Consider the following 71,509-nt stretch of genomic DNA (forward strand, 5'->3'; position numbering starts at 1 on the left):
CATTTTTAGAAGTATTTATGGCTACATTCAGAGAAAATGATCAAGAACAAGTAACAAAGATCAAACTCTTATCTTTACAACAAGGACCATGATTAGCTATGACATATGCTGTTGAATTCCAAAATCTCACTTTCGATATGGACTAGAATGACAAAGCACTTATTAATCAATTTTGATCTAGATTGAAAGATAGCATCAAAGATTTTTTATTGATAATATCAAAAATAGAATCTTTAAAATAATTTATTACTCAAGCCATTGCATGTAACAATCGATTATTTGAAAGGCATCAAGAATAAAGACTTGGGTAGAGAGAAACAAGTCAAGTTATAGCAGTAGCTCTCAAGTTTTTTGAAACATATTCATCAAGGCCGAAACTAATGCAAATTGATACAATACGTTTTAAATCTCTCACGGAGCAATAAAAGACTCAATGTCACCGAGTAGATTTGTGTTTATATTATGGAGAAGCTAAGCACACTACTCAACATTGTCCAAGAAGCAATGCAATTACAAAATGAAGAGCACAATTACAAAAAAAGATAATGTGTTAAAAAAACAATTTTTTTCAATTACAATAGGGACTGTGCAGTTTAAATCATGTGTAACACCGAGTAAAGGTCTTATTCTCTCTTCAGACCCCTTACCTTGTTTTACAATAGATGTGTGTTTAGGACCTAAAAATTACAAAGTCTTTGCCTTCTTAGATTCAAGAGCCTCAACCTATTTCATAGACAAAGATTTTGTCAAAAATCAAAAAATATCGTTAGTTAAGAAAACTAAACTCGTACATGTAGAAATCATAGATGGTTGTTTGTTGTCTTTTGAAAATGTTATCCATGAGATTGTTCTTTAAGATGTAACAATTAAAGATCATAATAATATAGTAGTATTTAATATAATAAGATTTCTTCCTAATCTGATTATTTTAAGATTATCATGGCTAAAAAAATATAACCTTCAAATAGATTGGATTTCTTGTAACCTTAATTTTTTTGATAGTATAATCTAAGATCGGATTAATGAAATAGAAGTACAAAAGTCTAGTACATCCAAACCTTTGCTGATAGGTGCAAGAACTTTCATGCATGCTACAAAAAAAAATCATCTTTTACTATATATGCTATGCTCATTTCGAATGGTGAAAAAGTAATAAGTGGTATTTCTAGCCAATATTAAGAATTCTAAGACATTTAAAAAAAAAAAAAAATACAGTTATTCTTCTAGAGCATCAATTTTATGATTGTTCAATTGATTTGTAAGAAAGAACTCAACTACCATTTGGACCAATCTATAGCTTATCATAGAATGAGTTGGTTGTATTAAAAGAGTGTATTGATGAGAAATTGGCAAAAAACTTCATTCGCCATTCTAAATCTCCAATCGGAGCTCCTTTCTTATTTGTGAAGAAGAAAGATGGATCTTTACAAATGTATGTAGATTATTGAGGACTCAATAAGATCACCATCAAGAATAGGTATCCTTTGTATTTGATTTCAAGACTTCCTGACCAACTCAATCAAGCAAAGATCTACACCAAAATAGATCTACAAGAAGCATATAATTTAATTCATATCAAAGAAGGAGATGAATAGAAGTCTACTTTTTAAACTAGGTATGGATATTTTAAATATAATATCATGCCTTATAGACTCACAAATGCACCAGCTGCTTTTCAACATCTTATGAATGATGTTTTTTGTGAATTTCTAGATAATATTGTTGTTTACTATTTAAACAACATTCTAATCTATTCTAAGAACACAAAAGAATATAAATTTCATATTTGTCGTATGTCACAAAAACTTAGAGATGCTAATTATTATCAAATCTTCATCAAGAACTTTTCTCAAGTTACAGCTCCCTTTAGACATTTGACTTGTAAAGACAAACTTAAGTGGAATAAAGAAGTAGAAATATCATTTGATTTTTTAAAAAAAGAATTTATTTTTGCACCAATCTTGTATTGTGTCGACTTCTTCAAGGTATTTTTTATAAAAATAGATATATTAGACTTTATTATGGATGTTGTATTGTCATAAATGAGAAGACATGACAAACTCCACCTAATAGCTTTCTATTCTAGGGAATTTTTAGCAATTAAGATAAATTATGAGATTTATGACAAAGAATTTCTTAAAATTATGGATTCATTTCAAGAATAGTGTCATCATTTAGAAGGCACTTTAAATCTAGTCACCGTATATATGGATCATAAGAACCTTGAGTACTTCATGTCAGCATGTGTTTTAAATCATTATCAAGCCTATTGGAGCATGTCTTTATCCAGAATCAATTTCAAGATCATTTATCGATCCAAAAAATAAGAAGATCTATCAGACGCCCTTTTTAGACATTCTTATCTTGCACCAAAAGAAGGAGATGCATCTTTTGATCAATAAAGAATAATTTTCTTGAAGCTCAAGTATTTTCATCTTTAAGCAATAAAATCAACATTGACTATTGATTCAATCTTTGTCAAGTAAATTCAATCAAGTATGTCCTTTGATCCTCTTATTCATGATATCAAAGATACTTCTTCTAAGTCCTATGATACTTCAAAGTTTGAATTCAAGAATAATCTACTATATTTCAAATATTGCCTATATATTCTAGAAGGCAAGGTACGATTATGTATCCTTCAAGCTTATCATGATTTTCCAACAGCCTGATATTTTGGATACAATAAAACTTTGAAGTTAATATCAAGAGATTTTTAGTAGCCTCAAATGTGAAAGATAGTCAAAGACTTTATATAATCATGTAATACTTGTTCAAGATCCAAACTCCTCACCATCGACTTTATGGATTTCTTCAACTATTACCAATTCTAAAACCATAGTCTTATGTTTCTATAGATTTTATCATAGATCTTCTAGTCTCAAGTTTATATGACTCTATATTTATAATCATAGATTGCTTCACAAAAATGGTATATTTTGTATCATATACAAAATCTATTTCAGGTAAAAAAAAATAGCTAAGCTTTTCATTGACAATATCTATTGCTATCATGGATTGTCAAAGGATATTATATCAGATAGGAAGGACTTAATTTTATATCAAGATTTTAAAGAATTCTATTCAAGATTCTAAAGGTGGATATAAAGCTTTTTTTGGCTTTTCATCCTCACATTGATGGGCAAATTAAATGGGTGAATTAAGTTCTGGAGCAATATTTGAGATACACCATCAACTATCATTAAATTGATTGGATAATTTTTTTGCCATTGACAGAGTTTGCATATAATAATTTTATATATTCTTCTATTCAATAAATATCTTTCTTTATTAATTATGGTTATCATCTATAACTTAATATTTTTGACTTTTCAAAAGTTAATAATCTTGTGGCAAAAGATTTAGTAAATCATTTATCAGAGTTACATGCAACAATGAAGAGACAATTAAAAAAAGTTCAAGAACAAAAGATTAATGCAGATGTCTATTGCAAGGACCAATTACAATTCAACATAAGTGACAAGATATGACTACTTCATTGCAATATCAAGACTACTTGTCCTTGTAATAAGTTGGACTATCGTAGGCTGAGACCTTTTCCTGTTTGTGAATAAATCAAACTTGTTGTTTATCAATTACATCTATCAGAGTTTATGAAGATCCACCTTATATTTCACATATCTCTTCTTGAGCCATATAAGACAATGAATATTTTGGAAAAAAGACAAATTCCACTTCTTCCTACAAAAGTAGATAATAATCAGGAGTTTAAGGTAGAAGAAGTTTTAGAATTAAGGTGGCGTCAAAATAGGTTGAAATATCTTGTTCATTGGCTTGGATATGATATTAGTGAATACACATGGGAGTCATTAAAGAATCTTACAAATGCAACAAAGAGAATTGAAGCCTTTCATCAACAACATCCATCAAAATCAAGATGAAAAAGAGTAAATCTTTGCTATAAAAGAACAATATGAAGTCAAAAAGATGAAAAAATCAAAATGAAGATCCTCAAGAACAACATGTCGTTTCTTGAATAAATGGCAAGATAAAATGTATTTGGTATCAAAACCTGAGAAGAGATCTCTGATGTTTGGTGATTTTATTAGAGGTAGGACTCCTGAACTCCTGACGGTGTTCCAAATGTTTAATTTGAAGGAAGTTACGAAGGCTTCAACAACAATTAAATAACAAGGTGGTCTTCTTGTCCTCATATGAAACATTATCGATGGCTAAGAGGGCCTATAAACCATCTTTAAAGAGAACAATGATCAAAATATGTAACAAATATAATTTGCCACATCTTAGACTTCCTCAACATATGAAGACCATTCTTTATGGAATTCATCTCTAGAAGGGGAGATAATGTCACAATGTTGTATCACATGATTTGTTATGTAGGAATACAATGGATATCTAGCTGTAGAGAGTTAAGCTTAAAATTTTATATAAATTTTTTCTTAGCTTCCAAAACTCCTTTAATTTGTATAAATCTCAAAATATAACAAACTCCCTTCAAAATATATTTTTCCTGCAAAGGGTTGTCTCTTCTCAAACTTTAGAAATTCATAACTCTTGATCTAACCATTCATTTTGTTTCAAATTTATAGAATGGGTTGAATTCACCCTTAAGTTTTATCACAAAATAAAACCAACTACAAATTCACTTCCAATCTTTTGACATCTAAGAAACTCTAGTAGATGCTCTAAACTCTAATTTACAAGCACTTGAGCACTATTTTCTTAATATCTCAAGAATCCAATACTTAAATATCATCAAAATTATATACAAAGTTTAATAACATAAATTTACACATTTCCTGAAATTTTGAGCCAAAACTTTATCAAATTGCTCAAGATATAGCTCAAGACACAACCACTAGTAAATCAGGTCACTTACTACCTTTAAATTGCATGTGCTGACTTCAAAATCCAATAACTCCTTCACTTCAAATTGGAATCTAGCAAACAGTATGCAAAAAGTGTAGCTCCAAAAGTGTTTTCTCCAATCGCGGTCATCGATCTTCGATTGCCCTAAATATGCTTGTGTTATATCAAAAATAGTGACAATAGCTTCCAAATCAACACCTTAACTTTGAGCGCCTACATCTCCTTCATATAAACTCCAAATCATACAAGTTTTGTACCAAAACCATAGCCAAAAACATAAACTTGCTGATCCTAGCCTTCAAAGCTCAAATGGTTCCGAAAAACTAACCCTAATCTCTAATATGGCCTCAGGCAGCCTCTTCAAAGCCTATTGGTCATGATTTTTGACCAATACGAATGGAGATTTTTATCATCCATCTCCATTCATCTATATAGATGCCCTAAACTCTCTTTGCTACTAAAACCCTTCTTCAACCGTTTTTCTTATAAGATTTATATAATTTATGCTCTAAACACCAAATAAGAGAACTAAAATAAGTTTTCAAAGGTCACCAATGTCTTACAAAGGTGATTCTAAATATTTAGAAGCTACTATCAATCAAAACCAATCTTAAAAGCCATTATCAAAAGAAATTAAAGTTATACAAATTCTATAGTAATATTTTTAAAGAACCTCTTTTCAAGGTAATAATCAAATCATATTCTACAACCAACTAAAATCTATTAGCATGGCTCTCACCATGTTACTTAGTAAATTATATATTAAGTACATAATTATATTATTTTTATATAGTAGCTGAATTACAACACGACAACAAACATATACATTTACTCCAATAGTTACTTATATGATTAGATAGAAGTAGATAAATATAAATCAATTTTATAAAGTCTTCTAAAAAAGCTTCGTAGAAGCTTTATAGATGCGATTTTGACTTTAGATGTATCTGTAGGATAGAAACTTGGCCAACAAGTTAACCACGTGTTGGTAGCTTTTGGAGAAAAATAATTCCATGTAGTAGCTTGTGGAACAAGTTAACTATATGGTACATACATAAATAACTTGCCTTATAATATAGGACATATGGCTAACAAAGTCAATACATGTTGGAGGTTCTATAGAATATCGCCACGTAGCTTTTAGTTAGAGAGTATATATAGAGGCAAGAGTGAAGTCTTCTTCACTCTTGTTAATACCTTTTTAGTCCTTAGTCTTATTTCAAGACTTTCTAGTTTTCTTGTTTTTGGCAATAGCCATTCCAGTTTAATATTATATTATCTTTGAATGTCTTTCTAGTTCCTTTTAGTGACACAAGAGTGTATTGAGGATTTTCTTTCTTCAAGATTCATGTCCTTGATACACAATTTATATCTAAAAAGTATAAAATCATGACATCACAATTGAAATGAATAATTACAACTCTTTTATATTCAGTTTAAATATAAGAAAGGGCAACAACATATTATACTAAACACCTTATTACACAAACCAGACTTGAAGTCCAAATCAAAAGATAAGATAGAAGTTGCTACTATTAATAATATCATTTCAAACTTAATTAGAAGAGCAAAATAGAAGAAAGCTACACATTTGAATGCTTATTTTAAGATCATTATTGATTAGCTAAAGATAGATAATATGCAATATTAAGATTATTGTCTTAATAATGGCTTATTCAATTTTAAGTAGCAAATTTATGTACTTGACAATACTATATTTTAAATGTGCATATTTCAAGAGAGACATGACATTCTAATATCTAGATATTTAAGGCATGACAAGATTCTAGAATGGATCTCAAGGACATGATTTTGAGTAAGTTTGGATTGTGATGTTTGAGCTTTTTTGTACTCCTATAAATCATGTCAGTTTAACAAAGCATGCAACATAGCATCTTTTAGACTATTGCAGCCAATTCTACCGCCTACAACATATTAAGAGTAGATGACTATGAATCTCATTACGTATTTGCTACAAACGCCTCATGATTACATTGCAGTTACTATCTTTACAGATTGACTCTCAAAATAATTTTACTTAGATGCAATAAGCTCTAATATTGATGCTCTAATATTTGCATGAATCTTCTTCGATACTATCTTTCATCACCATAGATTATCTTATGTCATCATTTTCTATCAAGATCCATGGTTTATAGAAATTTTATAGCAAGCTTTATTCAAGCTTCTAAGCATATGGCTTGCCATTTCCATGGCCTTCCATTTTCAAATAGATGGACAAATAAAGCATGCAAATTGAACCTTGAAAGATATGCTATAGGCATTTGTGGCAGTTTATCATAATGATTGGAACAAATATCTAATACCCTTGGAATTTGCTTACTATGATAGTATTCAAGCAAGTACTAGTTATTCACCATTCTTTCTTAATACCAATCAGCATTCAATTACACTAACAACTCTCTATCATTCCATTAATATTGACAATTCAATAATGGAAGAATTTATACAATGGCTTATAATGGCCTTGTAAGAAGCATGGCAGTACTTCTTTATTGCACAAAATTGATAGAAGTAATATGCGGATAACCATCAGCAACATAAGATCTTCTAGGAGGATGATTAGATGTTACTTTCCAATATCAACTTTTTACTTATTACATTATTATAAATCCATAAGTTGGCATCTTGATGACTTGGATCTTTATGCATTTTGGTAATGATTTTTGATATTGTATACTGCTATGAGCTTCCGCCACATATTTGTATCCATTCAATCTTTTATGTTTTGCAATTCAAGGAATTTCATACTAAGCCAAGGTGCTTTTCGAACCAACACCAACTACTACAACTATAATATGGTGTAGATAAGATATTTGTATTACTGACATGTAAGGATAGATAGTTAAAACCATGGAAGTTTTTAGAATTGGGATTAGGTTAGTGGACGAGATAGGACCTACTATAGAACATTCTAGAAAGAATTTAGGATGGTTATCTATATAGGACCTACCATGAAACCTTCTAATAAATGCTTAAGGTAATTATTTAGATAGGACCGACCATAAAACCTTCTAAAAGGACTTTAAGGTACTTATCTAACTAGGATCTATCATCTAGAAATATTCTAGAAAGTCTAGGATAATAGAACAAGGTATAAATAGGATTAGCTAGGGCCTTTTGGAGCATTTGGTCATGTATGGCTTTGTAACCTTTCTCTTAGTAAAGTTTGATTTTGTATCTTCTTATTTAGTTCTATTCTATTCTAATTCTATTTGTTTAGTTTTATCTTTCATATCATATTTTATTTAATTTTGTTCAGTTTTGCTCTAATCCATTTTATCTTACCTTATGATGAGGTTTTATGTTTCTATGGATTAGAAGGGTTTTAGACTCTCAAGATAAATTGGTTTTGTTTCAATGACCACCACCACCACCATTGGTTATAATTGATGGCCAATAAAAGTATGAAGTAGATAGTATTTTGGAGCATTACTACCTTTGTTATAGCAATAGACGCCCAGAACTTCAATATAAAGTCATATAGAAAGGTTATCCTATTTACTATGCAATGTAGGAACCTGCACAAAATCTCACCTATTGTTAAGAAATAATTTGGAGATATCATTGGGAGAGAAACAAGGACATTCTACATTAGTGGAGAGGGATTAATTGTAACGGCATATAGATAAGATATTTGTATTATTGATTCATAGATATAGGTAATTGGAGCCATGTTTAGAAAGTTTTTAGAAGTTTTTAGAATTGGAGCTAGGTTGATGGTCTATGTAGAATCTACCATGGAACATTTTTAAAAGGACTTAAAGAAATTATCTAGATAGCATCTACCATTAATAATATTTTAAAAAATTCTAAGATGGTTAAACAAAGTATAAAAAAGACTAGCTAGGGCCATTTGGATATCCAATTAGATATGGCTTTGGTTCCTTTCTCTTAATAAAGATTGGTTTTATACTTTTTTATTCAATTCTGTTGTATTTTCTTTTACTCTATTCTATCTTTCATGTTCCATTCTGTTAAGTTTTGTTTAGTCTATGCTGTCTTATATTATGATAGGATTTATATTGCTATGGATTGCAAGGATCTTAGAACTTAGAGATAATCCAGTCTTATTTCAATCACTCTTATCAATTTCTTGTATTCTTGTCTAATCTTAAGAAACTTTAGTTTCTTTGTATTTGGCAATAATTTTTTTAATTTCTACTTTATATCTATCTTTGATTTGTCTATTTTTTTTCTTTGAGCATCATATGAGTATATTGCTTCTTTAGAATTTTTTTATCATTTATATTTCTAACATCCATTTTTTTCTTGAATATGCATATTTTTTCAATTTTTATTTTGTCATTTTGATTTAATATATATTTCACTTTTTTAGTTACATTCTTTGAATTCTTATCTCTAATACTATTATTGTTAAGGATGAAGAAGAAATTATTTTTAATATTTTTTCATATCAGTAAACAATTCAATTTAGCCTTTAGCTTTAATTTTAATTGGTCTAAATTTGTAACGTGTTGATAATTCAAAAAAATTGAAAGTCTTTTATAGACAAACTAATTTGGATAAGCATAGGTATATATATATATATATATATATATATACTAATAAGATTTGTATAATTATTTTTTATATTTTATTGAATATACAAGATATTAATTAATTTTTTATTAATAAAATAAAAAAAATAAAGAATTAATGTTATATCAAAATCAATGTGATAGAGTAAGCTATCATAGTAAAAATTATTCTTCTTTCTCATTATACTTCTTTTTAGCCATATAAGCTAGAATTATAAAAGCTATTTGAAAAATTAAATCAATTCTTTAAAAAAAATGTTATAAAAATATATTATTTTTTTAATAGGATCTAAAGTGGCTTAGTCTATTTATTTTAAAGATTGTAAAAAAAGTGGTCGTTGTGTCATCAACTTAGAATAAGCCACCAAAGCACTTGTACCTAAATGAATGTTGGTGGCTCTTTAACCATTGTGATATAATGTGTTGTTTTATTTGAGAATGTATTAGGTATTTGGTTGTGGAAGTTAAATTTTTATTTTGAAACTAATAAAGAACCTAAAAACCTCAATAAAATTATTAATTAATTTCAATTTAACCATAAAAAATTTAGTCAAATCTTAATTAAATTCTAAAAAATCTTTTAAAAATCATGAAAAATATTACAAAAATCATAAAAATCTTTAAAAAAATTAATAATAAATATATTCTAACCTAATCTTCAATAAATCTTAACAAATTCTAATAAAATTTCAAAGATATTTAATTAAATCTTAAATAAATCTTAATCAAATTCTATAGAAATTTTAAAATCTCAAATTTTATTAATTAGATTGTCAAAAATAATTTAAAATTTGTATAAATTTTAATCTATTAGTTAAGAAAAAATACAAAAAATTTAAAGAAAATATTTTAACAATTTGATTGTTGATTATCATCTATTTTTAATCTCAATGTCAATCTATCAACAACAATAGCTCTTTATTGCACCATTTACTTATCTTTAAAAATTTCAACTAAATTTACTATTAATTCATAAAAAAAAAAATCAATTTAATTAAAAAATTACTTTAAATTATTAAAAAATATATTAACTGTTAAAATTAAAATTTCAAGACTCTAATTTAATTGAAATTTAATGAATTTTAATTTAACCATTTAATTCATATAAAATTTATATAAGAATAAATAAATAAGATAATTTAAAACTTTAAAAATTTTCATCTATTAATTTACTACAATGCTTATAAATTTTTTCAAAACATAAACCCTTTTTATTTCACAAAATTCCAAATCATCTCCAAAAACCATGACTTTGTAAAGCTTTTACAAAGTCAATATCTATCTAAATCACTTAAAATAAATACTTAAACAAAATTCATGTAGTCTTATTTAATCTTATTTTTTAATTAACTAAAGAATCCCACAATTATTGTAGGTTTGTAATTTTGTGCCTTAGAATGTGATTTAAACCTTGCTTTAGAATCAATCCTCTCCAAGTATCAATCTCTAATTCATTTAAGTAATCCTTGCTAGAAGCCACTCTTTAACTTTGCTTAAAGATGCTTATAATATTATTTTTCTTAATCTACTTTATTTTTTCTTGTTTATGATTCTAAAAAGTAAATAGAAATCATTTTTTATAAAAAAATAATATTATTATTAAATATTTTTACTACCTCTTTAACTTTTAATTATATTTTTTTAAAGTACCTTGCTACTATGTTTTTCAATTAAATTCTTCTATAATATAATCTATATTTTTTCTTCTTTCATTCAAAAGCAATATTACAACACAACATTAAGCTATGTTATTGGGTTATGTAAAAACTAACCTAGAAATTTTTTAGGCATCTAGTTGTAGAAGGATTTGAACTTACCTTGAAATTTGATTAACAACCCAAAATAATGCATAATGTATTTAAAAATATCCTTTGGCATACTTAAATAATATTAGTAAGCTTTTAATTATCCTAAATACATCCTATCAATCTTTAAAAAATCTTAGATATATTATGTTGCACTTTAATCAATTCAAAATAAACCTTAAACAATCTTTAATATATATTTAATCAAATCCTAAAGAAATCTAATCAAACCTTGATTCAATCTTAAACAAATCCTAATCAAATTCTAAATCCTAAATTCTAATAAAATCCTAATCAAATTCAAATCAAATCTTAAATAAATCTTAATCAAACCTTAATCAAATTTTAAATCCAAAATTCCAACCAAATCATAATTAAATCTTAATAAAATCCAAATATAATTTTGATCAAATCCTAAATCTTAAATCTCAACCAACCTTTAATTAAATCCTAGAAAAAAATTAATCAAATCATAAATAATTTTAATCATACCTTCATCAAATCTTTTAATAAATTAAAACATTAGTAAATAATAATTTAATTATTGAATTTTACTAAAAAGTTTCTCATCTTTTAATTTCTTACTTTAAAATAAATACAACAAATTTGAAAAAGATTAAACTTATCAAATAGGAAATAAAGATCTTAATCCACTTGGATATTGGCTAGCCTCTTTTTTCAACCTTAAAGATGATTTCTTAGCACCAATATCTCTTCATTTCACTATTTAATTATTTTTAAATATTTTATAATTTTTAAATTTTAATTTTTCTATTAATATATCAAATTATTCTTTAATCCAACAAGTGGATTGTTGCAAATCTTAGAAATCCTCAGTGATTCTTTAACTCTAATTTCTGAAATTCCAATCTACTTGAGTTTTAATCACCTTAAAATCAATTTTTTGATTAAGCTCAAACTTACAAAGTATAGTTAATACAACTATGATCACAAATCCATATATTTACATCCATAGATCTACCACAAATCTTACAAATGCTCCAAAGTATAAATTCTTTTTTATATTCTCAAAAACTAAAGTCATTCCAAAACAACCTTGACTTTGAAAAGCTTTTACAAAGTCATTATAAATTTAAATCACTCAAAACTAACACCTAAAGAACCTCTCTCTTGTTTGCTCTTGAATTCCACTCTCAAATCAATAAAAGAGCTCTAGCTTGGCCATAAGGATGTGATTTTAATCCATGTTCATAATTAGTCTTTTTTAAGTATCAATAACTACTTTTTCTATATAATTTTTGCTAAAATATACTATTTATTTTTACCTTAAGATATCCATGATACTAAATTTGTTAATTTATCTTATTTTTTGAATCTTTATGATTGCAATACACAATGCAAATATTCAATAATTTTTTAGATTTAAAATGACCAATACAATCTCTATTGATTATGAAAATTAAATATCAAATCATATATGGTCACTCATTCTAAATCATAAGTAGAATACTAGATCTAAAATATGGAATAAAATTAGAAAAAATACAGATATATATGAATAAATTCTTTTGCTTCAATCCTCTTATTTCTTTTTATAATATATAGAATTCTTTCATATAATAGAATCCTTACTTTATATTTATTAATATTCATTTATAATCCCATCAAGCTAAAATTTTTATTTCAAATAATCTTTAATATGTCAAAAATCTCTTTGAAGGGCCATTGATTTATTTCACTATAGAAAAAGTAATATCTATAAATTATATTTTTTCTATTTTGTATCACTATTTAGAACTTCTTTCATATTTATTTTTGAATCATTCAAAAACAAATATTACATTATAATAATATCCTTCTAAAAATAAATAATTGAATTGATTTATAAAAATTATAGTTACATCATCTCCTTGTAGTAGTATTTTAACTCTCTTTAGAATATATTGGTGTTGAAGAAAACAAATGGTTTAGTTTATCTTGTTCTATTTAAAAAAAAAAAAAAAAAAAAAAAAATGATTAGGCGTTTAATTTAAAATTCTTTATTTTAATAATAAAATTTTGTGTGAACAAGACTTAAAAGACAATGAAAAGTAAGAAGTTGGCTTTTAAAAATTAGTAGAGTTGTTTCATAAAAACTAATTAACTAGAAAATAAACCAGTGGTGTTAATTTCTTCAATGGTCTAGTGAGTGATTTGACATTTGATCTTCTATTATATTTATAAATTATTAAAGTAGAATTTATGATATACTCTATTAAACTTAATAGTAAGATATTTCAAATCAAAAGCCTTTACACTATTTTAATGGTATGCAAATAGAATATTTTCTTTAATCAAGACTTTTTACTTAATTAGAAAGACACTTAATCCAACCACCTTTTTTGTAAAGATGTTATATTCATTTGGCTTATATGGCACAAATTAGACATAGTGAATACTTAGAGGGACAAAATTAGCAATAACATTGATGTTCATTTTGTTATGTGTTATCTCCAAATACCTGAATCTATTTTCTATTAGTTTTGAAATCGAAATCAAGCCCATTATATTTCGAATTAGGCCACTTCCCTATTATATAAATTAGCCTCCAATTCTTAAAATTTAGATCTTTGGAAATCCTTCACTTGGTAACTCTTTTCTCTAGATTCAAATAGTTTTATTAGATTTGATCCTTGCTAAGCAATTTTGTCTAAAGAATATTTTGAGAAACAAATTTTTCTTTGAAAATGAATCATGAAGTATACTCTATATTAGAACCATGGTTTAAAAAGCTCTTATTAAATATAGACAAATTTATTGAAAATTTGTGATTTCTTTTTTTAATAATACATCCGCAATATGAGTCTTTTCTATCCAAGAAATGGGATAATTTATAGATGGAAAAATACATATTTGGATCTAAAAATGACAAAGTAATTGAATAAAATTCTAAAATACTTTTGTGTGGTATGACCATAAACACAAGTATAAATGAACTTGTTGTAATAGTTCTTCTACATTCTTAGTATTCTTAACTCCACCTTTGGATATTAAATGTTAAGTCTATTATAATTTTTCCACTTCATTATTGTATAGGATACAACCTGTTTTTGGGTCGAAAGTCAAATAAAATAAAGATAAAATAACAAAAATATCACTCTTCTTATGTGATTGTAGAAATCTTTTGACGGTCATGATAATATCTAGATCTTATTTGTTGTTTTAAGTAGGAACATATGAACATTCAAAAGAAGAAACAAGGTGTAGATTATTCTTTTTGAACAAATGATTGTGATTAAATTCTGATTTTACAAAAAGCATTACTAAATTTAACATTGTTTTAAAAATATGTCTGTTTTTGTAGAATAACATGATATAAGTGCATGGATAGAAAAGGTCCTTACACAATACATGAATAGTTTCAACTCATCTGAAGCCAATTTCGTCTTACAAATTCTTCATGAGAGCCATAAATTTGAACATCTTAGAAACAAATTTAATGTCACAGTGGAGTAAATTCATGTCGAGAATTTACCCACTGTCATTGGTCAGGAACATAGTCGATGTCATCATGTAGAATGGAAGGATTTAAAAGCTTTTATTTACGAAATTGGAGTGTTTGCAACAAGGAGTAGTAGTTGGGATGGAGGAAGGATGACAGTGATGCGAGCTATGCCGGGAGAGGCCCACACACACAAAAAAAGCAACCATGAATTTTTCGGGATTGCCCACAATTTGTCTCGAAGGCTTGGATCATGCTCCAGGTGCACCTTTGCAGGTCTTCGCAGGTGTTTTGGAGTGCCGTTTGATATGTTTCTCTGATGGGTGGTTAACTTTGCAGCAATTCTGCAGCACTTCAGGAAGGGGATCGACTGTAGCTGATTACAGCTTCAAAATAGTGGAGGTCGCATAGGAAAATCTGCGATGACAATTCGATGTCGCTACGCAGCAAGGAGTGTCAAACCATGCGTCTGTATCGTGACGGCCGGGGCAGTGAATAAAAAGCTTGGAGCACCCGCTACGCCTTGAAGCAGCACGTGAAGGGAGACTTCGTGATCGAAGGGATCTGGCCAGTGATACGATTGTGCTCAGGTTGCTGCGTGGATTTGGTGGACTGGTTTGGCGTTGTGGTGTGAGCAGAGGCTCTCATTTCCTTGGCCTTCTTCCTTGCGAGAGCTATTCGGTTCGTCAGCTTCTCGTGAGCGCGTATTCGCATTTTCTCAATTTTCATCTGTAGCTTGTAGAATAAGATTGCGAGTTATTTGTTTGGTGAGCGGAAACAGGTGAATCGGTACGTGATTTGTTCTGGAATTAGACGTTACGACGTTGTAACTAAGAGATATTGCATTTCAATGCAAAGGAATTGTGATGCAGCACTAACCTCTAGTTTCTGCATCTCCGCTTCAGCCTTGGAAGTTTGGAGCTCCTCCCATGCTCTGATTCTGGCCTCCTCCTTTTCGCACCTGGGCAGGAAAGTCAATCGATGTTGTATCAATATCTACTGCAAATTATAGCTCCATATCTCTTCAATCGAAATTTTAACAAACATACCTTCCGTTGTGTTTCGTCTGGTTAGTTGGTTCTTCCCATGCTGCTGCATAATCATCTATGAATTCTCTGTCCAATACTCCTGAATCGTGATCCCTTAAGCTGACAGAGCACTCCATATCTTCCTCTTGTCGAGTGCTCCAGGTAGTGACATTTCTATCCTCATCTCCTAATTTGCAGAATTCTAATTTCGCCAAGTGGCATGTCTGTAATTCGAGCGCTCCAGCTCCGGCAAGGGTCGATCCCGGCGAAGCTGGACGCCTTCTAGACCGAGCTGGAGTATTGTGTCGCGTGGGTGAAGCAGCGATTGCTGGAGTTACACAAGTTGAGTTTTTCTGGCTCCCAGCTGCTGACGTTCGTGCATCGAAATTCCAGCTTTGCCCTGGACGAGGGTCGGCAGTGCATGATGCTTGCAATTCAGTGGAGTTGGTTTCTTCCATCGATACCGTCAGTGCGTGCTTTAAAATCTCCATGTCCATAGGCTTATCTGAATGACACATGTGATGGTCATTTCAGATCATTTGTGTGTAGTTCGAGGCACTTTTTGAAATAATGATCTTAATTCTACAATGTGAATAAAATAGCAATCAAAATGAATAAAATATCATGCACTAGGCGCGAGGATCAGGGTGATTGAAAAGCATACTGAATTGCACAAAGTTAATGAGGCAGTTGTACCTATGCATCTTGCAGTTCCTGGCGGCTTCGAACTGCCATCCTCAAGACACTTGGAGATTCCGCATCCTCTTAATTGTGTCGTTGGAATTTGATTAGCTGATTCTTGTTTCCTGTCGAGCTCTATCATTCCATCGTTTGGAGTCTCATAGCTGATATCTTGAGAGATATTCCTAGAGGACTCCTCAATATGTGTCACACGTCCATCGAATCTTGAGGGGCTACTCGACGTTTCGCATGCATCGGGACAAGAAATGTCAAAAACTCGTTTTGACAGATCGCCAAATGAGAGAGCTTTCGCTCGCTTCTTGTTGGAAGCACTGCGTGGTTGGTTCTCAGGTCTATCATCAGTCTTCTCGAAAGAAGGGGCCAATGGCTTCTCATCCGCGTTCGAAGCTGAAAATTCAGGGCTGCCTGCTCCAAAGTTAGGTCTATGACAATGGCCGCTGATTGAGTGCCTTCGACCTGTCAAAGCTCGCGACAATGATTCTATCGTCAATTATCTTCGACGACCGCGCGATCACTTACTGAAATAAAAGGATGCGCTTAGAGGAAGAGCTGCGGATGGGTTATACTCTTAGAAGCAAGAAAAATTGCAAGAACGAGAGTTGCTTTCACAAATACACACCTACTGGGAGAGCATACACAGATCGATGAGGCTGAGGTTGAGGTGAGGCAGTCTCATGACGACTAGGACTGACAATCCATTTCTCTGCATCGTCCCACTTCGACGGTGGAGGTTTGGGACTAATGCCACCACTAAGAGGGCCCGACATAAACCTGTGCTGAAAAGAGATGCCTCTGCCCAACTGTTCTGCCAAGCTTGCAGGGCTATGTGATCCGACGAACTTCTCAATGCCGGGGCTTCCAGCAAGGATATGATTTCCCCTGGAACTTCCCAACTGCGTTTGACAAACTGGAAAGAAGCGGACGGGAGTTCCCGGGTAATCAACAGGGCTACGAGTTGTTGAGCTGCCTCTGTTCTCCTCATCGCACTTGCTTAGGATCGAAGAGTCTTGTGATGAAAGACCGCTTTGAGAATTTAACCGCAATCTTCCTGACGTGGAGTGAATGTCAGTAGAAGAAATGAGCAAGGCATCATGCGCCGGAGTATTGTAACTCGATGTGGCCGTCTGGTAAGGTCTTTTCTTATGTTGTACTTGATATTTATCTTCAATGGTAGGAAGCAATGCAGCTGTTTTGTACAGCATGCCTTTGGAACTCCCATCTCTGCAGATATTGGTTCTTGTGGCTTTCAATGTTAAAGAATGCGTCTCCGGCAATGACTCCAATGATCCAGAGATAGCATAAACCTGAGAATAGGAGCAACATAGAAAACTTTAGAGCTGTTGCGATCGGTCATCTGTGGCACATTATTGCAAAATTGGGTGCAATCCTTCTACGGAGGCCTGAAATCTGCTACCAATAGAACTTATGAGACGAAAACATACCTTATTAAGCTCACGAGAAGATTCTATCGACGTCTCTTGGTCGCTACATTCTCCATCAGATATTGAGTAACCTCGGTCATGGCGAGTCGGCTGCAGTTTGACTGGTATTGCCTCCGACAGTGGTCGATCCATGCTGCCAGATGAGGAGGATGCTGGACTAATGAAGCGGATGTCTGTAATCACAGATTTTGGACTCACGTCATCCTCGTGCTTTTTCCTTGGCACAATTCCAGACTTCCAGTAACCACTCTGTGGAGTGCCAAGTGCTCCATCAGATAGACGAGGGAGAGCGCCCATGTCCCTGTGCGTACTCTGAAAATGCAGCCGTCTTTAGCAGACTCACTTCTGATCTAGCTCATTTTATTATATTATATGTCCCTCCGGATTAAGCCTCGAGTTCTCACTCCATATTCATTGCTTTACCGCTGAGATATAAATTGATTGGCCATTCTTGAACACCAATATCATTTCAGTCTCTCCTCCCCACGCCATTTGATCTGAGTCATAGGTAGCACAAATCAGTTTATCATGTGCTCAGCGTAACCCACTGCTGAAACTCCTGCAGAGACTAGCATCATCAGTGATGCTGAATCCCAAAACACACATTCACAGAAAGTTCTAAACTTCAAAAGACGAATTCGAGGGTCCGCAAGATCTTCGAGAAATCTCATAACACACAGAAACCTTACCTACGATGTTTGCTAGACCAGTGCCAAGAGCTCCTAGTCCCCGTTCACAACTTCAGGAAAAAACCGACTACGTGAAGGTGACGACAAGGGGAAACCGTCACACTCCAGGCTGCCAAGATGAAGAAGATCAGGTCCGGAGTCAACTCACGAGCTCCAGTACTGAGGTGTGATGTACAACGTGTAGGCAACGCTCATCACCACCACCCTGACACAATGACACTATATGGTGAAGCAAGTGGAACCTCGAGAGCAGATGCAAATCAGGAAGCCCCTTCGGCAAGCAACAAGTGCATATGTACAATGCTCGCGGTGCTTCCGGCTCATTCACTGGTCACTAGTCATAATTGGCTCCCCCTGCATTGACATCGGAGAACTACACAAGTGTCCCTGGAATTACCGCATTAATCATAAGTCTCCTGACCTCGTCGTACGACGCGCTGCCAGTATATTCATCTAGGATTCCCATCCCCACGTTAACTTGCTCGAAGACTAAGGTGAAGAGATTTTCCCCTAAACCTCCAGACTCCCGTTGAGGCAAGTTAATCTTTGGGTAATCACACGTTCCAGTGAACGTTTGAAACACAGAGAGATTGATTATCTGTTCTTTGTTCCTCACAGGAAGACGAGCTTTTTGCTCCAAGATTGCTAAATTACCAACGCCCTCTGACACCCCCAACGGCTACAAATTAACCCACGGAGTAAAATGCATGGTTACCGATGGTCTGAGCAGAAATTAAGATATAGGAAGTGAGTTATTATGAGTTCATTTAGATCCTACTCTATAAGAAACATCTCCCAAAAGTATGCTTCAGCCAGAGAGGGAGGCAGCAAGTTGGAGGTTGTCTAGCATCCTCATATACTTCCTAGGCTTTCCAAAGAACATGTGTGCTGGGATTTTACCACATGACACAGCAATTCAACAGGGCATCCTGAAGTCCTGGAATTTTTAAGGTCTTGGTTGTCTTGGTGATGATGAAAAGTCCACTGGTGAGAAATTCTATATAGTTTTCATCTGCAGACCCTTGCAAGAAAATATCATTTGGAACCTGCATGGTCAAAGTATTGTAAGTCATGTTATGATAAGTATTAAAAACATGTGTTGCCTCTCACTAACACCCATACTTCCAACATTAAACTGCCTTCACCCTAGCATGGAAAAATATCAGGTAACTACTCCTAGTCCTATTGAATCTCTCATTGAGAAACATGTCAAATAAAAAAATAAACAGAAATAGATAAAGAAACTTCTGGAGCACTAAGAAGACAAATTTTTTAATCCCCAAGTGATATTAATGAAACCCCATGTGTTACCAGACAGACTCATTTACTACTGATCTGATCATCTCTTGAAGCCAAGTTTTGACATGGACCTGGAATTCAATGCTTCTGGCTACATCTCTACCACATACACACACACTTGCCAGACATGGTAAAAAAAACATTTAATTAATTAATTAATTAATAAAAAAAACAACCAAACCTGCCACAAATACCAAGCTTTAACATAATTCCCAATACTGCACTTTCATTCTTATTGCTATTAATTTTTTTCAACTCATTCCTATTTTCTTAAAATATAACCACTACATTCAATTGAAGTGCAGTCAGGGATGAAATTAGTTGGCTCATCAGAGCATTGTAGACAGAATTTTCTCTCCTTGGGTTTATTGTAACTTTCAGAAAGAGAAAATAGATCTTGCTTTTAACACACGGTCTTGGGTGCTTTAAGACCTTTGGATTCAGGCACCCAGCTGACGACCACAGTAGTGAAGCAGGAGAACTGAGATTTGGAAGGTCCTCTCTCCAAAAAGGAAGAGCTCCACCACTCTTAGTCGAAGCCCCCCCCTCCCCACACACACACACCATACACATGGTCAATGCTACAGTTCTGCCACTGTGGCAACATTGCCAATCTCTCTTGCTCTTGCACTCACTCCCACACATGAGTGTATGCTGGAGCAGATCTTCTGGTCAGAAGGGGGGAGGGGGGTTTCCCACTTGTGTGTCCATGTGGGGGACTCCACCTTCACACATGTCTTGCTGCTCCTGCCCTCTGCTGCTGCCACTGCTATTGGGAGGCTTTTCCACGTACCCTGGGAGCAACTCCCAAGGTGTGTGCCTGCAAGAGTGCACATCCCCCCCTCCCCCCACCCATGGATATCCAACTGCCCTTTTACTGTTGTGTGGGTTTTGTTGATGTGCCAAGTGGGGGAGGGGACAAATCATGTGTGTAAAGAATGGTGAAATTTGCCTGAGAGATATGTGACAAGCACATGAATAAGTCACTTAGTTTGTCAGGATTTGATTTCTCTCTTCTAAACTACAGGGCTAGTTGGAGACAGCTTGTCTCCAAAATGGAAATGTATTACTTAGAGTTCTCAAAAATTTGTATGAAGCGTTTCTTAAATGGGATGTATTAAATAAATCTATTTGAAGTCTGAACTAGATGTTTCCAATTTTTTTTTAAAATATGAATGTAAACAGGAGTTTATAAGTATGAAAAAAATTGATTTAATAAAAAAATAATTGAAAATCTATCTAAATAGGTTTTAAAATTTTACACTAAAACTTATAGTAAAGAAACAAGCACTTATTTATAAAAATAAAAATAAAAAGATAAAATATAAAAATATATATAAATAAATCTAAAAAATAATAACTAATTTAGCATTGACAAAGGGTGTGAATAACTTGTGGTAGATAGCATGTGCAGTGACAATAGAAAAAATTGTGGTGACATTAGCCATTCCCACTCTATGTGTGTATATATATACATATATACATATAATTTATTGATAAATTGAGAAAATTCAAAAAGTTAACCCAAAAGAATTTTAATTTAAACCATAATTGGGAACTACAGAACTTCATTGATTGGCTGTAGATATTGTAATTCACTCATTGTCGATTGATAAATGAATTATATTTATTCTTGGTTAGTTCAATATTAACAAAAATTCAAAGTAGTGATTTACAAAAATTATTGTATTGATCTTAAATTTAAAAAGAGCAGAATCAAAATGTAAATCGTAATGATTGTATTCCCAAATTTATTACAGAGTTTTTTATAATACTCCAAAATAATCAAAATGTGGTTGTAAAGTATTTTAGTGTCATTGAAAAAACCAAAATTGTACATGTATCACTTTCATGAAGATTACTGTTTGACAGATTATTCAACTATAAACACAAAGTTTTACGAATTACACTTCTTTCGTAATCAAATTGATCGGAACTTGTAAATTATTCCATCATGCCACTCTGTTTTACAAGTCGTGGTAACCCTGTTTAAGTAGATTTCTACAATCATTTGATTTCTTTACATGTACTGAAAAGGTAGATTTAAAAAATAATTAATAATTTTAACACCACGATTATTTGTTCTTTCACTAAAGCATTAAAATTCAATAAATTGACGACATCTAACATTATCTTTTCCATGTAATCCATGTAATTGGTTTCGGTGTTTTGAAAGTTTCAAACACTTGAGTGTTTATTTATATGTTTCATTACTTTTAAATACACCTGAATAGAAGTATTACAGAATAGAATAGAAGTGTTATTAGGCACTTCTCTTCCACTCAACTCAAGAGTATCTCACAACGTTTAGTGTTGCACACCCAATCCTATCATCAATCACAGCCTTCTCTAATACTATACTAATTTCAAAGAAATAAATATTTAAGAATGACCTCGTCGTTTTCGGAATTACAAAGATGTACATATCAGAATATAGCATGTTAGTTTTAGATATAAGGTGAGGATGTCAACTCATAGTCTCAGTACTTCCCACTCGGACAAACGAAGTCCTCATAAAAGACATCCACTTCGAACCAGTTCCAGTATGAAAAGCTTACTGGGAATTTTAGTTCCATTAGTAATTAATGGTAAAAGCAACACCAGAGTTGTCAAGCAATTAATTGGGTATTATCGGAGTCAACTACTGGTACGAAGAATTAAGTACTCAGACTCAAAATAGAACGAAGAACCCAACACGATCACTTTGGAATAGGGACTGTGTGCTTATTTGCCAAACACTTGACACTACAGCAGTTCATACGTTTCAACTGCGTATAATTAGAACTCTAGAATCCAAGAAAACAAGCTTAGAAAAGGGTGAAAGACGAATCCCAAAAGAAGAATCTGTTATTTGAAGTTCTCATACCTCGTGGGTAGTCTATCCAGTAAAAATGACACGTTATTGGTTGTGACAACGTATCGGAAAAGACCTTCGCAACTGTAGTTCACACCACCATAGATACGTGGCCATATCTACAGGCCTTCCCATTCTCTCATGATAGTTTCCTCACCAATAAAACTGGGCACCAAGGTGCACTCAACAATTGGGCAACAATGCCATAAAAACTGATTGAAACAGGATGTTCTTTTAGCCAAGATTTCGACGTTACCAGACTTAAAGCCCAGCAAAAAGATTGCTACGATTCTTCAGAGATAGTTGCGGTGGTCAAGCTCCTTTGGGTCAACCTCAATGGTCAATTCGTCCCTACAAAATATTTGCCCGTTGGGATAGAATTAGTGGATCCAGGCAAAATTGGAAGGTGGCATTTCAGGGTCAGCGAATCATTAAAAATGTCAACTTCACAGTAGACAATCCGTTTCACTGACGATGAATCATCATATCTCAGGGAGGAAACATCATAAAAAAGATAAGACAGATGAGTAAGTTGTGTTGATAATCATATACTAATAACTGCATGAAGATAGGACAATCAGGTGCATACGATACAGATACGTTTTAAACACTATTACTGAAGTTTGAAGCTTACTAAACCACTTGCACATGGTTCACAATCTCACCTGCGCTTATAGGTGTCAATCCTATCCATTGCTGTGTTTCGCAATTCCTCCAACTCGGCCTTGGCTGCTGCGTATTCAGCTTCCTCCTCCAACTTCTCCAGCATAGCATCATCAATCCCAAGCCTACAGTAAAATTAAAGGCGATTAGGAAATGTGAAAACAGAGAAAACACGAACTTCAAATCAAACACCAAGCTAAGTGAGATTGAGTTGCACGATAAAAACTAATATGCTTCAAAAATCAGCACTTGTAATGCTGATCAAGAGAACTTGAAATCAAGAGAATTCGGAGAAAACTGAAATAAAAAGCCTTGTCATATCCAAAATCCATCACGCAGAGAACAAATCCTTCACAACACAAGCTCTTCAAATGATTGACTAATCCAATAATAGAACTTACTTACTTTTGGTTGACCTGATCAAGTTCTTTCTTCCAAGCAGACATGCCGTTGGCATCATCTTTCACGAGGGTTTTACCAATGCTCTTTTCCACCTTATCCAGAGCCTCCAACATCAAAGCATCAGCCCCCGAATCATCTTCAATTCCAACCCTGGAAGCATACGACTCACAAATTCAATCATAGGTGAACGCTATCATATTACCCCATAAAAGACGATATTTGAACGGACATATCGTGAACGAAGATACTGCAGTTGATAACTCAGCACAAGAAAACAGCACACCAGGAAGTCCAGGAAGTTGAAGACATGTGCATCATATCATTCACAGCAAAGACCGAAAAGGGGGCAAAGGCAGCAATAACTTAAGCCCAAAGGTGAATGTCACATACTCGCGGCGCAGGCTGCTGTGGATGTTCAAGAATGTACGGACATCAGGTGCCTCTTCAGCAGCTCCTTCCAAAAGTTCAGAAATCTTTTGGGTGTACGAGGGAATACCAAGGCTGAGAGCCAAAAATTAACGACTACAGTGAGAACGCTGTGTTAAGCACAAAAAACCAACCATTCTCCACACTCTGAAATTTCAATGAAGCAACATGTAGTGATGTTCAATTTGCATCCACCAACTAAACAACCAGACCAGGAAACCATGATCTTTTCATATTTCATCTGAACAAAAACATGTTCTTGTAAAGTGATTACATTTCATCCATTAAAATATGCTCATAAATAACTAATACCATAATTATGCTTCTGTCATACGTGAGGAAATCAACGACTGGTAGCTAACTGCCATCAATAATAAAGATCAAAAGACAAGTTCAACGATGGGGACAAAATCTTACCCAGTCCTGATTTTAACCTGAGTGTCGAAGTAGGCCTTCACAGCAGCTTCACTATTGGCGTCCAGGTCCAACTTCGACTTCGAAATCTCGTCCAAATAAGCTCTGAAATTCTTCTGCTGCCGTTGGAACACCGCCTTCACAACATCATCTTGAAAAACAAAAGCAACGAACAAGTCTCAGCACTATGATGGGCGTCAAATTTTTCCCATAGTACACCGAAGCGGCAGTATGTTGGCTCATGGGCAGCACAATTAAATCCTCCAGTTATCATATCACAGAATAATGCGCCGACCAGCATTAAGCTCTAAGCTTCCAAAGCCTGTCAATTACAACAGCTTTCCGCCATTCACTACAATACAAACTCCCAAATACTCATAGATTCTGCACATACCTCCGGCTTCAGCAGCTGGCTTGCCGGCGGCAGCATTCATTGACCGGATGAAAATGGAACCATCTGCGCTCGCGCTTCGCACCTGAAATACCCAACACAACCGACTTACAAAAACATCAACCCTAAATCCATGGGAGCGCTAAAAACCCAAAATACTGATCAAAACCAGAATTCCACCCTAACTCCCGATCTGAAACTAACCCACTACCCTCTCACTAATATCTCCACATTTCAACCAAATTCCAAAATACAGATAACCCTAACAACCTCATTCAACCCCCAAAAAACCACCAAGGCAAAGCACATCGTCCGATCGGCAACTAAGCAAAAAATAAAATCATGCCATTCCACTTGAAGACAAACCGTATACTCCACAATCCAATTCCACAACAGCCTCCCAACCTAAAACTCCAACACAGAATGCCAGAAGAAACCCAAAATGGTAGATGGGGGAGGGCAGAGTGCAAGAGACAAACCCAGCGGAGGAGAGTGGGGGCACGAAGGCGTGCAAGAGCTGCCATGGCTGCTGCGGAGGAGGAGGAGGAGGAGGAAGAAGAAGATGAAGAGAAATGCTGCTGCTGCTTCGGAGAGGAGCGGGGGCAAGCAGAGGTCGTAGCAATAAATCGATGGAAGGGGGAATGGGGTCGTGCGAGGGTGGTGTTGTCCTCGGAGGCATCCCTGGGTCCAAGTTCCGGCTCATGCCGATCCCAGAGCGTCGAAGCAGGAGCGAGACGGAATCGTGGCCGTTCCCTCCTTCAACGGCGCGTAGGTTCTGCGGTGTTGGACCCCCCCCCATCTCGGGAATGGGTCCCCGTGGCTTCCTCCTCGCTGCTCTTTCATTCATCCCACGTCAGGGTTTCAGCCTTGTTTTGCACGTCTTTGTGGTGCCTTCCTCATAAAAGAAAATGTTAGTTTTAAATTTTAAAAATAAAAAATAAAAAAACTTTCCGATTTCTTTTTTTCTGTTACTTTAATTATTTATTTAAATAATGGGATTTTAAATGTGTGTGATATCATTATTTGACAAAGATAACTATGAATCATTACAATTGGAAGTGCATGAAATACTTTGTGTGGTTTGTGTTGGTGGTGTTTTGTGCATAGGTGTTATATTGTTATTTGAGTTATATTAAAAATTACTAGGATTATAAACACATATTAAAATATAAAATATTATTTATAATTTTCTAAAAGTGCAAAAGGGAATATTTGACCTAAATATCATAATAGATTGTATTTGAGGAGTTTGAGCAAAACATCAATACAATTATCTACTAATGTTTCAAGAAGATGCTTTGTTGCTCTCTTACTAATACACAAATTAATTCTACACCCAATTGATCTTTTATCAAGATAAATTAGTTGAGTTGTCATTTTCAAGAAGTATTTGATCAATCCATCATGGGGCTCAAAATATATTATTTCATTACAACTTCTAAAATATTGAGCTTTTTTTGAAAAATTAAGAATTAAAAATTAATGCATGAATTGTTGATTTAAAAAAATATTAAACCCTATTTTTTTTATAAAAAATAAAATATGAATAACATTCTGTAAAATATATATTGGCAATTCTGTTGAAATTATTTTCAATTCATCAAATCATGATATAAGTTTTTTATTTTGTTAATTTCAAATCTAGAATTATTAAAATAAAGTGGCAATACGTTTAAAGCATAATTATTTGATTTTGTAAAATTAGGAAACAGCAAAAGAAAACGATCATATTTTCATATGAAGAGAAATGGATGCATAAATTATTGGCCACAAAATCTGTATTTGATAATAAAGAAGAAAAAGAGAAAGAAATTATAACATTTTGGGCATACATTAAATGAGAATGTCCATGTAGATTAAAGTGTAAAAACCCTAGTTTTTAGAAATCATCAGCATATTTGGTAATCATGTTGTCACCACTGAATCCAATCTTTTAATAATTTTCCTGAGTTCGTTTTTGCTATTTATACTTCTGAAGGGTATATGAGAAGAAATTAAAAGTGATAAATCTACAAGCCATGTGCATTGGTAAGAAGCCGACGTCATAGATGATGCAATATAAGCTAGTTCTCCCAATAGCTTCCACTTCATATGTTTCTGATATAATCCGACTCTATGTAGTCCCTGCACTAGATTAAATTCTAAAATGAGACTTCGTAAAAAGCATCTCACTTGAAAAAATAAATTATCAACGAAAACCCATTTAAAAAATTATCCTCTTTCTTAACTCAATTTATGGTCAATTGAATCATGCGTACATATTTTCATAAATGCAAGATGCACAGCAACAGAACAGTTAAGTGACATTGTCTAGTTGTGCTACTACATTCTGATGGTGATGAATAGACCATAGCAACTGCAAGCTGCTTGCCATCATCGATAGGACTCAACACGAACCATTCAAGTCAAACATTGAACCTCATACACAGCGGTCATTTGTCGGTCTTTGAGATTATGGGATATGAGCTGCAATATGCAAATGCATTGGTTCACCCTGTCTTTGATTCTCTGATGCGAAGATCCATTAATGTACAAACTGTGGAAACAAGCACCTGTTAATATGGGATAGTAAGCTAAAAATGTATCACCCTAAACCCCCAATTCAACACAAATTAAGAGGAACGTAGGACTAGACTGAAATGTCTACCAACGCAGTCATTACGTTGATCCCAGTAGAGTACTGCTTTGGCTTGGAATTGGTGCAAAGGCCGGATCTCGAATATGAGCAGGTCTGAAATGATCAGTAAACATCGTCCTTGCCATTTGCACATCTCTCACAAATGTTGTTCTTGCTTTAGCATAGGGTGCACCTCTGGCTGCAACGAATAGGGCAAACAGGGGAATCATCAGCATATCTGAAAAATATCAAACTGGAATACTGTAATTTATTTCAGCTATTTGTTATCCAACTCCCTCTCACATGATCTGTTCCATTGGGGTTATGTTAAAATCGACAGAAAAGACACCACAAAATATCAGCTGTTCCTTGGACCAAGTTTTATCATAATTTACAAACTTCTGACGTAGTTCAGATTGGGCCACTTACCGAGCTTTTGTGCTCGGGCCATGTTTGCCCTCTTCTTCCAGTAAAGGAAAACAAGCCCAGCGGTCAGCACTATCACCAGACTCACAACAAAGGCAGTGATCCGCACAGCTTTGCCCCCACTGTTAGCTTGACTGCATGGCCTCAGTCCCACTCCGCAAAGCCCCTCGTTATTGGACACGCTGCAGAATGTGACTTGGTCAAACTAATATTCGAAGTAACAATGAGGTTACTCAGGTAAGCGAAAAAATTATTGTTCCTTCATTATCTTGTTAAGCGGTATTGAAGGACTTTATAAAGTGGGCAATTCAGATTGTAATCTGTATCTCACAAAAGAAATCCGAGAGAGAGAGAGAGAGAGAGAGAGAGAGATATATATATATATACTTCCGAATAGCACCCCGTAGGGCACTTGCTCCAAGACTTGAAGGAACCTCTCCGCTCAATTGATTGTCGTTCAAGAACCTAGCAGAAGATGCTGGTGTATCAGAATAAACAGAGAATATGAAGAGCAAGAAGTATCTTGCAGACTATGGACCCTGTTGATAAGATCGTGGCTGACTTCAAGGAAAGGAGTTCGTGAATCTACAAGGAACCGTATCGCTTACAATTTTCGGAGGTGAGGAAGGTTGCCAAGGTTCACAGGTATTGAACTATTTAGCTGATTGTACGAGAGATCCCTGTGCAGATGCTCAGAAAGAGTCAAATTCAATATTACCAATTCTATTGTAGCTGGGTCAATGAAACAACTCTCCCTTTTACGGAAACTGCACAAAAGCAATTGCTTCAAACGTCGGCTTTGACGTTAACCGGGCGAGCAATATTTTCATGAGACTTACAATACTACAAGGGATGAGAGATTGCCCATGGACTGCGGAATGGATCCTTGCAGCGTGTTATGGCTTATGTTCCTGTTACAGATGCCGAAAATTAAATAAGTGCCTTTCCGCCAAGTTTTACCCATAATAGAAATTCGAAACCACTTCAACATTTATAGATACATTTAAAACATGATCATCAAGATCACTCTCATGTTGTCTGCACAGAAACAAAACGATGATTGTTACAAGGGAAGATGATTAGAGGACGCACAGAATTTGGAGACCAGACAATAATCCAATCTCCTCTCCTAGAACACCACGCACTCCTTGAGCGTCCAAGTATCTGTACAGCAGTCATGAGATATCTTTCATGGCAAAGAAGGGGTAGGTTACTGCAACTTGCAAAGGTGAATAAACTGCCATTCGTTTTTCACTCCATGATTATGATTCAAAGTCACCATGTTTGGGATTTCGTTACAATGACAAACGCTATAATGCAGACTGAATATATCATGTTAGTGAGCGGACAACATTCGAAATTTATGGGAACGTACAAGCCGTCGATGAACCAGGAAGTCGCAGAATTATTGAAACGGCAGTCTACTCCAAACCAAATGTGTGCAAGGGGCACGCAAGGGTCCCCGTTCCACCCATACGTCGCAGGTAATCTGAGAGATTGCTTCAGCAGCTGCATTGCCCACACTACAACCCACCGGTTTACGAAATCCATAGTGGGTTAGACACTGAAAAGCTTATACCATTGCTCTTCATTGATACAAGTCTGACACGTCCTACATTCAGATTGATGAAGACTATGTGTTGCGTAACGACCGAAAAAATAAGAATTCATGTTTCGTAACTAGCATATGACTTTCCAATCACATGGAACATATTACCTATACAGAACCGAAGCATCACCTGAAAGTCCCTAACCCATGACAATCACGACTATATGTCGGAACATTAGGTCTAACACTCTTAGCCGCTGATGCTTGATTGTAATTCAAATGAAGTTGTGAAAGACTGTACACTTTAAGGATTAGAAATAAGAAACAGGTCTTCAAGTCCAAAGCGAGATCTTACTGTCTGTCTTCAAAGTGGGCGCCTCAATCGGTACGAGCTCATAGATTTCAAAGGCGTTCACAGCAACAGGTCCGAAAAGCGGATTAAAGGTCAATTCAAGAGAGCTCGCGTCGTCTACCATCACAGTGGCATTCAGAATTAATGCTTTGAATGGTCTGTGAGCCTGGGCGATAATATCCACCTCTGAAAAGATTTTCTCCTCGTTCACCAGAACATCAAATACTCGGTCACGCGGACGTACCACAAAAGGCGAAATTTCTGCTAAGTAGATCCAGATTGAGTACAACCTGTTATTGTCTACTGGTAAAATGTAGGACAGACTTTGCATAGGGTCAGTTGTTGTAGCAGACTGAAAAATATCCATGGGGTATATATTGGGAGTTACAGCAGCGTTACTGATATTCTGCACGGTGCTTATGGATTGTACTATCGATCCCGGAAGAAAAAGGCTGTTATCGCTCTCCCAGTAGCGATCACCACCCCAAGGATCAGCCAAAAAGTCAGACCCAAAGCCAGACTTTCGTGCTCCTGCACTCACTCTCTTCATCGTCTTCCAGATATAGCTACGGCTTTCTTGGTCGGCGATCTTGTAGGCATCATCGAGAATTTGAAGAACTTCAATAGAGGCCACGACTGGATTACCATGGCCTGAACTGTGGAAACATATCGTAGCAGCTCCATCACTCACAAAGGCTAACGAGTCTTGAAAATTTTCGCGCTCTTTACTCCATCCTGAATCCATATTGTGCACAAGGGTCCCTTCGATCGAGACATCAAACTGTGGCTCACGACCAGCGTTATCTTGTTCCCCGAACGCAAAGAACAATCTGCAGTTGGTTCACAATGTTGTTTACGTTCTGCCACTATTCAAATGCTTTATTACACTTCATTCAAACTCCTGAAAAGGATAGCGTGAAGTGGTTCATTTCTGAACTGAACAAACTTGCCTGAATTGATGTTTCGAGTTAAATTTAGCACTGGTTAAATTCAGAACTAGGTCAGAGCAGCAGGAGGACACAGGGAAGAGAGCAAATGTTTGTTGTACCTGATCAGATAACGCCCGGTTGGTACTGTGATATTGTAACAATTCTCTGGGCCATCAAACTTAGAAAAGTAACGGAGGGTGATGATCTGAGGTGCTTTAGGATTAGGGAAAGTTAAAGGGGCAGAACTTCCTCCTGTAAAGCCCCAATCCTTCTGCCACACATATCCATTTGGATCATAGGTTTCAACAGACGAACCACAGGCAATACGGACGGTGTAAGGGCCAGCGCTGCCTGCACACATCAAGTTTCAGCTTAGCCATAACTTAAGGGAAAGAAGTTCGGTTTGATGCCGGTGTTCCGTTTTGTTATGAACACTCGGCCACATGTGTTCAGCACACGTTGCCAAAGCGAGGGCTAAATGGTCACACACAACTAACATTGATTCTATTCCAACACTGTCACTTCAATTCTCACTCAGAGGGAGAACCATTCGTAGTTGTTTGGGCTGAGAGATGTCTCACCTGTCAGGGATGCTGGCGACATCTGAGCTGCAGAAAGCGTTAAGCTCGACACCAATAGAAGAGAAAGGAACGTCGCCATCGCACAAGTCTCATACCCCATTGTGCCAGTAGCCATTCAAAGGAAATTCCAAACTTCAGCAAGTGGGCAGCACCCACCTCACGGCCTCAGCGGCATCCCATACTCTCTCACCCGCGGTCCTACACCTCGAACAATCGGGAAAACAAAGTAAGAGGGTGGAACTAATCCACTAAACAATCAACATCTTGACAAGAGCATGTATGCTCAAATCAATAGGTCCACTTTCACCCACTCATCAAGAATCATAAGACCAAGTCCAGCACGCAGGATGCTCCTAACCTTGAGACAAAGAAACGGCCAGGCACTCGAGAGGTGCAAATCACGGCACCAGAAGCTTGAAACAACGCCTGTGGTCTGAGAACACCACCCCTGTACCTCGTGGCTTGTACGCTCAATGAAAAAAGTCTCTACTGTGAACACTACCCACAGTTCCCCTCGAGAGTCTATAAGTGAGACATCACCAGTGAGATCGATAGGATGACTTCCCCACTCGTACTCGTCTCAGCACGCAGCACGGCAGAGCACCATGAACCCATGAACCTATGAACCCCGGTGCCTTACTCCTCGATTGCTCTACCGCAAGCAGCGTACATTACACCAGCATCCCGCCCCCGCATGGTCTATTATTCGTGAAAACGGCAGACACTCCTTCTCCCCACTACCTCACACCCCAACCTGCTCACTCCGACAACCCCTGAATAAAACAGAATCTCGTTGCATGGAAATTACGCCACCCAACTCACATCACCCATCTCACATCAGCCTTCTCGAGTGAGGGCAGTGATGAAACGAGGCGAGTGGACACACGAAGCGAATCTTGTGATGTGTGAGGAGCGAGCTGCAGCAGAAAAGAGGGGATTTGGTGAGGAACAAACAGCTGAGGGCAACAATGCTGGTGATTCCCCAAGCTCAGCAGCTAGCTAGCTAGCTAGCTGGGCGAGATTACACAGCACAGCACAGGTGAGGTGCCCCTCGCTGCAGGTTCCGGTTGATCGTTGCAACGATGATGCAGTGGAGCTGACAACGACGATGATGATGATTTCTGACACTGACCACATCACCCACAATGAATCTGGCCCATTCGGGCTTGTAATGCAGTGTAAATTCACCTTCTTCCTCTGCATGCTCTATCTAGCAACTATACATTCTAGAGAAATTAGATGTGGGTGATTGTGGCTCTTTGGTGATGGATTGAGAACACACATCCTTGCCTGTGAAAGAATAAAGACAATATTTCATTGTGCTAGTATGATACAAGTTTGATTTTGTTGGATTGCATTAGACCAAAGGGTTCAGTTTTTGGCATTGAATGGAAACTGGTGCCTTTTTAGATTGTGATTGCTGAAGGGGTTTAATTCATCACCAAAGTGCGTTTTTGGTAATTCTTGAATAAAACACCATTATTTTCTTCTGGGTTTTCGTAGAAAAAAGAATTCGTCCCTGGTTGCACTTGTATTCCTGTGAGTGCAATGAAATCTACACTCATTTAAAAACATATAAAATGACTGCAAGTCATTACCTACCTTCATGGAAGGAAAAAGACAAGCAGATGTTGAACTTATTGTGTGCTTCGGCGAAGAATCAACTTCTGTTTATGGAACATTTCGTCAAATTATATTTTAAGATATAGCAATTACTATTAGTTCTGATATTTTAGAAAATAATTTTAGCATTACAACAAAACTATTTAAATTTACATGTATAACTTTTTAGTTTTCGAAGGTTCAAAAACATTAAAATCCTTCGATTTTCTTTTTCTTACCTAGAAAACACATATAAATTTGCAGTTATTATCTAACCTTCTTTATATTTTTAATAAATGCAAAGAAATACCACAAAGTTAGATAGTGATCATTTTCTATTGATCAGATACATGAATTTACATAGAACTTAGACTTAGAGGAGTATTTTAGACCATAGAAACAAAAATCAAATTAAAAAAAAAAAAAAACTCAATTTTTGTAAGCACATGTCACTCATTCCTTCTTTTGTTTTTCTTTACTTGTATGTTTTTTTTTTTTTTTTCCTGTACTTTTGTGATGGTCATTAATAATTATGCAAATAAAACACGATCTAATTTGACTGTTTAATTACCACAAGACTTCATTTCCAAAGTCAACAATAAACATGTACAATTTTTGTGATCTCCCACTGTGATACAACGCTAATCTAATAAAAAGATACAAAAGTTGATCAAATGTCGAAATTATGAATTACACACTAATAATAACAATAGTAACGCATTCAACATCAATTCTACTTTCTTCATTTGAATAATAATAATAAAAAATGTTCAACTCATAGATTTAAGATAAACAAGACTTATAGTGAAGCTTTCATTCTCAATATGAAATTCCAAAACTCCTCTTATTCAATGCAGTGAATTTTATATTTTTTCTTTTTTTTTTTTCATAAAGAATACAATGCATGAATCCATATGCCTACCAATTACTCCATTTTCTCAGCATAAAACTTGAGTGGATGATACAAAACTGTTATACATTCAACTGTTAAAAAAGTCCGTGGACGTGATATATCCGTATCATACAAACAGTATGCACTAAAGACATCACAAAAATTATAAATAAATAAACAAATAAGGCTCTAAGTAACAGAAAGCAAGGACATTGACTTGTCAACAGGAGTGACAGTGTGAAGGAGGTAAAAAAAAAGTTTTTCAAGCTTTTAGAGCTGGCTATGGCGTGATGGGGGTGGCGGCGCCATAGCTCCCCTCAACAACACCACGTCCGCTCCCATAAATGCTGTATGTGTTCATCACGACGACAACGATTCGATTTCGTTGAGAATAATAACTTCATGTGGGAGATAATTGAACTTCAAACTTGACAATGGAGCATTGCGAGCTGAAACACGAAGAACAGGAGCTGTGAGTACCGGCAACGAGGACGACCCGAACGGCGACGTATGCTGTTGTCGCGATGCGATGGAGCAGAAGGGAATCTGCTTCGACGCAGGATTGGTTCTGCTACTAAGACACACAGACAGTCATGTGAGTGAGGGTGGAGTTGATGGCAGGTGGTGACATGGGTGTGGCGTTGAAGCGCGTGCGCCTTGCTCCGCCCGAATGAATGCGTAGGTCCTCCGACAGGATCCGATTACTACCCGAGAGATCGGATGCATTGATTGATGGAGTCGTTGTCAATCGGGGCACAGTAGAGACCAGAGTCGGGGGGGTCATGGAGCACGCGACCAGCGCATCGCGTGCTGGTGGCAGAACAGAATTGGAAGTGCGCGATGATCGGTGCTTGCAGTGCCGGTTAGGGGCGGTGGGTTGATTTGGTAGATAACCTGCGGTGATTGCGGACCTCAACTGGCGTCGACTCTAAGCTTGGTGGTTCCTGGGTGGGTTGAGCTGTTGATTGATATTCTTACCCGGGTTCAGCAGACCTTGACTGGCGTCGTCTTCTGCAAAGGACATCAGGTGCAGAAGGAATCGATGACACCGTTGCTTAGCATTAGGGTTCACAGATCGCCAACCATCTGCCTGCCCCAGCAATTGAGATGGCAAGTGCGAGAGGAGAAGTACTGGCGCTGTTCAGGTCGTTGTTGCGAACGCGGAAGCAGTGCTTCGCAGGCGACTCAGAAATGCTGGCTGCGTCGGCTAAGCAGATCCGGGATGAGTTTGAGGGGCACAGGAATGTTGGCGCCGGTGAGGAGTTGGATAAATTGGTGACCAAAGCGCGCGAAGCTGTTGAATTTATGAAGGTTAACATCGTGCAGGCCAAGCTTAATGAACGAGGAAATTACGGTGCGTTGCTTTTAACGTTTGGTTCATCTTTAGGGTTAGGGTTTTGTGTTTGTGCTCTTGAGTCAGCTTAATGTATCCGCCAATCTGAATGCCCTTCTTCATTTTTTTCAGGTCACTGTAGATCATCTGAAAATTCTTCTTTCTTAGAATCATCCTGTACTTTGCCATTCCTCTACAGATGAGACTGTAATTGCGAGAAGTCGCATCTTGCCGTATCTTGACTTGTTTTTGAATGTTAGTTGAAGTCATCTTAGATTGGATAGTGATCCATGTGTTCTTTCGCTTCAATTATTTCCTGAAACTGTTTACGTTGATCTTCCTCCCTGTAATGAAATCCAATTGATCCATTAAATGCTGTTGAGTCTATGAAAACTGTGAGCAGTCAGCTTGGAAATTGAACGTGGGATCGTAATTGTTCCTCGCTCACTTTTTTTTTTTTTTTTTTTTTTTTTTTTTTTTTTCGGGACCATGCAGAGGTCAAACTGAAATCAGAGCACCAGGGTGCATCCTTGGAGGAAGTTTTACCCAAGTAAGATGCATCATCCATCTTTTGAGGAAGATAAAAACAAAATTGATTCGTCTCATCGAGGACTGGTAGTGCAGTCGTGGGAGACGAATCTCTCGTGAGTTCACCTGATGAGAATTATTCTTCTAGGATTTATAAGAGATAGTCAGTCATGTATTGATACCGGCCCAGAAATTAAAGACATTCGACCTCGTCTTTGTAGTAGAGGTTTGCATGTGTAGTGGAATGAGGTAGTGAGCTCTTTCAGAACGACAAGAAAAGCTCAAATCACAACTTCAAACCTTTATTAACATTGAGATACTTGTAGTCAAGATTATCCTCAATACACACAGATCGCACACTGCTTTCCATTTCATTCTTCGTGTGTATCAATCTTGTTGGCCGCATCTAATGCCCTGCTGTGAATCACAACCATTTTTCTGTTCTTCGTAGTGAAATTCGACGTGATTGTTTTTTGAACTTATTGTCCAATATATTTCTAGACTGCTAGGTAATTGAATGTGTAAAAATATTTTGATTTTCATCTTCGTAGTGTGCTGGAGGTGTATAGCAAGTCGCCATGCAAGATTGTCTTTCATTTCAAGGAAAACATCTGGTAAAGTTGTGGACAGATCACTGTGACATCTTGGCATGAGGTCCATCTTGTTCAGTCAAATATCCATCACTTGTCACTCAAGCAGCAACTAGCTTGAACTATATATATATATATATATATATAGATACACAGAAGATCTGACATGGACCTTCAAAACTGTCCCAACATTTCCAGTTTGAAATGTTGGTGAATCACCAAATAGTGATTGCATGTTAAAGTAACATGGCAAAAATCTAGTTACTTTTTATTATCAATAAGGTAATTGCGGTGCAACTTTGGAAGGGGAAATATCTAGAGCTACAAACATATGTAGGAATTGAAGCTCTAACTATTTTCTCTTCATTGAGACAATTTTGAAGGGCTATGTCAATGTATCTTGTGAGCATAGCAATTAAAGAGTAAATGCATTGTAAATTGCTTGGTTTTTGTTTTGTTGCATGTACATGTTTTCCAAATGCAAATCTTTTAGTTTAAGATAGACTATATAAGTTGAAAAGTCAAATGGAGCAGTCTTGTATAAGTAGTATAACTAGAGGAAAGGTGTCTATTGCAAGGAAAGCTATTAAACATATGAAAGAACTTTTTGCAATACAAGTCACTACTATGCATTGTACTGAGCATTTCATAGAAAAGGTTAGCAATGACAAGTAAAAGAGAAGAAACCACATTTGTTAAGTAAAAATATTAGGTCTCATTTAGAATTTGTGAAAAAGTATGAATATTGGACTATTGATGATTGGAGTCACGTCATATTCTCAAATGAAAGTAAAATTAACAAATTTTCTTTGCATGGAAGAGTTTGGTGTTGAGTTCATAATCCATAAGAACTATCAAAGTATACTATTATTTCCACTATTAAGCATGGTGGTAGTTTTGTGATGATATGGAGATGTATTTGTATATATGGACCTTACTTAATACACAAAATTGAAGGCTTCTTTAATTAGCATGATTATCAAAAAATCTTGGAAGGACATCTATATGGTAAAATTAAAAAATATGATTTAGATGTATTAAAAGTCATATTTCAACATGATAATGCACCTATGTTTAGCAATAATAGTATGAAACAATAGTTTTTTAGGCAACATTTTAGTATCTTATATTAACTCCATCAATCACTAGATTTGAATCTTATATAAAATCTTTGGACCATTTTGAAAAAGAGATTAAATTGATATGATATATTTCAAAAAAAAATACTTGAAATATAGTTTTGTACAAAAAAAAAAAAAAAAAAAAAAAAAAAAATCTTCTCTCACTATTGATGATTACAATAGACTTATAGAAACAATATCTAGATGAACAACAATTGTATTGAAAGCTAAAAGAAAATAAATAATATGGTGAAGAATTTCTATACTGAACCTTCAAAATTGTCCCAATATGTAGAGAAGCCATGCGATTTTTTTTCTTTTCATTGAATGCTTAAATTTGGTTGGAATTTTTATAAGAAACTATTACATTGTATTTATTATTTCAATAAATTTACTACATTCCATCCCATGAATTTCTCTTATCTACATTATTTTTTGAATGTGATAAGTATAAATATTGGGACAACTTTGAAGGTCACTATATATATATATATATATAGAGAGAGAGAGAGAGAGAGAGAGAGAGCTTTAAATAAGTCTATAGCTGTTTTCTAAAAGAATAAAGTATATAACTAACTAGCTTAAGTCTACATATTTGGAAAGCAACTTATTGATGTTTTGTAATAATGTGTATGATATCAATTTTATAATTACTTATGAGTCATACTTAAAAAAAAAAAAATGTTTTTTTCAATGAGACATTTGTATAGAAAAATATTATAGACTTATTTAAGAAATAAAATTATATTTTGTAATCTTGGTAGTAATTAGAATTATGAATTCAAACTTGTAAAAATTTGTAAAACTTTTATACTAAAACTTTTTATAAATATGGTAATTTAAAAAAAAAAAAAAAAAAAAAAAACTTTATTTATTTAGAACAAAGTATCACATTAATTTAGAATTAGAATTTGTTACAATAATATGAAAACCTAAATGCACAACACATAAGAAGAATTGGAATTGGTATGAATGTTAGTCTTGATGTCAATGAAGATGTCAATGATTTGGCCTTGTCTACCAAAGTTTAATAAGATTAGATTTTTTTTGAAAGTTTTTTTTTACAAGCTATGTAAGTTTTCTTTATAAAATTAGGCAGAAAAATAAAGAAAATGCAATAAGCAAAGTTCAAATAGAATATTTGATAAGACATATTTTTATTAGTTTTTTATTAATAAATGATTATAAACAATGTAATTTGAATAATAGGAGATTTAACTAAATTATAAAATATAAAAAATAATAAAAAATATTAAACATATTATTTAGCTAAAAACAATTTCAAAAGCAACTTTGCACATTATCACTTTGTCTTTTCTACCCTCACTACCATAAGTGTAACAAATGCTCATATTATTTAAATATATAGAAGTAAATAGAAGTAAATACAAATATATTAGGTATTTAATATCTTCTTTAATAAAATTTAGAAAATTTGTCTAAATGCATATTAGTTCTTTTAATTCTTATAAATATTCCATGTTAATATTGAAACTTATCTTTAAAGCCTTTTATTTTTAAGAAATTATATTAAAAACATACAATTTATTGCTTAGGCCATAAGCCTCTATGTTCTTATGAAGTTTTTAAATGACCTTAGTAGAAAATATATACAAGCAAGACTAAAGCCATCTTCAACATTGCCAAAATCTTTTTTGTATTTCAATCTTGGTTTAATATTCTATTTTTATTTTATTTATGGTGATATTTTTTTTCCATCTGATAGCCATGTCTTTTTTGCTTAATTTTTTTCTTTTTTAGTAACATATAAGTGTGTTGTCTTTTTAAAATTCTCTCTAGATTTATATCCTTGACAATAGATATGTGCAAATTCTAATATCAATTTCTTGAAAGTAGACATATGTTTAAAACAATTTGGATTTCTTCTACTTTCAATGCAAAATTCATTTGAAACTTTAATTTTTATTAAGATCAAATATGTGCAATATAATTATTTAATCAAATTATTTTTAAATAAATAGAAGAGTTTTTTAAAAAAATACAATCCATAAAATATTAACCAATAATAGATTGATAAAAAAAATATGAATTAAAAAAATAAAAATATTAAACTTTAATTTTTTAGAATTATAATTTAAGAATACATCAAAATTTGATATTATAGAGAAAAATATATTTATTAATTAAAAATAATAATTAAAACTCTAATAAATAATATGTATTAATGTATTATTATTTAAATTATATTTATATAATAAAAATTTATTTAATATTTTTTGCTTAGAAAATCAAACATAAATAAATCAATGTGAATTGACTACAAGAAGCAAATGCCAAGAATTTAACAATCATCATTGCACTTACAATCAATACAACTAGGTAGTAATAAGTATTAAGTAAAAATACTATAAAAATTTAATAAAATATAGATGCTTTTTTATAAATGAATCTTTAAATTAATAAATAAATAATAAAAATATAGCAATTTAAGGATGTAATTATTTTTTTATCCAAGTGATATTTGCAATAAATATTCATATTATAGAATAAATTAATGATGCAATTATTATAAAGGATTTCAGATGTATGATTAAGACTTCAATAAAAATTCTTATAGAAGCAAATATTAAAATTTATAATGATAACCTTGCTTATATACATTGTAAACTAAAAATTAAACATGAATGTTGATTGATAAATTAAGTCAATAGTATTTTTTTTAGCAAACTTAATTGTTTTGCTAAATTACTAAGAGTACAACTCTATACCACCATTTAATCAATCATAGTTGTCTTGCAATACAAAACTATAAATCAATTAAGTAATTGATTAGAACATAATAGACTAAAGATTGAATTATAAAAAAATGAAGCAATAATTAGATTATAAAAAATATAAATAAAATCAAAATATAATATTTTAAATAATAAAGTATTAAATAATAAAAAAATATCTAAAAATATTAATTATTTCATAAGCAAAGCTCAAGCTAACTAACAATACAAGAGGCAAATATGTGCAAAATGTGGTCAACTTGTTGGCCAAATTTTTAACCTATTAATTACTTATTGAAATTTATAAAAATTAGAAAGCTTCTAAGAAGTTTTTCAATAAAATATTTATCAATTTAATCTATATCTACTTACTTCTATGTAATTTAATTTATTTCTAATTATTAAATGAAATATACTAGTGAATCTAAATATTTTCAAAACAAAAAGACAAAATACTAAAAAAAAATACTTGACACATCAAATTTTAATTTTATAACAATATTAAGACTATAACTTCTATTATTAATAAGTGATAAACTACAAATTAATTTAATTACTTTTATTATTCTAATTAAAAGTAAAATCTAACAATCTTGAGTAGAAAATTATATATTTTACAACTTAAATTATGTTTACATAGAAGAATGATAATTTATATCTAAGATAATTAATTAAGAATCCAAAAATCTAAATCTAAAATTTTAAATATATTTAAATATATTTAAATATATAATAGATAGATAAATAAAATTAATTTTATATAATTTGAAGAATATATTTTATATTTGAAGAAAACATATATATATATATATATATATATATATATAAGATAGAATATTTTTATATTTTTAAAAGAAATTTTTAGTAGATATAGATCTTAGGCTACAATATTAGATGATATTGAATATTATTCAATCATCTCCTTATTGAGAATAATATCAATTTTATTCCTCTAGTTAAAGAAAGTTGTATAATAAAATATAAGTTACCTACTTGAAAGACTTAAAAGTTGATGCCAAAATATAAAAGATATGGTCTATTCTAATTTGGAAAGTATATTTTTGAACCATCAAAAATAGAAATAATATTTATTATTATTATTATTAGTATAAAATAATAAAATAATAACAAAAATAATGTCAATACAAGTATAGCAGTTGAGAAGTAATAAAGATATTTATGTGTTTGCTCCAACTAAATCAACTTAAAGATAGTATTCTCTAAGCTTCAATAAAACTCAATTTCAGAATCAAAAGAGAAAACACATATATAAGAGTGTATTGGAAGAAAATAGGAGGTGCATTTATTGAATTATTCTTCAAATTTATTAAAGAAAAAAAGCTTGCAAATTTTTTCAACAATCTTATTATTTTTTAAAAATGTTTTTTTAATTAAGAAAAAAAATGATGAAATATAGATTGTATTCTATTTAATTTTGTAAAAACTTCTATTCACACTACCAAAATAAATTCTTGAAAAGATAAAAAAATAAAAAATAATTGAATTCTTCTAAAGAACATATTAAATTATACATTAAGAATCTAATTATACCATTTTATGATAAGATACAGAAAAAATATTAAGAATATTAAAAGAAAATTGGACTTAGATAGTACTGCCATGTAAACATTTAAATATGTATTAAAGCATCATAAAATAGGAAAATAAATTAAGCTTTAAATATTCAGTATAGTGTTTTGTTTTAAAGTATTATCAAAGGTATTAACATTATTAAAATAAATGTACGGACATATTAATGTGTCAATATTTGTAACATTTTTTTATTTTTTTCTATAATGGTACTGCCAACACAATTTTAATGTACTTATAAGAAATCTTAATGGAAAACTCTATTCATATTTAATCACTTAATTTTTTTTTACTATTTCATTTCTAGGACTATTTTGGTTAACTTTATCAAAAAAAATTTATAAAATTTTCTGAGAGAATTTAATTTCTAAAATTCTAATATTAAAAAAAATACAAGATTTCTTATTTTCTTATTAGAAAATAGAAAAAATGTTATCTCTTTCTTGAGTTTATTTTAGTATTAAGAACACTCTTTTTTATTTGAAGTGCATGCCATGATAAATGTCTATAAAAACGATATCTCGATTTTTTTAAAAACAAAAAATATAAAAAATATAAAAAATATTTTCCAATAGTTCCATATTTATTTATAATTTTTGATAGAATTTAAAATAAAGCTTGCAAATTTGCCATAAAGGATGTATAAATAATAGATACAAAACTCCTTCAATTAAATAATAACTAATATTATGTCAATGGGCAAATGGCTATACCTTTACTATTCAAGTAGAAGAAAACTGTGTTATCTACATGTTGTCTACATGATATATTCTAAGAATATTGCAAAGTGTTTATGTTACAAATTAATTAGACTTATAGAATTACATATTGGCAGAATCAAAACATGAGAAATTGGTTCAGACAGGCATACATGATTGAGAATAGGTCCATCTGTAAGAAACAAGAAAAACACTTTCAACATCATTTGATTTATCGATCAATATTTAAATCAAGGGCACTCTTGTAATTAGTATGACTACATACCATTCCGACTATTTGTGTTATATTTTTCAAACGTTACAAATAAGATCAGAGTAGGTAATATTTTATCACTATTATTTAATACTCATTAGTTTATAATTATAAAACGAGGCCCTAGAAAGACATTGAAAAAAATAACATTATTTGAAAATTACCAATCTTTAGTTAAAACAATAATAGCTTAAAAGATATTATTAAAGTTATAAATTATAAAGTATAAAACTAAAATATTTAGAAAGTTGTAAATATTTTCCTAATGTTTTAAATCAAAAAATTTAAAAGTGTTACAAAAAGAAAATTGCACATTCACAATGATAGAAATAACAAAAAGAAATCAGATGTATACAGATGCAATATGCACATGGTTCACTTCCTTTGAAGCAAAATCCACAAAATATATATATATATATATATATAACTCATAGCTTTATTGATGTCACATCTAAAGTATAATATGCTCACTTCAAACTCACCCATGCACTTCAAAATCTGCCATATACTTTGGCCTCCAATTCCAAATCCACCCAAACCTATATTCCGTCGAGCCTCACAAACCAAAAAACCTAAATTTGATTCTATTTTTGGCATTGTTATTTTTGTAACAGGTGATCCATACTGCGGAGCTCTGACCTGAACTCTAATCAAGGAGGCTCTCGCCTACTTGAACCCCAGTTGGGGCCAGCTCTAAACCCCACATGGACATTACTATTCAACAAAAAAAACAAGCATGTATCAACAAAAAGTTCAAATCTTATTTAGATGACTCATGTAGAATAACTTTACAAAAAAATAAACTTGATAATTTAAAATTATTGGATGTTTTTGTACTAAAAAGAAAAGAAAATAAAATAAAAACATATTTAAAATCATATAAAAATATATGCATCTATTATATATATATATATATATATATATATATATAATTTGATATTTAAAATTTCAAGAAGTCAAGGTTAAATTCTAATTTGAAAAATCTGATATTTCCCTCCAACACCATTGTACTAACCTTTTTATATTGAAAAAATACAAGTATGTTAGAAATATACCTTTAAAGATCAAAGATTCGATGGAATTATATACTATAATAATAGATCTATTGCAATATTTTTGCTTTTAAGTATTTAAAAAATCTACTATATCTATTGTATTTTGGCATGTGGCTATCATATGGTTCTTAAAAATAAAAACATAACATAAAATAAAATAAAATAAAATAAATGTATTTTTATAAAACTGAAGGTGCATGTTAAAAAAAAAAAAAAAAATCAAACAAATTTAGTTTGTTTTATTCATGCTATACATGGACAATGTAAGAATTACAATTTGAACTTCTTGCACGTATATGGAGTTTAAGAAATAAGTTTGTATGTTATGCTACTGAATTAGTTGGACAACTCTTTAACTTTAACAAAGCAATTGGAATTTAACAAAATCAATGTAATTTGGTTTTTTTAAGACCACAATTGTTGTTTTGATTGAAAAAACATATGATTTAAGTTTAAGTCAAATATATAAGTTATGTTTAATTTGACTTATTTGATAGAAGAGTCCTGCAATTTATGCATGGAGAAATCTTTTACAACCATTGATATAAGATGAATGTCAACATTAAACACTCTCATCTCAACCTTACTTAGATTTTGGATATGTTGTTAAGCCAAGAGGATTTATTAATAGATTAATTAAATACACAATATATCACAATATTTCATTCTAGGAATTATTAGAATTTCGTGCAGCAAGCTAATCATCTCTTCCTGCTTGATTTTGCAGAGTTCCAATTGATAAGTACACATTTATAAAATTTAGTTCTCAGTCAACCCTGATTTAGGATGTTGAGTCCATGGACAATTATGTATTAAGCTCACTATTAATGCAACCCATTCATTGCGTTTGGTTTAAATAATACTTTGAAATTTGATATTTTATTGGTTTTAAACCTTTTCATTTTATTTTATGTGTATACATACAGACATTCATTCATACATTCATTAAAATCATGTCCAACAGGCACATTTGTGTAAAATAATCACAATCTTCAAGGAAACAGTTATTTCAAACATATCGAGAAAGCATGATAACCTATCATTTATACCAAGAGAAAATAATAAAATTGAATGTTTGCCCAGCTGTAGTCCCCAACTGTTGACTTTATAAATGCCAAAGTGTAGCCACATCATGAATGAAAGTCAAATTATATATTAGACAAGGACATAGCATTTGATCACTTTTACCAACTTTCAAATGTAGATGCACCTTCCTTACATTAAAGCCAATAAAAAAGTACGAATATTAAAAAAAAAACAACTAAAAATAAACCATTCAGTGGGCCCTGAGAAGATGGCCTCCATTCCTCAAAATGGAAAACCATGAGCGACTCAGCTTTACAATATTCCTAATCCATGGAACAAAATATCCTTTTAACCATGTTTGAATCGAGGCATATTTAACCATATTTATAGAACTACAAGGTATCACTAGCAAGGTAGCTTGTTTCGAAACCATGTAAAAAGAACATGAATAAAATAATAGAGAAAATGAATTTGCAGCAAGAAACTCACGCGTGCAATTCACCCAAAACAACCTAAATACAATGCAACCACGTCAATTCACCAACCCTCAAAATTGCATGATGTTGTTACACGAAAAAATCATCGCATCGACAACCCAAAAAGGGAATTCAACTTGGGTCATGGACACAATTTCGTTTCTTTTAACCATCAAAACTGGGCTGCTATAACTTGGCATGTTGCTGGTGCGGCAAGGTAATAAAAACAAAAGAATAAAAAAAAAATACAAACAAATGGGGGTGTCGTCTCGGGATCTCCGAAGCAACGGGGCAAGTAGCACCGAGAATCCATCCATGCAAGCAGGATCATGCACGTCTTGGCACACATTCAAATCGTTGCCCGAGGAGATGAGAATCGGATGCCACGTTCTTCGAAACATTGTTGTTGCTTGAAGTGGAGCTTCGCCACGCCCCTGTCTCACTCTCTCGCGTTCGGGAGTTGTGTTTCGTGTTTTCTGGTGATGGTGGTGATGCTGGACGACGGAGCCTGTGTTGCAGAGGGCGATGATGGCGGAGCAGACAGAGAGTGAGTGTGTGTGGTGATGTGCGGCAGGTGGGAGTGTGGTCTCGCGCCACATGGCTTCCTCGTGAGAGAGAGGTGCGAGCCATCATCGCTCTGTTGCTGCGCGGCCATGGTTTCGAAAGCGGTGGTCGAGTTTCGCCTTCGCTGCATAAAAACGGGTGTTTATTTTAGTTGTTGTCATGGAGGGATTTGACTTGATTGCTCCGTATGTGTGAAATGTTGTCATCAGGATCCCTCGGGACTGGAGCCTCTGTCAAAAAGATGAAAAAGGACGTGGCTCAGCGTCTCGGGGATGCATCTTAAAGATAGCCAGATCGCTTATTCTATTTCCATTTGCAGTCTGCCTATTTAAAGGATTGAATTTCCTTTGGCAGTGGGAATTTGGAGGAATTTTGACTCGGTTCTCTCTCTACTTCTTATTCCTTTTTTTTTTTTTTTTTTTTTTTTCTTTTCCATTAATAGTTTAATCCGTTAAATGGTGACCCTCTAAAGGCTGGCATGTAGCTTGACGCCGGCCCTTGCCTTGCATTGGTGTCGCGACATGCTAATATACCAGGTCACTGGTGATGTCTATTTGTGATTGATGTGTTTTGGCGATGTTCTGTTGTCCTGCACGAATTCCTGTTTTCCTCATCACTGTCGCTCGCTTGGGTTTGAAGCGTTGGGTGTTGACGTCACTTGAGATTTTTTGAAATTGTGTCACTGGATAGGGGCCAATCGCTGCCTCAGGGACCTGAAGCTCCGGCCATCTTCTTGTCATAGTTTCCTGATCGCAGCGGGTTATTTTTTTTGCTCGTTTGTGTTAAGTGAGGTTTTTGAGTCACCGCACCGGGGAATCGGCCATTAGGTAGTCTACCTATCAGTCATATCGTCGTCGTGACGAGCAGCAGCAGGTTGGGATGACTCTTGAGTTTCTTAAGAAACCTACGTTGATTGAGTGGACCCACACTATCTACGCCTATAACGGTGTGGCTTTTGGTCTTGACCCGATTTGTGTATATCCATTCATATTTAACTTCGCGGTGACTTGTTCTGTCGTAAGCTTGCTTCTTGAGACAGGCTGGCTAGTGCCGCACTTCTCATAATTCACCGACTTCTTGATGTGTCTCATTTGTGAGATCGGCTTGCAGCTTCTTTGTCGTACCTGTTGCGCAACGGAAGTGCTCCAGTTATGTCCATGGAAGACAACCGGCTTTGACAGCAGAGCCCTCAGAGTTGGGGGCCGTTGCGGTGAGACCTCGTTGAAGGCTCCACCCTTCACTCAAAGGCGCGTCCGCACGCTCAATCGGATTTTTCAATCTGCTGGTCGATAGTTGTGAATCCTCCTCTGCTTTGTGGCCTTCCAGGGATCTCCGGCGTCGGAGCACTGTTGAGTATTACGAAGGGATCGCGGATTTCGCACAATTCTGGCTTGTGTTTGGACCTTGTCAATACCAACCTGTGTGGTTCGAAGGACCCCTTGTTCTTGTGAATTCTCTGGGTTTCAGTCTGGGTGGTTCTATGCGTTTATATTTTCACGTATATTAGGAACTGCTGGCTTTCTTGAAGCTCTAGTCAATTCTTGAATCTTTCGTTAGAACTTGAAATCTGCGGATTCCTTGCATCACTGAAGAGGAGTTTAGTGTGGGCCGAACTGGATAGGGCTGAGCATCAGGTATCGATTAAAATGGAGGGCGTGAACGTGTTCCTAAGCAACTTGTGGGCTCTGCAAGAGCGTCGTTACGCTGTTGTGTACGTGGCGGTGACTAAGTTTGTTCGCACGATGCTGCGACTAATTCTTCTCAGTACCCCAAGATACTTCTGGTAGGTCTATAAGCTCTTTTAGTTTATTCTCCTTCAACTACTTTCGCTGTCTGTCTTAGACGTTTCTTATGTATTTCTTTAGCACCTACTTTTGGTTACTTTTGGTTACTTTTGGTTGAGGAGTTTTATACCTCGCAATTTTTAATTTTTAATTCATAAGAATAGCTTCTCTCTGTATTAGTGATTTACTCTTGCGATCCCATATCTCTCGTTGATTTCAATAAATATGCATTCAGATGAGTGAAAACTCGGTAGTTCTTTTGGAGGGCCCAGCAGGACTGTGCTGTGGCGTACAAGCTTGTAAGTAGTTCCAACTCTCGGCCTTCGACAATCATCAGCTCCATATGTTTGCCTTAGGTCGAAGCCACTATGTTTGTGTGTTTTTTTAAAAAAAGGGTTATCAAGCTTGAATTTAAGCTTGATCAGTGCAAATGAGTGTTGATGTGTTGAAGTCTTCCGAAAGCTGTTTCAGGCAATGCCTGCATCTGTATACTGATGCGTGTTCTTCCAGTCTGTGTCCTATTGCTGTTGATGCATGTGGACCGATCATGAGACCTTGCTGATTTAATTTTGCTTGTTGATCACAGGAAACACCGGCAGTCTCAAAGGCAAACCGACTCTCTTGGTTTCGGTACTCATGGGTATCGAAGATTTTAGGATCGGTTCCAGGTCCAATTTTTCGTGTTTCCGCGGTGCAGGCCAACACTGAGGTTTCAAGTGTGATGCAAAGTGGTGATTATCATTGCCAGCAAGCATCTTTGTTTCATTACCATGAGGCATCTTCGAGCAACTTCTGTATTACAGCCATCAATGGAAAAGCAAGAGACGCAAAAGCGTCCTCGTCGAGCTTGTTCTTTTAGAATTATCCTTAGATGTGGCATAATGTTGGTTTGTCTCATCCTCGCATCATATGTGTTAGGAGTAATTTTTAAGCTGTCAGGAGACCATGGAAATACATTTCACGATTTTGTGAACCAACCTAATTCTACGAAGGTAGTTTCTGAATACTCGTCTTCACTTCCTAAACCTCCTGGATTGAACTTCATGGAGGGTAAGAGCGTGGTTGTAGTCTCTCACGAACTTTCGCTCTCTGGTGAGACTACGTAAATTTGACTGAATCTTGATTTCTTAACTGCGCACGAATCAACTAGTCAGGCTTGTCATTATATGATGGACGTTACAGAATGACGTATGAACGTAGTGTTTAAGTCTTGATTTGAAGATTTCGTGTAAACTCGTTCATACCTGATTATATCGCTTGCAGGAGGGCCGCTGTTGCTGATGGAGCTTGGACATATTTTACGAAGAAGTGGAGCCTTTGTATATTGGGTCACTGGAAATAAAAAAGAAAATACCTCTGATCCCGTGGTTGTTTTCTTGGAGGAGAAGTTGCTGAACCACGGACTACAGGTGATTTTCTCCTTAGACTCCTTTACTGCTAGTTGTCTTAGTTTATTTATTTATTTTCTTCCACTGCTTATGATTGAGTTGAAGGACAAGCTCTTTGTAATTAAGTTTCTCATGTATCTACAGGTAATTCCAGCCAGGGGGACCAGGACCGTCTCAGCATTGACGACGGCAGACCTGGTGATCCTGAACACTGCTGTGGCTGGAAAATGGGTTAGTTCAGCTTTTAAAGCAGACATAAAGAAGCTGCTGGCCAAGACGTTGTGGTGGATACATGAGATGCGTGGCCACTATTTCGCCCCCGAGTATGTGAAATTCCTTCCAGAAGTAGCAGGTGTTATAACTGATTCCCATGCCACTGCTGATTACTGGCGGACGCGCACGAGGGATCGCTTAAGGTTAGCACTAAATGTTAGCTCCAACAAAGATTGGTTAGTTACAGAAGAGCTGATAAACTTAAGCTTGTATTATCTGGCGAGGACATTGTACATATACTTCCTTCAAGCAGAAGTATGAGTTTTGTGTTTATCAACACGTAAAATTAGTAAAGTAGGATGTATCTTTGAGGCAGTGAACGATTGTTACTTTTTTGTACGTTGTCTCTGTATTGCAGATGTTTTCTTCAGGCTGTTCTTAAATTCTAAATGAGATTTAATAGTGAGGTGTCATTTCACTATGTTCGCATACTTGAGCTTTGATCGCTGCATAAAAATAACTAAAAATTCGTACAGGCATATTAGACGCTTCGAATGACGGTTTTAAGTGAAAGATTGATATCTTACACACATGTGAAGTTGCTTTCAGGATGACTTTGCCCAAGATGCATGTAGTGCATTTGGGTAATAGTCAACAATTGATGCTTGATGCTGAGGATGCTGTTGGAAGAGCATCCATGAGACAACGTGTGCGTCAGATTGTTGGAATTTTCGAAAATGATATTGTTTTTGCGATGATCAATAGTATGGTCTTGCTTTTTGTATGATTTACATTAACTTCTCATGACTACTTTCAACTTTCAAAGATTACACATGTTTCTTCATCTATGTTAAAAGATTGAAAACTTCAATGTTTAACAATCCTCTTGTACTTCTGTGACCAATTCATGTTTGAAGTGTAACATTGGTAGAGAAAGATGTCCTGAAAGAGTGACCAGCTTATCGTGGTAATCCTCGTCTAGGTGTATCGCGTGGCAAAGGACAGGACTTGTTTCTAAGAGCATTTGTTGAAGGAGTAAACTTGGTCAAGAAAACTAACATGGTGCAACAGACGGTTTTCAGCGTGCATGCCTTGGTCGTCGGGGGTGACCATGCTGCTCCTCCATACCAGTCAATGCTTCACAAATTTGTGGAGGAAAATGGTCTGCAAAGCACAGTGCACTTTGTGAAAAAAACGATGGACGTTGTTCCTTACTTAGCTGCCGCGGATGTCCTTGTGCAGAATTCTCAGGTGATTCAAATAGTCTCTGCAAAATCATTATGGTATCAAAACACGGAGAGAACCGGCAGTTAGTGCTAAATCTTATTGAAACGTCCAGCCAAACTAAAAGCTCAATTCTCAGTTTCAAATCGAGGTTTTAGGCCACAATTAGAACTTCGTTATTTAAATTATTCCATAAGTAGTAAAATCCGAGGAAAAAAGTTGAGACTTTGCATGTATTTCAGGCTTTGGAATCTCTCTATTCATGAATATCCATATTCAAAACAAAATAAGTAGGCGTTGGTCGGGCTTTAGGCATGCTGTTCTATCATCATGGAAAAGCTGTGAAGAATCTAGGTTGACATGCAGGGGCGAGGGGAATGTTTCGGACGAATCACAATCGAGGCAATGGCTTTTCAGTTGCCAGTGCTGGTCAGCACATCCTAAAGACATGGTCTTCTGATTATTTTATTTGGCAGTTTAATCACTTATTTAAATATTTTTCCTATTATAAGTTATGGATGGAATTTTCAAATAGTCATTACAAGAGGTTTATAAGAAGGGACACTTCTTGCCATAGAAAATTCGAAGTGCTAATGGATTGAACTGAGAAGACCCCAAAAAATACTCTCTATGCCGTACGCAGGGCACAGCAGCTGGAGGGACGTTGGAGATTGTGATGAACGGAACAACTGGGAGATTGCATCCTGTGGGAAAGGATGGGGTACACATATTAGCAAAGAACATGAGAGATCTCATCCTCGATAAGTCGCTGAGGATCAGAATGGGTAGCAGAGGATACGAAAGAGTGAAACAGCAATTCCTGGAGTCTCACATGTGCGAACGGCTTGGTCGTGTGTTCCGAACAGTTTTGCCTCGAACTGCTTGACTTCCCACTTAATGACTCGGGTAAGGGACAAATATAGTATGGCTGTTTTGCCTGTGAAGCTATTGTGCTGTCATTTCTATACTGTTTTATAGGTAATTTTTAGTGTTTTACATGGTTCAAGGCGTACCCCATCCAAGTGGGTAAGGATAAATTTTCGTCAAATACCTGCTGATATAGATCTGTTAAATATCTAGAATTGAGTGCAATGCCGGTAGCCACAAGTCGTGGAATTAACATTCTCCATCATGAAATTCACTAGTCCAATAGCGAAACCTACGGAAAGATCAGCAGTGAAAGTGTTCTTTGTACTTTAGGTGACCGACCGAAATGCCTCATTCCGCTGCATCGTACTCTGCTGCAACTTGAATTGACTCCTTCGCAGAGCAGATCTGATTCACCTGATTTCAACAGTCATTCACAATGAGAAGGATTCATATCTAACCCCAATTACAACAACTATTGGGAAAAACCCATATGGAAGGACACCATCAGCAAGTAGGAATTGTTATCTTTTTTTGTGATCAGGAGATCAATTATCCAGGGTTGTTTCGTCTCCCAGGGATTGTCAGTCACTTGATCAGCGTGTTCTTCAAGTAGCGACCTACTTGGGGTTCATCTAAACTGGGTGCTGCTGGCATTGTGGGTGGGCAATTACAACGCAAATCTCTGCTGAAAAGTCTGGTTTTTGCATGACCCGGTTGTCTTAAAATTCACACACCAGCCTAAACTGAACTTGCTTCTAGCATGCAGTTGCCCACTTATGAAGGAACACCACTGGATGACAGTTCATTCTCATGACCATGTGGTAGTTGCTAGTTATTCTGGGGAAGAGGACATACCTCCGTCTCTAAATAGATATGAAAGAAAGGAAGGTAGGTAGGAATACGAGAAGAACGACGAAAAAGACAGAAATGTTTAAACTATTTTTGAAAAACCACAACAAAAATGCTAACAAAGATGAGTGATTTAAAGTTTGAATGTGTGTGTGTGTATATATATATATATATATATATATATAAAACATAGTATGTTTGCAATTAAGAAGATTCATCATTTTGAGTTCATTTCTATCACATCACTAATATAATGAACAAATGTAACAATTGCTAAAAATCTCACAATTTTACAGTTTTTTCTGATATGAATTGATTTATGAAGTTTGTGAATTTTTTATAATTAATTTATGAAATTTTAACATGTAAAACAAAGGAATCACATACAACTACTAGAGATTATAAATGTGGATTTTGTTGTTGAATAAGTACCAATATTAATTTTTTTGTATTATTGAGACTTGATTAGATTGTGATAATTTAATATTTTTAGTGCATCTCATTTGATTTGATTAATTTTTAAAAAATGATATATTATTATAATTTTTATTTAATAAGTTTTTGAGCTTGTGCTTAACTATTTTATTTATTAAAATTAATATTAAAATATAAAATTATTTAATAAATATTAAATAAAATTTTTATTACACAAATATAGAATTATTAAATATATACATTAAATATAAATTTATATAATATTTTTACAATAAAAATATATCAAATACAAGTCTAACAGTGCAAAACATATCTAAATTGTGTTATTTAATAATATCTAAATGGTAAATTACAAGTTAATATATTTTAATAAAATTCTAATATTTCTTTTACAAAACTTTGTAAGGTGTTTTTTTGATTTGGTTGTTGCAATGACATACAATTTAATATAAGGCGTGTTGAAACTTAAATTTTATACAGATTATGAAAATAATCTAGAATATAATAAATATTTGCAAAAATTTAAGTGGATAATTTGACTAATTGCTTTTAAAGTAATATAAAAGTTTATAAATAGTTAAATTTTATCCTAAATTTTGCTATTGCATAAAAATCAATATTCTAATTTTTTTATTTTCTAAAGGTTATTTTTTTACAAATATTTTAAGATAAGAAGTATCTCAAGCCAATAAATGTAAGACACAATAGAAAAATATTCAACGAGACTTGGTTTTATAATAAAGATTTTAAGAGAATTTCTTAAGTGATACCTGGACAAATTTCTAGTACCACAAAGCAAGTTTTATTCTTTTTTATAATAGCAAGAATAATACATGTATATATATATATATATATATATTTTGCATGTTATTTATGATTATCTAAAATATATTCATGTTTGGCAGAAAGTTTATATAAAATTGATTAATTAAATAGCTTATCAAAGCTATAATATTATGAAGTCATTTATGGATCTTATTTGTTAATATTATTAAGAAAATAATGTTAATATTAAGAAAATAATATTAAGAATTAATATTAATTTTAAAATTTTTAACCATTTAATCATTTATGGATATAAATTATTTTCTTAATATGGTTACAATTTTAAAATGGTTAAGAAAATAATATTAAGAATTAATATTAATTTTAAAATTTTTAACCATTTAGTCATTTATGGATCTTATTTGTTAACATTATTTTCTTAATATTAACATTATTTTCTTAATAATATTAATTTTAAAATTAATTTTAAAATTGTAACTATTGAATGTTACTCTTAAAATTGTAACTATTGAATGTTAAAATATTAAAAAATGACATGCTAATTAACATTAATCCAAAATATTTTCTATCATATTGGATAACATATATTATTTCCATAAAGTATTTTAATACAAATGATCTACCAATTTATATTCTTATTTAAAAAAAAAAGTATGGATATGGGTAAAGCATATTCTTCATTCAGAAAGATTCTCTTCCACAATCAATTTTAAACATTAAGGATTTTTTTCTATATTTTTATTTTTATATTCCAATATTTGCATTTTCACTTCTTTATTATATCCTTTCTTGTCTTATCATGTCTCAGTGAATAACTCATTGAAGTATATTAGATACCAAAAATGTGATAATTTGAAAACTTCTCTCTACTTCAGTCTGTTTTTACATATATGTAATGAGCAGTTTGACAAACTGAAAACAAAATTATAGAACTGGATGAATAATAGAACTAAGAAAAATCAGGATTCGCCCTGAAAATTGGAGTAAGCATGAAAAATTCCGCATTATTATTATCATACAAATCTTGGGTAAACTTACATTAAGCGAGAGCATATAAACAATGTGTTGTACAACGAGTCCAATCTGATGAATGCAGCTATATCTCTAGAATAAAACTGATACAAGCATTATATACTTTACTACCAATGTCTGAGATTCAAGTAGCCAGACCAGACTTTACTCAAGGCATATACAGTGCGGAGAAGACAAGAAAACCTCAAGTTTATTAGCCACAATTAACTACAATCTTTCGATTGAACAAAAAGGTGTGCACGCTTCGACAAGTTTTCTGCGAAGGATATGCTATGCAAGGAGTAGCTTTAACGTAGTCGATTTTAGCATTGTTTTCATTTTGAATCCCCAATTATTTTATGAATCTTCTCCATCACTTCAGGTGTAAGTTTGGGAAGGAGTTCAATAGATTTCATATTCTCAACTACCTGTATATTGAGCCAACAAAAACAAGAGAAACAAATGTCACACACAAACGATAACCTGTCTTGTATTCCACAAAGATATCCTATGACTACAATTAATACTTAATTGAAGACCTCACGATATTATCCAAAAGCAATAGTAGCAATAATCGTTAAGATTTTAGACAAAACAATATGTCTTTGCTAGAAATTTAAAACTTCAAGATGACATGTTTAAACCTATGTGTTTCAGAAGACGTACCTGGTGTTCTTTAGTGGCTCCAGTAATGACAGAGCTGACATTGGGATTCTTAGCGCACCAAGCCAAGGCCAATTGTGCCAAAGTCGCATCAAGCTCCTTGGCAATCGGCTTCAAAGCCTCTATCTTTGCGAAAGCCTCGTCAACTAAGCTTTTTTCTGCCAGATGCTGTGAACAAACAAAGCATGTATCAGTACTCTGAGTAAAATCAACCTCAAGAGACAACACATCACCATTTCTAAAACCAAAACGACAACATCATTGATTACGAACCTTATAGTTTTCTAACGCAAAGCGGCTGCCTTCGGGAATGTTGTCTTTCGTGTATTTTCCTGTGAGGAAACCGGACGCAAGGGGGCTCCATGTCGTCAGACCAATACCATACTTTTTGTAGAGCTCCGCATACTCTTGCTCCACCTGACACGAAAACACATCCACTGTATCACCCAACCACTCCAATCTTCAACCGCATACAGAAGACCCAACATAATAGACTTAGAGTATTTTGTGTCTGTACATCACAAATGAATTGCTTACCCTTTTACGAGCGAACAAATTGTATTCCGGTTGTTCCATTGCGGGACCAATCAGGCCTAACCGATTGGCAATTTCCCAAGCCTCTGTGATTTGCTCAGCAGACCACTCACTAGTTCCCCAATACATTGAATAACCATGGTCGATCACCCAATTCATGGCTCGCACAGTCTCCTCAATTGGGGTAGAGGGATCTGGCCGATGGCAGTAGAGTAGATCAACGTAATCCATGTCCAATCTCTTCAATGATGCCTATATTCGAGCATACAGCTCATCAGTACAAATTTCCTAGAAGTAAAGCAATATGTCCAGTCTATAATTCTGACAAAAATTAAGGGGAGATCAAAGATAGGATTGCAGCTCAAGATTTCACGCAAGACACGTAAGATGTACAAGAGAACGGCCACTATCATCTCCCACCAATTCTTACACTACACAAAATATGGTGAGCTGGAGCAGTGACATGCAAAAAAAAAAAACATGTCGCGTCACGAAAAATCTAACCAAATGTTCCTCACCTTGATGCCCTCAATAATGTGCTTGCGAGAGAGGCCCTTGTCATTAGGACCACTACCGCCCCAGAATAGCTTAGTGGTGATCACAACGTCCGACCGCTTCCAACCAAGCTCCTTGATGGCAGCGCCCATAATCTCCTCCGCCTTTCCATTCGCATACACCTCAGCATTATCGAAGAAGTTCACGCCTGCTTCTCGACACCGAGACAGAATACCTGCAGCCTCCTTGACACCCAACTGGTTGCCGAAGCTCACCCATGCGCCATAGCCCAACACACTCACCTTCAACCCAGTCCGCCCCAAATTCCGGAACTCCATCGCTGCAGTCTTTCAACCTCACTCTGAACAAACAAACACACGCCCCAAGCTTCCCCTCAATCAGCCTCCAAACCTCAAACAACTCCAATGACCCAAAATCCACTGACCAAAATGAAAATGGCACACCAGACGTACACTTCAAACCTTGAAAATGCTACACAAAAGGGATCCAGCAACTCTAACACATCAAATACAACACTAAGACATCAAAAGCAATCTTCATATTCCTCCAATGAAAAAACTAACATATCAAATACAACGATTAAAGACCTACCTACCTACCTCCTCAAAGAGTTTCACTTCAGTGCTGCAGAATAAGCAAGAGAATTACAACAACAACAACAGGGAGTGTGTTGTCGATAAAGGCAGGGAGTGAGTCACTGTTTGTAAGTGTATGAGGAGGAGATTTCGCTCCAGAGTACACCACCTGCAGCAGGGTTTCAGATGAGTGGTGAGAGGACGTCGCAGCGGAAGCGCGAATTATATGAGCGGAAAGCGGGAATGGGTTCCACTTCTGGCTGCGGTCATGCAGGGGTCGGTCAGAAGGTAATTGCCAAGTAGACTTCTACTTGTTAGGGGGTTGTACGTGTGCCACGTGGCGTCGCAGTGGCAGTGGAGCTTATGTTGCTGGCGTGGCGGTCTTCTGTATGGCTGACGTGTCGGGCTAGATACACTGTGTGTGTGGGTGGGTGGGTGACAAGGAAGGCCCCTCAAAGAATGGGTGGTGGTTCTAGTAGCCTTCCTTCCCTTCCTTTCCGTTTCCTTAGCTTTCCTTCGTTGATGTTATTGTTGTTTTGGCCTCTGCTGCTTCTGCCGCGTTTCTCCACCATTCTTCCATTACAGCCTCTCAATATTTTTAACAAAACACTTTTTCAAGTCTAAATTTAAAATATTTTCTCAATTATTTAATTACTATCGACTAATCGTAGAGTTTTTTGGGTTTTGAAAGTTGTGTCTCCTAAATGCTTTTAATAGACATTCCGTTCTATTTTGATATTGGGGTCTTCAGTATTTTTTTAAATTAATGTTTTTTAATTTATTATTTTTAATTTACTTGGAATTTTTAATATAATTTACTAATACAATTTCAGCTGTTAAGATGTATCTAAGATGATTATGCAATTTCCATGACAATTTTGGAAGTGAGCTTAGAGAAACACAACACAATAGCAAAAAACTTTTATATATATCTGAAAAAGAAGAAAAATAATTTTAAATTTTAAACCATAAATAAAAAAATAAAAAAACAAAATGCTGAAAAATTATGGCCATTTGTTACTGATTTTGATGAATTGAAGGCCACAAAAACATACACAAAGTTTTAAAAGTTCATTCTTTACAAAAGCAACTATCTAACTAAAAATATGTAAAAAATGATTAAGTCTACCAGCATAAATTTCAAATACATTGGCATTGATGTAAAGATTAATACCTTAACCAACGGTTTTAGTAAAATTTGGTAGATTAATAAAAGGTGTTTATAAATGAAGTAAAAAAATTACTTTTAAGTGATATATTTCTAAAAAAGATGAATTTAAAATCAAATATTATATAATAAAGTGGCTCAAATTGGATTAACTTTCAATAAAAATAGGATTTATTAAATATTTTATAATTTTTATGATTTTTTTTTCTTAAATCTTTATTTTTTTCAAGTTGTAAAAAGTTGTAAAACACAACATTTAAGAAAAATTAATGATAAATTCATTATGATTCAAGGATGTTATAGACATACATATTTCGTCCAACAATTACATAGATAATATGAATAAGAAGAAGTAGATTAAAGTAGATACATTTGATAATGTCTTATAGAAAAGCTTCTTAAAAGCTTTATAGACACAATTTTGAATATACACGTATTTATAGTTGATTGATAGGTTAGAAACTTGGCCAACAAATTACCTATATTTTTCATGTATTGGTAGCTTCTGATATAAGCTAACTATATAGTATACATATAGAAAACTTACCTTGCAAATTAAGACACGTGTCTTGCAAGTTAGACACATGTCAAAGGTCTTATGTAACTTCTAGTTAGATAGTATATGTAGAGGTAAGAGTGAAGCCTTTTTTACTTCTATCAATGCTTTTCAGTTCTTACTCTTGTTTGAAGACTTTCTAATCTTCTTGTCTTTGGAAATAGCCATTCTAGTTTAATATTATACTAACTTTGAATGATATTTTAGTCTTTTTGAGTGATACAAGAATACATTGGTCTTTCAGTTACTTGAGATTCATATCCTTGATAATTTGACAAGAGTGCTAATTCATTATTTTTATTTTATTTTTAGAAGTGAATGAATTACCTCACTTTTATTGTTCTATTTTGAAAATTATAAAATATCCTTTTTTACACTAGCAGTTTAATTTTTTAATATTGATTTTTTTTCTTATAGAGAATAGAGTATCTATCAAAGATAAAAACTAAATGAAGGCAAAAGAAACAAGTGAGGCTTTTTTCAAAGAAAGATAAAAAAATAGAAATAAGAAAGTATGTATATTAAAAAAAAACTAAAATAGCTATTTCTAGAAGATATGAAAATTGGAGATCCTTGAAACTAGAGTAGAAACAAAAAAGGAATTGATAAGAGTGAAGAAGGCTTCACTCTTGCCTCTATATATGTTGTCTACCTAAAAATTATATAGTGATATTTTATAGGACCTCGAACTTATGTCTAATTTATAAAAATCATGACTTAATTTGCAAGCCAAGTTTCTTATATGTATGCTACATTATTTGCTTATACCAATAGCTACAAGTACATGCAACTTTCATGAAGATACATATTTTTTTCAATTATTATCTATATGATTAAATATAAGTAAATAAAAATAGATTAATTTCATAATATCTTCTAAAAAAGCTTCTTAAAAACTACATAGATGCTACTTTAAATTTACATATGTTTGTAGGTTAGAAACTTGGTCAATAAGTTTATTATATGCCATACATATTAGTAGCTTGTGGAATAAGTTAACTATGTAGAGCACATGTAAAAAACTTGTCTTATAAGTTCAGACATATGTTTAGTAAAGTCAACATGAATTGGAGGTCTTGAAGAACATTGCCACATAGTTTTTAGTTAGATAGTATATATGCAAGCAAGAATGAAACCTTCTTCACTCTTGCTAATATCTTTTTAGTCCTTAGTCTTGTTTCAAGTTTTTTTTGTCTTCTTTTCTTTGGCAATAAACAATCTACTTTAATGTTATATCATCTTTGAGTGATTTTTTAGTCTTTTTAAGTGATATAAGAGTATATCAATCTTTTAGTTCTTTAAGATTCATGTCTTTGATAGTTTAACAAGAGTACTAATATATATATATATATATATATATATATATATTTAAAAGTGAATGAATTATTTCACTTTTATTGTTATATTTTGAAGGTTGTAGACCATCAATCTTTAAACAAACACTTTAATTTTCTAACACTAATTTTTTTCTTAAAGAGGATGGATTATTCTTTTAATTTTTTTTATTATTTTTATTTGATATTCATTTTTAGAAGTATTTACGGCCATATTTAGAAAAATTGATAAAAAAAATACTAGAGACCAAGCTGTTATGTTTATGATAAGGATAATGATTATCTAATATATATATTAATATATTCCAAAACCTTGCTTACAATGTAGATTGAAATGATAAAGTCCTTATTAATTAATTTTGATATAGATTAAAGAATAATGTATATAAATTTTGTTATTAACAATGCCAAAAGCAAATTCTTTGGAATAATTTATTGCTCAAACCATTGCATGCAATAATTTATTATTTGAAATGCATCAAAAATAAAGTTTTAATTATAGAGGAATAAGACAAATAATGATGGTAGCTCCTAAGTTTTCAAAAATCTATTCATTAAGGCCAAAATCAATACAAATTGATACAATACATTTTAAATCTCTCATTAAGCAAGAAAAGTCTGAATATTGTTAAGAAGATTTGTACTTATATTATAGAAAAGCTAAGCACATTGCTCAACATTATCCAAAGAAGCAATGAAATCAAAAAATAAGAAGTATAGTTGCTAAAGAAGACAATGTATCAGAAAACAAGTTTTTCTAACTACAATAGAAATCATACAGCTAAAATCATATGCAATACCGAGTATAGGTCCTATTCTCTCTTCAAATTCTTCACCTTATTTTATAATAGATATGAATTTAGGACTAAAAAAGTATAAAATCTTTGACTTATTAGATTCAAAAGCCTCAACTTGTTTTATAAAAAAAAACTTTGTTAAAAAAATAAGAGTTACCATTAATCAAGAAAATAAATTCAAACATGTAAAAATCATAGATAGACATTTATTGTCTTCTAAAGATGTTATTTATGAGATTTTTCTTTTAGATTTAGCAATTAAAGATCATAATAGCATAATAATATTTAATATAATAAAATCTCTTTTTAACTCAATTATTTTTGAATTATCATGGTTAAAAAAGTATAATCCTAAGATAGAATAGATTTCTTGTAATCTTAATTTTTTTAATAGTTAATCCAAAATTTTGTTATTAAATAAAAATACATAAGTCTAGCACATCCAAATTTTTAATAATAAGTACAAGAACACTTTTGCACGCGGCAAAAAAAATGACATCTTATGTTATATATGCTATGCCCATTTTTGATGGTAGAAAGATGTCAAGTAGTATTTTTAGTTAATATCAAGATTTTTAGGATATTTTTTGAAAAAAAATATAAATATTTTCCTAGAACATTAATCTTATAATTGTTTAATTGATTTGTAAGAAAAAAATCAACCACCATTAGGACTAATGTATAAATTATTGTATAATGAGTTGGCATTTATCTTATTTGCGAAGAAAAAAGATAGATCTTTATAGATATGTTGTCACGGACATACTCATAATTACATATACAAATATGTAGAAGTAAGTAAAAGTAGGTAAAAGTAAGTTAATTCTATAGTATTTGATATGGAAGCTTCCTAAAAGCTTTATAGATGCTGCTTTGACTTCATAGGTATCTTTAATTGACTTTTTGGATTAGAAACATGGTCAACAAGTTGGCCATGTGCCACACATGTTGTTAGCTTGAAGACCAAGCTAACTATGTGGTCCACATGTAGAAAAACTTGCCTTGTAAGTCAAGGCATGTGTCCTACAAAGTCAATACATATTGGAGGTCCTATAGAATATTGCCAAGTAGCCCTTAGTTAGATAGTATATATAGAGACAAGAGTGAAGCCTTCTTCACTCTTATCAACTCCTTTTTTGCTTCCAGTCTAGTTCCAAGGGTCTCTAATTTCTTTATCTTTTGGCAATAGCCATTCCAGTTTCTCTTTCAATATACATACTTGTTTATTTATATTTTGTTACCTTTCTTTGAGTGAAGGCTCACTTCTCTGAATTTCTTTTTCATCGAGTTCTTGTCTTTGACAGATTGATAAGAGTATACCTACAATATCAAAGCTTTGTGTAATCTTAATTAAGAGTGGATTACCCCTTTTTCTTGATAAGATATAAGCATATTAGAAGTTGCGGATTACCCTCTTCTGAACTGATATTGTCCTTAGTATTTTCTTTGTTCTCAAGTCTTGTCTTCTATTTGTCTTGAGCAATATTAGACATCTTTTCTTTTCTAAGAATTATCATGATAGAACTTGTTGAAATGAAGAGTGCAATGGCACAAATGTATGAGCAATTGAGGGAGTTAATGCTTGCGATGCATCAACTCAATTTACCACCACAAGCAGCAATAAGATTGGTAAGAAGAGAAGATATAAAAATGGTTGGAGCTGCTTCAATATCTGCACCAAATTATGTCCTTTTTCCTATGATGGAACGTCCTTCGAGTGTTAGAAAACCAAGAATTGTCATATTTGAGAAGTTTGATGGCACCAGATCCAAGTTTTGAAGATTTATCAATTAAGTATAATTTGTGATTGAACTTCAATCCCAAAGCTATCCAACTCCAAGATCGCAAGTTAGATTCATTGGTATGCTTCTTTCAGGTTCAACACTATCATGGTTTTCATCTTTTTTTGAATGACGAGCTCCAATATTGGATAATCTAGAGGCTTTTCTGGCAGAATTTTGTTCCATGTATGGAGAATATGATGCAATTTGTATTGCAACCAATAAGATTCATATTTTATGATAAGGCAATCAATCATTAAGATTCTATGCTTCACAATTTTGAAAACTTGTAACTGATATCAAGTGAAATGATGCTACACTTATTAGCCAATTTCTCTACGGATTATAATATGAGGTAAAAAAATTAATGCTCAACTTACCTGATCCTCAAACATTGATTTAAGAAATTGACTTTGCTATGAAGTGCGACAATTACCTTTTTGAATTTCGATCTGAGAACCGTATAAGTGGACCTCAACGTTACTATAATTCAATGGCAACACCAACATCTCTTCAACATATACATTCGAAAGTAGAAGATATGCAAATTGATGCAGTACGTTTCAAACCTCTTACTGAGCAAGAAAAGACTCGTCGTCGTCAAGAGGGATTATGTTTGTATTATGGAGAACCAAAACACACTGCTCAACATTATCCAAAGAAATGACGTAACTACAAAATAAGGAGTATGGCTGTGAAAGAAGACAATATGTCAGAAAACGAGTTTGTCTAGCTACAATAGGGACTGTGCGGTTGGAACCTTGCACAACATCTAGTAAAGGTCCTATTTTCTCCTCAAATCCCTCTCCTTGTTTTACATTAAATGTTATTTTAGGACCTAAATATTACAAAGCCTCTGCCTTGTTAGATTTAAGAGCCTCAGCATGTTTCTTAGATGAAGAATTTACCAAAAGACATAGCATATCTTTAGTAAAGAAAACTAAACCTGTTCATGTAGAAGTCATAGATGGTCGTCCATTATCTTCTGGAGATATTACTCACGAAATTCTTCCTATAGAAGTAATAATCAATGGTCATAATAGTTTTGTAGTATTTAATATTATTAGATCTTCTTCTATTCCAGTTATTTAGGTTTATCATGGTTAGAAAAATACAACCCTCAAATAGATTGGATTTTCCAAACTCTTACTTTCTCTAAAAGTATAATTAACAGTGTAGTTAATTAAGTATAGAGTCATAAGTCTAGTTCAATTAAACTTGCATTTATAGGTGCAAAACCTTTCTTGTATGCTGCTATGAAAGAATCATCATATATTATTTATGCCACAACTGTTTCTATCAGTGGAAAGACTTCAAGTGGCATTCCAAGCCAATATCAAGAATTTCAAGATGTATTCGAAAAAAAAAATGTGGATACACTCCCGAAACATCGCTCCTATGATTGTTCAATTGATCTTCAAGAAGGAGCACAACCGCCATTCGGACCAATCTATAGTTTATCACAAAATGAGTTGACTGAATTCAAGGAGTATATTGAAGAAAATCTAGTCAAGAATTTCATATGCCATTCTAAATCTCCTGTAGGAGCTCCAATTCTATTTGTGAAGAAAAAAGATGGATCATTGTGGATGTGTGTTGATTATCAAGGACTCAACAAGATTACCATCAAGAACAGGTATCCACTACCTTTAATATCTAGACTTCTTGATCAGTTGAATCAAGCTAAGATCTATACAAAAATAGATCTCTGAGGAGCATACAATCTAGTATGCATCAAAGAAGGAGATGAATGGAAGACTGCGTTTCAAACTAGGTATGGACATTTTGAATACAACGTCATACCTTTTGGACTTACAAATGTATCAGCAGCTTTTCAACATCTAATGAATGATATTTTTCAAGAGTTTTTAGACGATTTTGTGGTCTGTTATCTAGATGACATCTTGATCTATTCTAAGAATCTAGAAGAACATGAACTTCATGTTCATCGTGTGTTACAAAAATTAAGAGATGTAGGATTCTATGCCAAGATAAAAAAGTATGTATTCCACACTACTCAAGTCGATTTCTTAGGATACATCATTTCAAATGATGGACTTATGATAGATCCTAAGAAAATTCAAACTATTATAGATTGGAAGATCCCAAAAATGGTAAGAGATGTCAAATGCTTTTTGAAATTTGCCAACTACTATCGGATCTTCATCAAAGACTTCTCTTGAATTGCAGCTCTACTTACATGTTTGACTTGTAAAGACAAACTCCATTCGAATCAAGAAGCGAAAGTTGCTTTTGAATCTTTGAAGACAACGTTTGTTTCTTCACCAATCTTGTATCGTGTTGATTTTTCCTAAGCGTTCTTTATGAAAAAAGATGCATCAGATTTTGCTCTGGGTGTGATTTTGTCACAAATGGGAACAGATGACAAACTTCATCTAGTAGCCTTTCATTCAAGAAAATTTTCAGCAGAAGAAATCAATTATGAGATCCATGACAAAGAACTTCTTGCAATTATGGATTCTTTTCAAGAATGACATCATTATCTAGAAGGCACTTCTTTTCTAGTCACCATGTATACGGATCACAAGAACCTCGAGTATTTCATGTCAGCATGCGTATTAAATCATCGTAAAGCTCGTTGGAGCATGTCTTTATTAAGATTCGAATTCATCATCACTTATCGACTAGAAAAATAACAAGATTTATCCAATGCCTTATTTAGACCTTCTTATCTTCCACCAGAAGAAGGAGATGCAACTTTTGAGTAATAAAAAATGGTTTTCTTGAAACTGGAGCAATTTCATCTTCGAATAATAAATTTAATATTAACTATTGATTTAACTTTTATCAAGCCAGTCCAGTTAAGTATGTCTTCAGACCCTCTTGTTCATGATATCAAGAATAATTCTTCTAAATCTCATGATCCTTCTAAATTCATATTCAAGAACAACCTACTCTATTTCAAAGGACGCCTATATATTCCAAAAGGAGAAGCATGTTTACATATTCTTCAAGCTCGTCATGACTTCTCAGCAGCAGGACATTTTGGATACAATAAGACTTTGGAACTGATATCTAAGAATTTTTGGTGGCCTCAAATGTAGAAGGCAGTCAAAGATTTTGTACAATCATGTGATGTTTGATCAAGATCAAAAACTCATCATCATTGACCTTTTGGAATTCTTCAGCCATTATCCATTTCAAAACAACCATGGTCTTTTGTTTCTATGGACTTTATCACGGATCTTCCAATCTTAGGTTCTTATGATTCTATATTCGTGATAGTAGATCATTTTACCAAAATGGCACATTTTGTACCATGTACAAAATCTATCACAGGTGAAGAAATAACTAAGCTCTTTCTTGACAATATCTATTGCTATCATGGATTATCTAAGGATATTATATCAGATAGGGGAACTCAATTTGTATCAAGATTTTTGCACACTCTTTTCAGGATTCTAAAAGTAGATATAAAACTATCTTCGGCATTCCATCCTCAAATTGATGGACAAACGAAGCATCTTAATCAAGCTTTGGAGCAATATTTAAGATGTACCATTAACTACCAACTAGATGATTGGACAATTCTTTTGCCATTGGCAAAGTTTGCTTACAATATTACAATATATTCTTCTATAAAATAAACACTTTTCTTTGCTAATTATGGTTATCATCCACGACTTGATACTTTTGACTTTTCAAAAGTTGATAATCTTACTGCAAAAGATTTGGTGATTCATTTATCAGAGCTACATGCAACGATGAAGGCGCAGTTAAAAGAGGCTCAAGAACAACAAAAGGTCAATGCGGATGTCTATCAAAAAGAACAACCACCATCCCACTTAGGTGATAAGGTATGGCTACTTTGTCGCAATATCAAGACCACTCGTCCTTGTGACATGTTAGACTATCGAAGGCTTGGACCATTTTCTATTTCTGCACAAATCAATCTAGTTGCATATCATTTATATCTATTGGAGTCAATAAAAATCCATCCAGTATTCCACGTGTCTCTTCTTGAACCATACAAGATAGTAGAAAAACCAAGAAGATGACAAGCTCCACCTCCTCCTATAGAAGTGAACAATAATGAAGAGTTTGAAGTAGAAGAAGTCTTAGATTCAAGGCAGCACCGAAATAAATTAGAATATCTTGTCCATTGACGCGGATATGATGTTAGTGAACGTACATGGGAGCGAGTAAAGAATCTTGTAAATGTAACAAAGGTGGTAGAGGCTTTTCATCGACGACATCCATCAAAATCAAGATGAAAACCTTCTTTATAAAAGAAACAACATCTAGGCAAGATAACATTCTATTTTCAGTCTTTGTTTGTAGGTTCTTTGTAGTTGTGATGCTCAAGAGATGGAGAACCAACAACTATTGGATTTGACTCAAGAGCCTTCATTTGTTGACTTGTTGGACGAGACATTACGATTGTCACAATCTTCAAGACGACATAATCGAGATGAAGATCTTCAAGAACGACATGTTTTTCTTCAAATAGATGGCGAGATACAACGCGTTTGGTATTACGACTTGGGAAGGAACTTCCAATCTTTGATGATTTTACTAGTGTTATGAACAACTCCTGATGGTGTTCTAAATGTTCTATTCGAAGGAAGTTATGAAGGCCTCAACAATTATTAAATAATTGGGTGGTCTTTCCGCCTTTGTATGGGATACTACCGATGGTTGAGAGGCCCTATCAATCATCTTCGAAGAGAACAAAGATTAGGGTATGTAGTGAATATAATTTGTTGTATCATAGATTTCTTCAATATATGATGACCGCTCCTTCTGGAACTCATACCTAGAAGGGAGGGTAATGACACGGATATACTCATAATTACATATACAAATATGTTGAAGTAAGTAAGAGTAGGTAAAAATAAGTTAATTTTATAGTATTTGATATGGAAGCTTCCTAGAAGCTTTATAGACGTTGCTTTGACTTCATAGGTGTCTTTAATTGACTTTTTGGATTAGAAACGTGGTCAACAAGTTGGCCATGTGCCACACATGTTGTTAGCTTGAGGACCAAGCTAACTATGTGGCCCACACATTGAAAAACTTGCCTTGTAAGTCAAGACATGTGTTCAACAAAGTCAACACATATTGGAGGTCCTATAGAATGTTGCCAAGTAGCCCCTAGTTAGATAGTATATATAGAGACAAGAGTGAAGCCTTCTTCACTCTTATCAACTCCTTTCTTGTTTCCAATCTATTTCCAAGGGTCTCTGGTTTCTTTATCTTTTGGCAATAGCCATTCCAATTTCTCTTTCAATATACATACTTGTTTATTTATATTTTGTTACCTTTTTTTGAGTGAAGGCTTACTTGTTTGAATTGCTTTTTCATCGAGTTCTTGTCCTTGACATATATATAGACTATCAACGACTCAATAAGATCACTATTAAAAATAGATATCTTCCATCTTTCATTTAAATTTTTTTTGATCAATTAAATTAAATAAAGATCTATATAAAAATAGATCTAAAAAAAGTATATAACTTAATGTACTTTTAAAAAAGAGATGAATAAAAAACTATGTTTCAAATTAGGTATGGACATTTCAAATATAATGTCATGCCTTTTGGACTCATGATTGCACAAGTTGCTTTTCAATATCTAATAATTAATATCTTTTGTCACTTTTTTAATGATTTTGTTGTTTGTTATTTAGAAAATATTTAAATCTATTCTAAAAAAATATAAGAATATGAATTTTTTATTTATCATGTGTTTCAAAAATTAAGAGATAGATAATTATATGCCAAGATAAAAAAGTATATATTTTAAACTACTTAAGTTGACTTCTTAAGGTATATCATCTCAAATGGTGGACTTATGATAGATCTTAACTAGATCCATACTTTCATAGATTGAAAGATCTTAAAAATAATTGGAGATGAACAATTTTTTTTGGAATTTTTTAATTGTTACTAAATCTTTATTAAGATTTTTTTTAAGTTGTGGCTCTTCTTACATACTTGACATGTAAAAACAAACTTCAATGAAGCAAAGAAGCTAAAGCAACTTTTGAAGCCTTAATGATATTATTTATTTTTCTACCAATCTTGTATTCTATAAAATTTTTAATGCATTCTTTATAGAAATATATGCATCAAACTTTGTTATAGGTATTTTTTTTATTACAAATGGAAATAATTAACAAGCTCCAACTGATAGCTTTTTATTCTAAAAAAATTACAATAGCCAAAATTAATTACAAGATTTATAATAAAGAGCTCCATATAATCGTAAGTTCATTTCAAGAATGGCAATATTATTTAAAAGGCCATTTGAGTCTAATCACTTTATATATAAATCTTAAGAACATTAAATATTTTATATTAATACATATTTTGAATCATTGCTAAGCTTGTTAGAGCATGTTTTTATTAAGATTTTATTATAAGATCATATATCAATCCAAAAAACAACAAGGTTTGTCAAATTCACTTTTTAAACATTCTTATCTTGCATCAAAAGAAAGAGATGTAATTTTTGATCAATAAAGAACACTTATCTTGAAGTCAGAGCATTTTCATCTTCAAGCAATAAATTCAATATTGACTATTGATTCAACTTTTGACAAGAAAATTCAATTAAGTATGTTCTTTGATCTTCTTGTTCATGATATCAAGAAAACATTTTTTAAGTCTTATGATACTTCTAAGTTTAAGTTCAAGAATAATTTATTATATTTTAAAGTTTGCTTATATATTCCACAATGAGTAGTGCATTTACATTGTTATATGATATAATTTATGATTTGAAAATATATTGAGTACTTAACTATACAAAGTTGAGCTTTAATTTATTGACCTAGCTTCAATAAGTGATTTCTTCTTAATTTAAAAAAAAAATAAATACAAAAATATCAAAAAATATTCTATTGGTTAAATTCTTTTATATTTAAGAAAGATTATATATAAGACTTTCTAGAAAATTTAAAAATTCCATAACATCTTTTGCTATATTTTATCATAACTAGCTATTTGCTAATAAGTTAGATTTTCATAAATTTCAAATAAAATCCATAATTTCTTTTTAGAAATTTATTTTTATATTAAAAATTTATTATAACTCTATATATCTATCTTTAAAATATATTTAAAGTCTTGATTCTTAAAAAGCCCTTGATTTATATAAAAGATCCAACATTGTGGCTAATAACCTCTCAAATCTTCTTTATCTATAACAGTTCTATTTTTTTCTAAATTTTAAGATGTGATATTTTTTAATCTAATTCTTTAATTTTCTTCAAATTTATTTAAAATTTAGCTTATATCTTTGAAATTTACCACCAAAAGAAATCAGCTGTAGATATACTCTCACTTCTCTAATATCATGAAAATACTAATAAGTATTTTAAACTCCAATTTATAAGCACCTAAGTACTATTTTCTTTATATCTCAAAAATAAAAAATTCAAATCCTACAAAATTCAGTATGTAGCTTTATAACATAGTCATATACATTTGTAAAAAATTTTAGCCAAAGAATTGTCTAAATATCTAAGATATTGCTAAAATCAATTCTCTTATGAAAGCATTGATTTCAAACAAAAATTTCTCCTTCAAATCAATCCAAATCTTTTGTTTTTTACATGCAAAATGTAGTTCTTCAAATCAACTTTCAAATTATATAATTTGATCTTCAAAATCCTTTCATACACATGTCTTATGCTCCAAACAATGAGAATAGGTACAAAATCAAAACCTTGATATTGAATGCCTATATTTCCTTTACAAAAATTCCAAAGCATATAAACTTTGTACCAAAACTATATCCAAAATCCTAAACTTGATAATTCTAATTTTTGATGTTCAAATGCCTTTGAAAGAGTAATCTTAATCTCTATATAGGCCTTAGGCAGCTTCCTAGAAGGCTATTAGGCATGACTTTTGGCCAGTAGAAATAGAAATTTTTATCATCCATCTCTATTCATCCATATGAATGATCTAATTACTTCTTTTGATATTAAAAATATTTTTAAATTTTTCTAAATAAATTTTATATAGTATGTACTCTAGACACCAAATAAAAGAAACAAAACAAGATTTTAAGAATCACCAATATCTAATAAAGGTCACTCTAAATATATAAAAACTATTATCAATATAAAATCAATCTTTATAGTGATTTTTTTAGACTAACTACTTCAAAATAGGTAATCTAATCACATTTTATAACCAACTAAAATTTAAAAATGTGACTCTCATCACATTGTATAATAAATTATAAATTATAAATTATATGTATATATATATATATATATATTCATTATTTTTTACATGCTAGCCAAAATACAATATAACAACATATCCTTCAAATATGTCACAACTTTCTAGCAGTGTCGTATTACGTGCTTTTCTGCTCGAGAACGCGCCGGGCGTCTGGTTGTAGAAGGTAGTATGGAGATTCGCTAATATTCAAACAGTCTATCAGTTTTTTGACTGTTGGAATATAAACAACTGCAAGAATACACCGTAAATCTATACGGATGCTCTTCGACTGCTCGCCGAAGTCCTTTTTGTCCCAGCCAGTAGGTCTCTAGATGTTATAGAGAACCCCGAACAACCCAAACTGCTAATCTTTGATACCACTTTATACTCACGATCTTGTATCCACTGACTGTCTTGTTAGATTAACCCAATAAATTTCATTCACTCCGCATACTCAATCCTATAGACACCCTTTTAATTCTTCAATCACAGATGTAACTTCGATTTCACAAAACAGTGAAGAGTAATCAAACCCACTTCATTAAAAATCCTGATTCGCCATTACAACACCGACTTCAGCAACGATTGCCTCAGTCTTCCCAAAACCCTATAAAGAAAAAAAAATCCAATTCTCCCTCTTTTCTTCCCCGACCCAAAGCATGAAGCTCGCTCTCCGATCCTTCTAAAAACTCTCCAAAAAACTTATTCTCTCCCCCTCTCATTTCTTAACCTTAATTCTGAATTTCTTCAATCTTCCATCTTGGATCCAAAATTGGCTCCCGCTGTGAGAGCTTGGATCTGAAATTGACTCTTGCCGTCAGAGCTTTTTCCTCCATTTTTACCTTTAAGAGATCCTTTTACCGAAAGGACATTCCCGGAACGGCACAAAGGACGGAACAGCCTGAAACAGAATCGGAGC

General features: G+C 33.2%; 6 protein-coding genes and 1 long non-coding RNA gene across 10 annotated transcripts; 2 read left to right on the forward strand and 5 right to left on the reverse strand.

Moving 5' to 3' along the window:
• Positions 1 to 14,732: 14,732 nt before the first annotated feature.
• On the reverse strand, positions 14,733 to 18,773 carry LOC112286489 (uncharacterized). The gene is made up of 7 exons (XM_024528416.3): positions 18,522 to 18,773; positions 17,833 to 18,329; positions 17,010 to 17,694; positions 16,385 to 16,846; positions 15,710 to 16,193; positions 15,540 to 15,621; positions 14,733 to 15,389 (listed from the first exon to the last, which is right to left on the reverse strand). Exons 2-7 carry the CDS (start codon positions 18,127 to 18,129, stop codon positions 15,177 to 15,179), a joined length of 2,223 nt encoding a protein of 740 aa, XP_024384184.1. The 5' UTR covers positions 18,130 to 18,329; positions 18,522 to 18,773; the 3' UTR covers positions 14,733 to 15,176.
• Positions 18,774 to 22,638: 3,865 nt separating this feature from the next.
• Positions 22,639 to 25,595, reverse strand: LOC112287128 (putative ATP synthase 24 kDa subunit, mitochondrial). Its single transcript, XM_024529847.3, has 7 exons — positions 25,450 to 25,595; positions 24,974 to 25,055; positions 24,583 to 24,730; positions 24,130 to 24,240; positions 23,743 to 23,889; positions 23,340 to 23,462; positions 22,639 to 23,025 (listed from the first exon to the last, which is right to left on the reverse strand). The coding sequence occupies exons 1-7, from the start codon at positions 25,492 to 25,494 to the stop codon at positions 22,968 to 22,970; spliced, it is 714 nt and encodes a 237-aa protein (XP_024385615.1). The 5' UTR covers positions 25,495 to 25,595; the 3' UTR covers positions 22,639 to 22,967.
• Positions 25,596 to 27,432: 1,837 nt separating this feature from the next.
• LOC112286225 (receptor-like protein 4) lies at positions 27,433 to 32,452 on the reverse strand. Of its 2 annotated transcripts, XM_024527917.3 has the most exons (11): positions 31,783 to 32,452; positions 31,425 to 31,622; positions 30,963 to 31,194; positions 29,918 to 30,744; positions 29,389 to 29,536; positions 29,106 to 29,177; positions 28,853 to 28,924; positions 28,622 to 28,693; positions 28,401 to 28,478; positions 28,017 to 28,195; positions 27,433 to 27,786 (listed from the first exon to the last, which is right to left on the reverse strand). In XM_024527917.3, exons 2-11 carry the CDS (start codon positions 31,537 to 31,539, stop codon positions 27,629 to 27,631), a joined length of 1,953 nt encoding a protein of 650 aa, XP_024383685.1. In that variant the 5' UTR covers positions 31,540 to 31,622; positions 31,783 to 32,452; the 3' UTR covers positions 27,433 to 27,628. The 2 variants fall into 2 exon arrangements, with proteins under 2 accessions (XP_024383685.1, XP_073392572.1); XM_073536471.1 differs by lacking the exon at positions 28,401 to 28,478 and having other exon boundaries at positions 31,783 to 32,394.
• A 1,434-nt stretch (positions 32,453 to 33,886) lies between these two features.
• LOC149988346 (uncharacterized) lies at positions 33,887 to 34,725 on the reverse strand. The gene is made up of 2 exons (XR_016504698.1): positions 34,399 to 34,725; positions 33,887 to 34,265 (listed from the first exon to the last, which is right to left on the reverse strand). It is a non-coding gene; the product is annotated as an uncharacterized LOC149988346 (long non-coding RNA).
• Positions 34,726 to 35,002: 277 nt separating this feature from the next.
• Positions 35,003 to 36,153, forward strand: LOC112286403 (mitochondrial zinc maintenance protein 1, mitochondrial). Its single transcript, XM_024528265.3, has 2 exons — positions 35,003 to 35,272; positions 35,747 to 36,153. The coding sequence occupies exons 1-2, from the start codon at positions 35,026 to 35,028 to the stop codon at positions 35,803 to 35,805; spliced, it is 306 nt and encodes a 101-aa protein (XP_024384033.1). The 5' UTR covers positions 35,003 to 35,025; the 3' UTR covers positions 35,806 to 36,153.
• A 10,297-nt stretch (positions 36,154 to 46,450) lies between these two features.
• On the forward strand, positions 46,451 to 52,381 carry LOC112286961 (uncharacterized). Its single transcript, XM_024529455.3, has 9 exons — positions 46,451 to 47,691; positions 47,928 to 47,991; positions 48,279 to 48,784; positions 48,956 to 49,101; positions 49,225 to 49,496; positions 49,903 to 50,057; positions 50,276 to 50,544; positions 50,884 to 50,946; positions 51,161 to 52,381. Exons 3-9 carry the CDS (start codon positions 48,463 to 48,465, stop codon positions 51,401 to 51,403), a joined length of 1,470 nt encoding a protein of 489 aa, XP_024385223.1. The 5' UTR covers positions 46,451 to 47,691; positions 47,928 to 47,991; positions 48,279 to 48,462; the 3' UTR covers positions 51,404 to 52,381.
• Positions 52,382 to 54,647: 2,266 nt separating this feature from the next.
• LOC112286247 (putative voltage-gated potassium channel subunit beta) lies at positions 54,648 to 56,941 on the reverse strand. 3 transcript variants are annotated; one of them, XM_024527962.3, is made up of 6 exons: positions 56,781 to 56,941; positions 56,184 to 56,521; positions 55,669 to 55,917; positions 55,405 to 55,548; positions 55,135 to 55,299; positions 54,648 to 54,896 (listed from the first exon to the last, which is right to left on the reverse strand). In XM_024527962.3, exons 2-6 carry the CDS (start codon positions 56,496 to 56,498, stop codon positions 54,804 to 54,806), a joined length of 966 nt encoding a protein of 321 aa, XP_024383730.1. In that variant the 5' UTR covers positions 56,499 to 56,521; positions 56,781 to 56,941; the 3' UTR covers positions 54,648 to 54,803. The 3 variants fall into 3 exon arrangements, with proteins under 3 accessions (XP_024383730.1, XP_024383732.1, XP_024383731.1); XM_024527964.3 differs by having other exon boundaries at positions 56,777 to 56,941; XM_024527963.3 differs by having other exon boundaries at positions 56,773 to 56,941.
• Between the last annotated feature and the right edge of the window lie 14,568 nt (positions 56,942 to 71,509).

This window comes from Physcomitrium patens, chromosome 9 (genome assembly GCF_059467195.1).
Source record: "Physcomitrium patens ecotype Gransden chromosome 9, ASM5946719v1, whole genome shotgun sequence".
In the NCBI taxonomy this organism is placed as follows: Eukaryota; Viridiplantae; Streptophyta; class Bryopsida; order Funariales; family Funariaceae; genus Physcomitrium; species Physcomitrium patens.

Bases quoted from the DNA above. Each gene is read 5' to 3' on its own strand.
- LOC112286489 (XM_024528416.3), bottom strand. From the start codon at position 18,129: ATGGGCGCTCTCCCTCGTCTATCTGATGGAGCACTTGGCACTCCACAG. The intron at 16,847-17,009 runs GTGTGTATTTGT...GAGCTTTGACAG, and splicing joins TGTGTATGCTCTCCCAGTAG to GTCGAAGGCACTCAATCAGC. The intron at 15,622-15,709 runs GTATGTTTGTTA...TTTCCTGCCCAG, and splicing joins CAGACGAAACACAACGGAAG to GTGCGAAAAGGAGGAGGCCA.
- LOC112287128 (XM_024529847.3), bottom strand. From the start codon at position 25,494: ATGGCAGCTCTTGCACGCCTTCGTGCCCCCACTCTCCTCCGCTGG. The intron at 25,056-25,449 runs GTTTGTCTCTTG...TGGGTATTTCAG, and splicing joins CCCCCACTCTCCTCCGCTGG to GTGCGAAGCGCGAGCGCAGA. The intron at 23,890-24,129 runs GTATGTGACATT...GTATGCTTCCAG, and splicing joins CACAGCAGCCTGCGCCGCGA to GGTTGGAATTGAAGATGATT.
- LOC112286225 (XM_024527917.3), bottom strand. From the start codon at position 31,539: ATGGCTACTGGCACAATGGGGTATGAGACTTGTGCGATGGCGACGTTC. The intron at 31,195-31,424 runs GTGAGACATCTC...TGATGTGTGCAG, and splicing joins GTCGCCAGCATCCCTGACAG to GCAGCGCTGGCCCTTACACC. The intron at 30,745-30,962 runs GTACAACAAACA...AACCAACTGCAG, and splicing joins ACCGGGCGTTATCTGATCAG to ATTGTTCTTTGCGTTCGGGG.
- LOC112286403 (XM_024528265.3), top strand. From the start codon at position 35,026: ATGGCAAGTGCGAGAGGAGAAGTACTGGCGCTGTTCAGGTCGTTGTTG. The intron at 35,273-35,746 runs GTGCGTTGCTTT...GGGACCATGCAG, and splicing joins TAATGAACGAGGAAATTACG to AGGTCAAACTGAAATCAGAG.
- LOC112286961 (XM_024529455.3), top strand. From the start codon at position 48,463: ATGAGGCATCTTCGAGCAACTTCTGTATTACAGCCATCAATGGAAAAG. The intron at 49,102-49,224 runs GTGATTTTCTCC...ATGTATCTACAG, and splicing joins TGCTGAACCACGGACTACAG to GTAATTCCAGCCAGGGGGAC. The intron at 49,497-49,902 runs GTTAGCACTAAA...AGTTGCTTTCAG, and splicing joins CGCACGAGGGATCGCTTAAG to GATGACTTTGCCCAAGATGC.
- LOC112286247 (XM_024527962.3), bottom strand. From the start codon at position 56,498: ATGGAGTTCCGGAATTTGGGGCGGACTGGGTTGAAGGTGAGTGTGTTG. The intron at 55,549-55,668 runs GTAAGCAATTCA...TTTTCGTGTCAG, and splicing joins ATTTGTTCGCTCGTAAAAGG to GTGGAGCAAGAGTATGCGGA. The intron at 55,300-55,404 runs GTTCGTAATCAA...GTTTGTTCACAG, and splicing joins TTGCGTTAGAAAACTATAAG to CATCTGGCAGAAAAAAGCTT.